General features: G+C 38.6%; 2 protein-coding genes across 3 annotated transcripts; both read right to left on the bottom strand.

Moving 5' to 3' along the window:
- Positions 1-18,857: 18,857 nt before the first annotated feature.
- On the bottom strand, positions 18,858-54,837 carry LOC113059794 (transforming growth factor beta-2). The gene is made up of 7 exons (XM_026228406.1): positions 54,495-54,837; positions 36,336-36,499; positions 31,060-31,192; positions 29,418-29,528; positions 23,311-23,479; positions 21,972-22,125; positions 18,858-21,881 (listed from the first exon to the last, which is right to left on the bottom strand). Exons 1-7 carry the CDS (start codon positions 54,835-54,837, stop codon positions 21,723-21,725), a joined length of 1,233 nt encoding a protein of 410 aa, XP_026084191.1. The 3' UTR covers positions 18,858-21,722.
- A 7,691-nt stretch (positions 54,838-62,528) lies between these two features.
- Positions 62,529-70,441, bottom strand: LOC113059795 (RRP15-like protein). Of its 2 annotated transcripts, none has more exons than XM_026228407.1 (5): positions 70,339-70,441; positions 69,401-69,702; positions 68,748-68,845; positions 68,467-68,653; positions 62,529-62,992 (listed from the first exon to the last, which is right to left on the bottom strand). In XM_026228407.1, exons 1-5 carry the CDS (start codon positions 70,385-70,387, stop codon positions 62,828-62,830), a joined length of 801 nt encoding a protein of 266 aa, XP_026084192.1. In that variant the 5' UTR covers positions 70,388-70,441; the 3' UTR covers positions 62,529-62,827. The 2 variants fall into 2 exon arrangements, with proteins under 2 accessions (XP_026084192.1, XP_026084193.1); XM_026228408.1 differs by having other exon boundaries at positions 62,529-62,989.
- Positions 70,442-72,089: the final 1,648 nt, after the last annotated feature.

Below are 72,089 nucleotides of genomic sequence, written 5' to 3'. Positions count from 1 at the left end.
GTTGTGATTAATTGTGACCGGAATTTAAGAACATGGTTAGGAAAGAATAAATACAGAAAGTTTCCCATTAATTTGCAGTCTTCAGAATTTTTATTTCTAGAAAATATTTACATCTTAATAATAATTTTACTGTAATGTCATTCTTTATTTTAATCTAAGGATTTATACGCCCTCAGTTTCTCTTTACTATACACGCTCAGTTTCTCTATCAGGTAAGTGTAGATGTCAGGCCACTCAATCGGAGGTAACGTTAATCCTGTCAGATCATCCATCCAATGAGTGATTGTGTACGGGTCGACCAATCTGGTTCCATCCGTTAAAGTTAACATTTTCAAATAATTATCGCGGTCCCGGACAGTGAGTGACCTTAAATATTCAGATAAAGCAGATATATTCAGATTTTCTCCAGCCATTGTTAAAAAAAAAGCTAAGATAACTCACTAGCTACCGTTTGTTCAAGTGTTGAGGGGAATCTTTCTGCCTCCAGCTAAGCCCCGCCCACACAAATACGTCACCTTGTTTACCAACTGTAAAAGGGTCTATTCCTTTAAACAAGAAATGACTAATAAATGTGCTCAGAAGTTGTAGCTTGCACTTGGCTTTAAACACCGTGTCTCATTTTCAGATTTTGCATTCACTCTCCCTCTCCATCTTTCTTCCGTTTAGAGTCCTACTAACTTCTTCCTCATCCCAATCTACAGCTGTTCTCCTCCCAGTGACCTCTCTTTTACCTCTCTCTCCATCCTGGTCCCACACTCTCTGGCCGCAGCTCCCTGCTGCATGCCTTTAATACTTGCTCCATGTGCTTTTATATGGCCTTATTAGAATTTATATCTAACAACTGTTTCCCGATGTTATGATTCATCTCCTGTCGCATGCTGCATCCACTGCCTTAAGCTGTGAGAATGGATTCTGTGAATCTCCACAGGAACACGTCTCTCAAGCGTGTAGCACATCGCTGGAAATCTAGATCGTAGATAATAAAACTAGATTCCATTATAATCAACAAAGTTGTTAAGTGGGGCTCAGTGTGGCGGCGTGTCCCAACCAGGTGTAAAGCAGTGTTTGTTTGGTCTGTACTGAACTCAAAAATGTTGCGTGACGAAACAAAATAACAGATAATCAGAACAGTGTGTGAACACAAGTTCACAGAGTAAAACCAAAAACACATAGAGCCTACCTTTTTTTCTCTCTTCTTTATGGCTTCTGTGATAATACTTTAGACAGGACAGTTTTATTGAGTTGATTATGGAACTAAAAGGATTTGTCAAATAGTGTTCTATGTTTTTTTGACTTTCACAACAAATGTCTCCTCATTTATGTGTTTTTGTTGGTTAAAAATAAAACAGAATCTGTGATTTGCAAAATCTGTATGCACACTCTAAAAAAAATATTCAGTTGAAAATAAAATTATATAAAATAAATTGGAGAAAAAAATACTATTTCAGTCTTTTTTTTTTTTTTACATTTCACATTCAATTCTATGTTCCTTGCCATTTTTTTCTGAGTGACATCCCCCCGCCCCAGTGCATTTCTTAAGAAATGTGTAACACATGTTGAGTTTCTGTGGCACACACACACACACACACACACACACACACACACACACACAAACACACAAATCTTAAAAAAAATATATATATATAAACAATCACATGCTCATTAGAGAGCATATATTTGATCAAAAATCTAATATTTCTACAGTTTAAACTAACTGATTTGTATTTGAATATATAATAAAATGTACTTTATCGCTGTGATCAAAACAATACACATTTTCAGCAATATTCCTCCAGTCTTCAGTGTCACATCACATGATTGTCAAATCATTCTAATATGCTGATTTGCTGCTCAAGAATAATTTCTGATTATTATCAATGTTGAAAACAGCTGTGCTGCCCGATATTATTTGGGTGGACCTTGTGTTGCTTGCTGTCGGTGTGAAAAGGGTTTAAGGGGATCCTCTGGTAATGGCACAGATAACATTGTTCCATCCAGAGGGAAGATTAATCAAAATGAGCAAAAAATAGAACAGAATGGGGAAGAACTGTAATGTTACATGGCTATTGTTTGACAGTGGAGTATCCCTGGAGCAAAACGGTCAGATTTTCCACAGTGTTGGAGAGAGTGTTGGAGGTGGGGGTGAGGGGCTGTGAGGAGGGGAAACTCCACTGGCGCTGAGGCCATTGAGGCCGTTTTGTGTCCACACACACACAGAGAACGAAAGAAAGATAGACCTTGCTCAAAAACCTAGTGACTGCTTTTTAAGGCATCATAGGCAAATAATATTTCAATAGACAGGCAATGACATACTTTTTCTGACCACATTCTTTTTAGAATTTACCTTTTTGTTGTTTTGTCTTTACAGCAAAGATAAGACAGTAGTGATGCAAAACAGAATGACACATAGGTCAGACTGAAACCTGCATCACTCCATATTACTGCCGGTCGTTTAAGATTTCTAACATGAAATAGTTTAAAACGAACAATATTGAGTGCTTACGTTTGTGCTCTGCTTCTGTTAATAGTAAAGAATGCCTTCTTCAAATAATTCTAAAAACAAATGATTTGGCAAAAAAAATAAAAATGAAAAGAAAAAAGGAAAAGAAAAGAAAAAGAAAATAATTGTAAACATTAAAAAAAATAAACATAACAGATTTTTTCTTTAAAGGGTTAGTTCACCCAAAATGAAAATTGCCATTAATAAAATTTTTACCCATGGCTCTAATGGTATATTGCGGTCTTATGAAGCGAAACAATCAGTTTGTGCAAGGAAAATACATTTTTCAATGTTGAATATAACATAGACACTCCTGAGTCTTTCCCTTTAATAAAAGCAACATTTATTCTGGTCATCCTGTCCTAAAGCATGCTTGGTAGCTAGAAATCCACTGCCCAGTTATCAAGTTGTATGATCAAGTTGATGTAATGATCAACAAAGTTATGTTAACTAATGTAGTAGTTAGATTGGCAGGGAGAGGAAATGTGTCCATGCTCTCTTAAGCTCTGAAGCATTTATGTTACAGCTGTCAAACACACACACACACACACACACACACACAATATGAAAACATTCACACAATACAAATACAAACATATAAAACAGTTGTTAAATAATGCTTATCCATGCTAAATAATACATACATGAACCCAACAATGTGCATCATTTTGTGCAGTCATATCATTATAAGCTCAAAAACCATTATGAGGCCACCAGGAGATCATGTTAGTGCTGAGCATGTCCAAGCACATTTCCACACCAATTATATCATTTGTACATATTTCATGCAAAATCACTGTTTGACAGAAAGTGGTGTGGCTTCTTATGTAATGGTTTTTGTTTAATGCATGTGTGTAGGAAAAAGAAACCGTTTGTCCAGGATTATGTGCAACTAAAGGATCAGGAGGCGGCCAAGGTGTAAAGCAGACGGTGTGCGTGTGTTAGGGCTGCTGGGTGGGACGGCAGCAGGTGCCTGCACGTCGGACAGCTCTTTCAGAAGAGGCGACGGCCTCACATGCCTCAGATTTGGCACACGGATCCGTTCGCTTCACACGCTACAGACGGATCCACTTTCAGCACAGACACCTCTGTTATGCGGGATTCCCTTCTGCTCTCTGTTTTCTTGGCTCTGTACAGCTCCTCTCTGTCTGGGGAGATAATAGCTCCAAATAAGTAACACAGCCCTTTGTCACTGCACTGCAAAAGATTATTAACTTAATCAGTATTTTTCCTAAAAATAATGTATATTTGAGAAGCAATGGAGCTGCAACCTATGGAAGTCTGTTTTCGGCACAAGATAAAAGAATAAAAAAAAGGTAATTGAGACTTTTTAACACAAAAAATTAAGACTTTTTTCTTTTTAATTTAAAGTTTGTATATGATATTTCTGATTTTATTCATTTATTTATCTCAGAATTGCAAGATATAAAATTAGAATTCCATAATTATAATGTAGAATTGCGAGATACAAAATTGCAATTTAAGATAGAAACTTGCCACTGCGGGAAAAGACAGAATTATGTTTTTTTTTTTTGTTTTTTGTTTTTTTTTGTGTGTGGCAGAAACATAACCAAATTTTGAGGGGGGAAAAAGTCAGAATTATGAGTTATAAATTCGGAATTTTGTGAACAAAGTAGGGTTACAAACAGGTGGAAAATGTCCAGATACTTTCCGAAACTTTACAACATTAGAAAAAAGTCAGAATTCTAAGTTTATATCTCACAATACTGCATTTGTATAGTTTAAAGCAAGAATTAAATAAATAAATAAAAATAGCTTAGATGTTTACAACAACAAAATATGAATTCAACTAAATTTAAGGATTTTTGCAGTTATTACATCCGTAGCACCCTAGCATTGTACTGTAAAATATGTTTAGATTTGAACTGAGAAACATCTGGAGATGAGGCCTTCTTCTCACTTCTGCTTCTTCTAAAGACCTGGCCATGAGAGACTTCCCAGCGACTATGTCAGCAAAGGTTCTAAGGTTTAAGCAGATGAGAATCTCAGACTTCCGACAGGAAATGGCCGTTAATAACACAAGGCTTTATTGTTCTAGAACAGTGCAGGGTTGATTTGTGTGTTATGTTATGATGTGACCCCGGATGAATCTTTGAGCTGCAAAGTAAATATGTTAGAGACCCAAGATTAGATTGAGCCCTGAGATTCACAGAGACAGAAACAACAAAACAGGGCATTCTACCACTGTTAAATGACTGGAATCAACACACAACTGAACAACACACACACCCACAGTCATCCCTCTTACACTTACAGGTTGGCATTTTTTGTGATTCACATACAATGCACAACATGATTTTTAGACTTCTGTCTTGTTTTCTAGTAGAAATATCTAAACATACAGTAAACATATTACTGTAGCTCTTGTTTTCTGAAAAAAAAACAACAGTTTTTGCTTAAAACAAGATAAATTAAATAAGATAATATTTTTTTCTCAATTTAAGCAGAAAACACAACTTAATATCTAACGTCATTATGCTTCTCATGCCAATGTATCTTAATTATAGAAAGCACAAAAATCTTACACAAGTTTGTTGTATACAATATTATACAGTATAATAATTTGAGTTATATCGGTTTAAATGTCCAAAATCACTGTATGTTAAAATATATGTTCTCAAGACTAAGAATCAACCATGTAAACAAATTCCTAAATGCATCATGTATGTTTTTGAGTGGGTTACGTAGTAATGTAGCCAGTTATGCCACCCATCACTAGAAAGCACAGCATCATTATTTGAAAAAAAAAGGTAAATATTAAGTGACATTCCTGCCAGCTGGTCAATTAGCCAAATGTACTCAATGTATTCAATTACCAGTTCATCCATCAATATTCATTCAGAGAAATAACAGCATGCTCTTGAGAATTTAATTGGGTTTGAACTGATAATGCTTGGTCATGCTTTAAAGATGCATCTGGAAGAGAGCTCTGGTTAACTCTCTCATCTCCAGGACACGCTGTAGTTTCATCCCCTGATTCTGATCAAAACATCTACCCACCGTCTCCAGATTCGGAGACAATGCACTTGGTGAGTTACGGCAGCTCTCACACCCACTCAAGAATGTGCATACTGTGGATTCCTCTGTTGCGGTTCACTTCGGCCGTCCTCCACCCCCGTCATACCTGCAAGATTATTCTCTTCAGCCCAAATGCTGTGAATTTTTCACATTCTTTTCCCATTTTTATAATGCTGCGGAAAAGTGAGATGAAAGCTCACTGGGAAGACCAGAAGCTGCCTCTGAAGTTACAGGGTTCATTGCTGGTTCACTGTGTTTGGTTGCAGATGTGTGTTTGAAATTGTGTGGGAATGTAAGAATGAGCAATTTAGAGCTGCTTTTTTTCTTTGTGGGAGGGTCAAGAGGACACGCTTGTCAGTTGAGCGGGTTAATTGCCATTCGTTGTGCATCCAAAATCACATCAGCCATTTTCCAATCTGGTGGTGCGCGACTCCTACATGAGACATTTTCATAAAGGCTTTGGCATGTCACAGCTGAAGAGTGGGATCCCATTCAGTGGAGTCCAGGTTAACACTATCACTTAACAGCTGGCCAGGAGATGACATCAGATAAACTCAAAAATGTGTTTTGGAGGGAATCTTGGGTCACATAGACTGGGAAAAACACAAAAGGAGAAAAAGGGGTAATGAGAAACAACTGTGTGTTAAAGAAGCAGGCTTTCTAACATCTACATTGCAGAGAGATAACCTCCAACCCCGGGTTCCAGCTTCCAGAATAATACGACCCAATTCACTGAAAGTCCCGCATGAATACCCCTTCTGGTCGAACGATGGTCAGTGCTGGTTTGGTGCCTCATTTGGTTAGAGACACGCCATTTAGTGATGTCAGCATTTCACAATGCCATTTATAACCCGATCTTATGGAAAAAACAAAAGTAGCTATTTAAAAAGATTATGATTTCATATAAATTTGTATGTTTAAAAAAATAAAAAAAATAAATGCATCAACACCTAAACATAACCGTCTCTGGGATGTAAGCAAATATCTACCAGGAAAGTAGCTAGTAATTTGCCAAACCATAAAAAAATACTTGCAAATTGCAATGAGATTGAGTTGACCATTTTTTAGCTGAATACAGATGCAAATAATCTAAGTCTTCAGTGGAGGGAGATATTCTAAAAGGTCTAAAAAGTTGTTCTAAGATTAAAAACAAAACTAAAGTTTTCAATTAGGCAAACATTTTGGGTAATTAAATTAGGTAAGCAATAAACCAGTCAATACATGGTACTTGTTACTCTAGCAGATGTGCGTCCACACTGCTGACATGTTTACCTGTTGGAGTTTACTCAAGTAGTGTGCATGAAATAGATGCTGATACAGTCAAAATGTGGCATTTCAAAATGATTTTGGACAATTTTTTTTTTAAGTGCAGAAATGTTGCTGCATTACTTCATACATAACATTTTGGAAGTAAATGGCTACAGAAGACTAGAAATAAAGCTCACAAGTCCCTATTTTTATAGTACTTTTATGGCAATTGTTAATTAAGGAATAATATACATCCAGCCGAATAACCTCAGACAGGGTGATCAGATCCTCCTCTGGTTATTTTCTGCGATAACAAGCACCTGGATGTACATTATCCTGCTTATTACATATTTAAATAATCAGACACAAAATATTGATTTGAGTTTAAATATTTGAACTCAAAGCTTCTGTGACCACCACTTAGTACATGGCATTTCAGCACAGGAATAATAATGGCTATAAGAGAAAGCGGTTTAAGATTAAACCGTTTTAACATCTTACCTGTTTGTTTTCTTATAATCCATTACAGTACACAAAATCATTTTCATCAAATGGCAGCAGCTCCGTTTGAATGAAACAGCACAATTTAATAGTATAATTTTAAATAACTTTTATTTAACTGTTTGGAACCTGACAAACATGATATATCTGATCAAATTAGAATGGGTCCAGTCTTGCTCCTTGAGGGCCCACATCTTTTAAAATGTATTTCCAAATTCTACTTAAATGCACCTAAAGCAGCCAATCAAGCTCTTCCAGGTACTAGAAACTTCTAGGGTCTAGTTGGAGCTTAATTCTGCAGGATTGGCACTGGAATAGAGGGCCTTCAGAATGCTATTTGGGATACAATGAGTATGAGAAAGCAATGTTCCCAAGCCACTCTGACTCACTCGCAAATGACAGGAAGCGCTTAAACCTTCACAAAGGAAAGCACCAGCACTTGCTGACAATGCAGCAGACACACACCAGCCCTGATTAAGCCCTATACAGTCTGTCACACACTCGGCATCTCTCTGTTCTGTTCTGTCTGCCTCCCACACACAGTCTGTCTGTAAAACTGGCCACAGACACAGAGAATCGAATAGAGCTCACTGTTTTTGGATGAGATATGGAGGAGAGGGGCTTTCCCTGCTGGAGTAAAGAACATCAGATGCCCTCTGTCAGACCAGCGGACTTCTGTAACTCTTCAGAAAAACACACAGAGCTCTTGGATTCCCACAGGAAAGAAAATCTCTTTAATAGCTCGACTATTTCTATTACATCGCTATATAGACAGCACATTCTTTTCTACTTAGAGCATCAAAAGAGTTCTCAACAAGATACTGGGTCACACTTTATGATAGTCAAATATTCAATACAATATATTTACAGTATTATTTACATACATGCTAGTGCATTGCAATCACATTCTATTAATATTTGTAGTCACACTGTTAACTTTACTCCTTACCATATCCCAACCCTTACCCCAAAACTGAACCCCTTTAAGAACAACATGTAATTACATAGTTTTGTAGGTTAGTACATTGTAGTTAAAACCACTTCATATAACGTGTGACCAGATACTGGAATAAAAAGTTAGAGATTGTAGTGCAAACAAAAATATTTATCATGAAATTTATCCAAAACTAGATTATCTGACCTATGATCCCTACCTCCTGAGCTATGAAAGAGTAACTTCTGAACAATGAAAAATTCCTCTCACAAGATAAAAGATCCAGAGACTCAGACAAACAGTCTGTGATGTCTGGTTTACGAACAAGTCATCCTTTTAAAACCATTCTTTTTATTGAACTGAATGAACCTGTTCACCAAATTATACTTAACCATCTGAAACACTTATCAAATAAAGTTACTCAATCAAAACTCACTTTCGGACATCCATCAGTCACTGCTGTAAACAATTCAGGCCCAGACAGAACTTATGTAATTTTCCCAGGTTTAGAAGGGCATGAGGGTAAGTTAAGATAGAATTCAAATTTTGAGTTAACTGTCCCTTTAAGATTGTTTTTTTTTTCTCATCCGCCTCCTCATCCTTTAAAAGGTTCTGTTACACAAAATAGCTGAAAGGGGGGAATGGATGAGAGCTGTCTGTAGTGTAATTCAGGGCTCAGGAGTCTCTTGTGTGAAACTAAATGTAGCTGTTTAGGACAGCACCTGTCAGCTCTCTTTCTTTACTTCTGCCCTGTTTAAACATATTCGCGCCAGCCTCATGTTCAATAGCATTCCCCTATCACTCACACCTGTGCCCGGGAGGAACTCTCTCCCTGTCAGTCACCACAGGGGGAGTTCAGGAGTTCAACGTCTCAAACCACCCAGCGAGACATACAGGTATCGTTCATCATTACGAGAAGAGATAGTGTTAGCTCCAGCAGTCGGTGAAGGCAGCGAGCAGGCACTACACCCTCAGCAAACCACTCAGGATGCACCACTAACGTCTGTCAGTGCCGGAGTCAGCCAGGTATTTAACAACATTTACTACCAAACAAAACACTGAAAAAATCAATGTAAGAGGGACAAGGCAACAGGAATTAAACAGAGGAGTGAATACTGAAACAAATTACAAAATAAGAGTCCATGACTGACACAAATACTGGGGGAACACAGACAGTGTATCATGACAGAGCCCTCCTCTAAGGAGCAGATTCTAGGTGCTCCAAATAAGTCCAGGAAGGAGGTGGAGTGAAGACAGATTAGACAGTTCAGAGAGTTTAGAAATGGTCACCTTGGCTTTGACAGGACAGGCAGAGAGTTCAGAGACAGGCTCTTAGGCCGAGACAGGGAAAGCAGAGAGTTCAGGGATGGCCTCATTGGCTGTGACAGGGCAGGCAGAGTTCAGGCATAACTTTCATGGTCATGTCAAGGCAGACTGAAAGTTCACAGGTGACTACTGTGGTCGAGACAGAACTCATGGGCTGGCGCCAACACAGGACTGAGCTCTGGGGTTTGAGTGAGCTCTGGAGCAGATTCATAATGGGACCAGGCTCTTGAACGGTGGCCATGATGGGACGAGAATCTGGAATGACAGCCATGACAGTAAGAAGCTCAGGAATGGCGGCCATGATGGGATCAGGCTCTGGAATGGCAGCCATGACAGGATGAAGCTCAGGAATGGTGGCCTTAACAGGACGAGAATCTGGAATGGTTCATCCTCCACAACACCCAGAGTAAAAGCAGACCTGCTGCAATGCCAGGTTGTCCCAACTAGTGTCCCATTGTGACATGATCGAGCTGAGCGGCTCAGATAGCCAGAGGGAAAATTGCAGAGGGTCAAGGCAACATGAACTAAACAGGGTAATGAATTCAGAAACAAAGGGGAACAGAAAAACTACAAAATAAAGAGTCCATGAATTAAGTCCTACTTAAGTGGATCAAAGCTGCATTCTTAAGGGATTAGTTCACTTCCAGAATTAAAATTTACAAGGATTTTGAGGAAGACATTTCAGGATTTACCTCTAGATAATGCACTTCAATAGGGACCAGTGGGCTGAAGATCCAAATTGCAGTTTCAGTGCAGCTTCAAAGGGCTCTACATGATCCCATAAAAGCAAAACGATCTGTCATTTTCTTAAAAAAATGAAAATAGTATATCCCTTTCAACCACAAATGCACGTCTTGCACTAACTCTGCAATCCTCGCCAGTGGTTAGCTCTTCGCCTGTGTGCTCCAGTTCAAAAAGGTAGGGTAGGGTAAAAAACTCCATCTCATTTTCTCCTCCAACTTCAAAATCGTCTAACATACTTTTCTCACCTTTTTTTGTAAAAGATATTTGACTTGCATTGCATGTTAGCATTGTAAACACTGGATCGGTACTTCCGACGTGACTACATAATGCATACAGTTGAGCAAGTGCAAGATGAGCATTTGTGGTTAAAAAGTATATACATAAAAAAATTTTTTAAAGTTAAAATTACTGATCTTTGCGCTTGATGTGACCCTTATTTCTCAACTGGGATCATTTAGAGCCCTTTGAAGCTGCATTGAAACTGTAATTTGGACCTTCAGCCCCTTGATCCCCATTGAAGTCCCCATTGTTTTCCTCAAAAACCTTAATTTCTTTGCGACTGAAGACAGATAGATATGAACGTCTTGGATGACATAAGGGTGAGTAAATTATCAGGAATTTTTTATATTCTGGAAGGGAACTTAACCTTTTTTTTTAAAGATATTTGAAATAACTTTAAACTAATACATTTTCATTTAATTTTAAATATCATGCAATTAAGTGTCCAAAAGAATTACATTCAGATCGCTCTTAGGTATATTATTGAGTACTCTTAAGTAAGTACACTTTTTAAAATGTGCTGAAGTGTACTTCTTTTTTACAAGGGTCTTAGCAAACACTACCAATAAGCAAACTTCATGGACAAAAGTTTGATACTGCATAAAAAGACTTGACTGAAAAGGTCTGACCTCAAATATAAGTTTACTGGCTGACTTGATAAACTTGATGTCCTTGTCCGTGTGTGTGCTGAGTTACTCTGAGCTTGTGCAGTGGTGTGTTTGATCTTGCTGTAGTAGGGCATTAGTGTGGTATCAGAGCACACTGTGGCATTGAGACGACCGCTATAGTGTATCCACACTGGCAGAGAGAAAGGCAGCACATTGTTTAGTATATAAGGGTGGGCTGCTTCAGGGAGTGCTCGCCACACACACACAAACACACACACATGCATGTTGGCAGGTTTAACCTCGATTAAACCCGTCAGTTTGATGGACAGGGACAGTTGGACTTCCTGGCTGCAAATCGAGAAACACTTTATTCAATTAAAGCACATTTCACATGGAAGCTTTAGCATTCAGTTCTGTTTAATGCGCTTGACCTTACCAAAGAAATTGTGGGCTAGAGTGTGTCAAGAATGTGCATGCATGTAGTTTCAGTGTTTCTAAACCTCCATGAATACATTGGTGTATTTGGTTTACATGATTATGTATTTGTCTTTGTCTGAGTAAGCTTGCAGGAGCTTGTAATGTGATCCGACAGGGACAGATTGTCGGCCAGTCTCTCTTAAAAGTCACTCAGCTGATTCCCATATATGCCACAGCCCAAGTCGTTGAGCGCAAGCAAAGCTGTAGTGTATGGGATGCAGATAAACTTCGGTAAACAGCAGATTCGTGGCAGCTACAATTGGATCTGTGTATTTGTGCGGAGTGGATTCAAGGAGATCAAAGAAGCCTTTTTTCTTCCTTTGTGTCTTCCACAAAATGGCAAAAATGCAAAAAATCCTTTGTCTGTTTTTGTAGCCGGTAATTCATGCACACAAAAGCTGTTATCATCTTCTCTGAGGACATATTTAATTGCATGGAAGCAGGCTTAAATGCACTTGGTCACCCCAGGAGTTGATGACTTGCAGAGACAATATGTGAGAGTGGGTGTCCTGAAACTGCAGTCACAATTTTTTGCAAGAACAAAAGCACACACATCGAGAAAATCTGGAGGTCTTGGAGGAGGTGCAGAAGCCCTTGAGACACAGCAGAGGTGCAGCAGATCCCTGGAGGCCTACTGAGCTTGGGAATTATTAGAGTTGCCCACGACTTCTTAGGGACATGTGAAAAATGATGTTGGCTATGCAATTGCTCAAAGCCAACACTGACAGTTGGATTACACCCAGCAATGAGAACCATTATGGGCCATTAATCTTGCAGGCTGGTGTTAGTCATTACGCACTATTAATCTCAGCGAGCTGGGTGCGACCCATTATACCCCATTAATCTTTGGAAGCGGGGAAGCTGAGCTGGTTCTTTAGGTCAAACCCGGCTCCCTACTGGCACCTGAGTGCAGAGCATTCATCACCACCCAAAGATGGAGTGCCGTTTAATTGCTTCCTTACACAGACATGGTTGAACAAGGTTAAAGGAGCGATGGTTATTGTTACCTCTCAGGCTCGCTCTGACCTCGCTGCCCTCCACCAATATCTCACCAACACGAACTGACAGATGTGTTCAAACGCTTTCTCTTGTTTGGAGATGTGTCTAACTAACGTCTTTAACGTCTTTCTATTTACCAAAGATTACTGAAAAATATGCTTCAGATTTCAGCAGCACAGCTGTTTTTCAACATTGATAATAATCAGAAATGTTTCTTGAACAGTAAATCATCATATTAGAGTGATTTCTGAAGGATCATGTGACACTGAAGACTGGAGGAATGATGCTGAAAATTCATCACAACACTTTGCATCACAACAATAAATTATATTTCTAAATACATTAAAATAGAAAACTGTAAATTTAAATTGCAATAATATTTCACACTTTTTTATTAGATATTTGCATTTTTTATCATTATATATGTGATTAAATGAAAATGTATTGTAGCTTAAATTCATATTAAGAGTGCTTTTTGTCCTATTTAAGTAGAACTTAAGTACATCTTTATATATCATTTCATAATGTGTCTTTGAAATGTGGTTAAAGTGTTACTCAAGAGCATTTATGGTAAACTAAAATATTCTTTAATGCCATTTCTTATGAAACTTGTATGTTGCAATTTAGTAAATTTAATATATATTAACTTTTAATACGATATTAAGACACTACATTCAAATTATAATTAAATAATTTACGTGCTTCCATACGACATGATTAAAACAATGATTTAAAATGTACTTTAAGCTAAATCGTTTAATTTGTCATTAATGTGCACTTTTTTAAAAGCATACTAAAATGTGTTCAGAAAGACATTTATGAAAGTATGTCTAAGTTCACTTGAGTGCCTTTTTATTTAATTAATATTTTATTAGATGCAAGCACAGTTTGAACTGAACTGAAGCTTTCTCACACACAGAGCTTCATTCTTGTGAGGTGAGGAAACCCAGCGGTCACTCATGTGCTGAATACGATTATCCAGCACAGCCATGAGGAATGTCTCACCTGCTACAGTCCAAATAAACCTGCTCGTCACATATATACTGTAGGTGAGACCTAAACTAGCAGCACACAGGAATCTCAGGAGTTAGACTTCTTTTCATAAATTGATGATGATGATTTATTGCATGTGAGGAGTCTGAATATACCTTTAGAGAGCGGTATCTGTTAGCATTCCCTTTCATCTCAGTGGCAGTTCGGCTACATCTGGAAGTCGATTTAAGATCTGGCTGCAATCTTCATGGGCAATCCTGTTCAGAAGCCTTTTGTTTTTTGAACCAATCACCTGAGCTGTAAATTCCATGTGGCTGATTGCTCATGTTTGAGTTCACAAATGTGACGACATATCATGGGTTATCTTGTGCAGTTGTATAGTTAACCAGGAAATGGGAGTATTGCTAACTCAAAATGACCGGTTGAGCAAGTTCAACAAACTTATTCTGTCATCATTTACTTACTTGGGTGAGTAAATGATGACAGAAATACAAATGTTTTTTTTTTTTTTTTTTTGTGAACTATACCTTTAAATGTCACAAAATTAGATTATAAAAAAAAAATTGCAGGCAGAAGTATAATATATATATATATATATATATATATATATGTGTGTGTGTGTGTGTGTGTGTGTGTGTGTGTGTGTAGTAGCAAGTACAAATATTGCAAGCATAATATTTATAATACATTAGTGTTGTAGTGTTTTTTTTTTAATATTATATCACAACTTCACATTTAAAAAAAAGTAGCCCATTCTCATCCTTGGGAAACAGAAGTGCATTTAATTTTATTGAATAATGTGCACTTTTGCACTAAAAGCTTCTCTTCTCTGCAGCTCCAAAGGGAAGCCGGGCTACTTCCAGGGGCTGCTGAGTTTTAATTGTTATTTTATACTGTGGTGGGTCATATTTTCTATGTAAAGCTGGAATCCTCCACAGGGATCCTAAACTTCCCTTCACTCAGCAGCAGGCATGCTTTCTTGAGAGAATGAAAACGAATTCCCAGGCTGAAACGCATGTAATGTTCCTGATGTAGAGGAACACTCGCTGTGTGTAACACTCACAATGATAAGAAAGAAGTATTCTGAATTTTACTTTTTGCACAGGGGGTTCATATAGCCCCTCAAGTGTCCAATTTCTGCATTTAGTGTTGCCTTAAATAGATTAAAAAGGTTAATTCTTTCATTTACTCACCTTCATTACATTCCAACCCCTGAATGACAAACCTACTGATGGTTCGAAGCAAAACAATCCCTTCTCACTCCTAAATCGATAAATACAGCATGTCCAAGACTTTTGAAGACACCAAAAGCACCCTTCTGCATAGTGATGTTGCCAACGCTTTCAATTAGAAATATTTACTAATGCAAACAACATGGGAAATTTATCATCATGAATGTATATGCTGGTATAGTTTTGTCAACATGGCATGATTATTACTGTCTAGTGCCTTGGGAGTGAGATCGGGTTAGCTTTTTTTTTTTTTAATCCCTGTGCTCAGTTCATGTTGAAAAGACATCAAATTACCCTGTTGTCTGAGGCTCTGGATTACGTGTAATAATGTTGTGAATAATGTTCAGTTTATTGCACTGATTTGTTGTTTCACTTCATAAGACACCAATAGATCGCCAGGAGCCACGGGTATTAATTGTGTTAATGCATAACGGTTTGGAACAATATGTTTCTAATGAGCATTCAGAACCATCTAAAGCATCTTCTAAAAAAACAGTTCCAGATGAAGCATTGGCTTTTTCCAGAGGGCATGAGTGATACCAGCACAGACAACCAGCATCTCCTCACTTAGCCTCGAGTATGTGCTATAAATGCATCCCTCGCTGGGAGACTTCCTTCTTCAACTGTGTTTGTCCTCTTTCCTGCTACGTTTCAGGCTGAATAGATATTTGTGTGTGTGGGTTACAGGGGTCTGTCGTTCAATGGGGGCCCGGTCGCCAGGCAGACCGGTGCTGCACAGGGATTGAATGTCCGGGCTCCACAGATCCCGCTATCATGACATCTCCAAGACTCCTGTCAAACACACAAGGGAAGGGTGGCTAGAGGAACACTTTGTACTGGGATTCGGTGCAAAACTTCAGTCATTCTGTCTTCGTGCTGCATTCAGTGGAACACAAAGTTACTAATCTGCAGCTCAAAAGAGCGAGCTTTCCTGTCTAATTACAGATGCAATACAAGCCTCTTTCTGCAGGACAATTACTGCTGACACACACGAGACAGGCCAGGAGCACTGGAGACAGATGTCAAAGAAATTCTTTGCATTTCCAAATGCATTTTTTTTTTTTTTTTGCATGAAAGGACACACAAACAGCCTTTGACAAGTAGTCTCAAAATTCCTCTGTGTGCTAATGGGGTCCCTGCATGGTTTCATGCTGACATCACTGCTGAAAATGCTTCTCGCTAATTTCATATTGTTGTGAGCAGCCAGCTGCGGCTGAATCACCGACTCCCCAAATCATTCTGATCCCAAGGGACAGGAGACCTTTTCACCTCAAACCTCTCCTGCTGGATTACAAGTGCGCTGTGTGTGTGTGTGTGTGTGCGCGCACATGAACACTTGACAGAATGAAAGCAGAGAGCAAGTAGTCGGTGAGAGAGAAACTGAGAGAAATGATATGAAGAGATAAAAGAGACATGTTTTTTTTGTTTTTTTTTGAAGAATGTGAGGACAAAGTGAAATAAAGAAACGGCTTCTTTTCAATTCCACTTTGACCTTGATTTTCCAATATAATGAAAGCCTGGAACATTCTCTGTGGATGCAAACGTTTCTAGCTATGCAAGCTCAGTTCTGTACATTGTCCAATTCATAATGTGATGCAAGCATCCCATTCTTGGGAATTCGCATATTAGAAACTTGTGAAAAAGAAGTACACTTTAGCATACTTTTAAAAGGAGTACAGTACTCAATTGTGGAAATAATATACTTTAAAATAATATAATATATTGGTTAGGGTTAGGGTTAGGTCATGTATATGATCCTATGATGAATAAACTAATTCAGCGCTCCAGTTCCACTAACAGTCATTGAACTGAGGACCAGTGAGCTACTTTTTTAATGGTTTATGATGGTTTATGTAAACAGGTGAGTTGATTAAGACTAGTAAAACATTCTCATTTCTCACCATTATTGGGTGCTTTAATAATATACTTGTGTATATATGATGTGATTGTATATTACAAAATTACATTACATTACATTTGAAGCAGCTAATTGAAACGAACTGTTTGAAAGAACCAGTTCATGGAAAATAATCAAATTACCCTGTGGTCTGAGGTTCTAGATTACGGGGAATAATGTTGTGAATAATGTTCAGTTTCTTACACAGACTGATCGTTTCACTTCAAAAGACACCAATAGATCATCAGGAGTCACAGGAATTTATTTTGTTTCTTGATATGCTTTTTTCATTCTCAAAAAAAAGAGAATATGCATTTCATGAATCACAGAGAAGCACGGTTTCAACTAAAAACCTATTTACTGTTCTACTAAAGAAAATCGTGATCTTGGATGGCCAGAGGGTGAGTAAAATAACAGCAAATTTTCATTTCTGGGTAAACCATCCCTTTAAGTGCTGGCATGGAAGAAAAACAGTTTGAAGAGAATCCTGTTTTGGCCTTAAGCAAACTTAGCCTAGTGAAATTAAGTTTGCTTCAAACGAATGGAAAATCTTGGTTTATGCTTCTTTATGCCAGTTTATCTTGAAACATCCAACTAACTAAGTACATTTGAAGAAAGGGACCTTGGACTGAAGATGCATGAGAGAGTCCAAAACAAACACGGAGCCACAGCTAGTTCTGCTGGGACGAGTAAAAGTCAGCTTATTAGCAAAGAAGATTCACACCATCAGGAATCCAAGTGTCCTAGATTTTAGGAAGTAAGTTCATTGTAGTGTTTTCAGAACCAAAAACATCCTCTCTAATTTAGAAAGGGAATTTAAAAAAAACCCAGCTATTTCCAACTGATTGTTTTATGAATTTATTGCAATGTGATGCCGCTTTTCAAAGAGGCTGTTATTAAAGCATCTAAGATGAATGATTTTCTGAGGCAAAAAGTCTACTCGGGTTATAAAAGTCAATTTACTGTGCAATTTACACAACTTGGGGTCAAGAGGTGTCTCTTTACAAAAATACAACATTTTCTCCATGAACAATTGACTCTTGTACAATGAAATACAGTTTTCAAACAATTTTTTGTCCTTTTTCAGAGCCATTTTAACCCTCTCAGGCTCAAATTAAGTTTTAGTAACAAGTTTTCAGTACTCCAGATACATAAAATATTAACTGTTGCAAATCAGCAACGCCTGCCTTGAGAGAGTTTTAATAACAAAAGACTGTGGTGAAGTACCAAGATGGCATACAACTAAAAAACTTGACGCCAGTCTCAAGTACTTGGTAAAAACCTGCATTTCTCACGTAGCCTATATGCGTGACTTCATGCATTTTCAGAGCATTTATCTCTAGAATGTTGAGTTGAGTCTTAATCAATCCCAACCTAATTCCAGATTGACAGTCTCCAGAGCTTTCTGCTGCTCGAGTCTCACTCCTACATGAGGAACCTCAGACTGGGCTAATGAGCCTGGCGCGACTCCAGAGCTCCAGGGCTAATGGGAGGATATACAGTATCAGAGCATCGTCAGAATAAACTCAAGGGTTTTTACTGTAGTTCATGGTGGCTTGCTCACGCTCATTGCATATGTGAGTTAAATAAACAAATAGAGTAAATGGAGATTAAATGTTTAGGTTTTCATCATAAGGCAGTGTAATATAGTCTGTTTATGTTATAGAGCAGCCTTTTCCTTTTTCAGATTTGGAATCGTCTGGATTTGGGACAATTCACTAAAATACTTCCTTTATTCAACCACGCATGTTTAAAACTCACTTTACTTTATATATATGGGGGGAAAAAAAACAAAAAAACACTGCCATTCAAAAGTTTGGGGTGAATACGATTTAATATTATTATTATTAACAATACTTTTATTCAACAAGGATGCATTAAATTGGCAGTAAAGACATTTATAATGTTTATAATGATATAATTAATAATAATAATAATAATAATAATAATAATAATAATATATATATATATATATATATATATATATATATATATATATATATATATATATATATATATATATATATATATAATTTTGCAATATATGCAAAATAGCAAAGTAAAGCACAAGCTCACAATCTCTTGTCACTTAAATAATTTATTTACCACTAGAGCACCACAACAGTAATGTGTTACAATACATCATAGTGGGTCAACAATATCAACATCATCATCATCATAGACAATAATAACAATAAACAGCTCTAGTGTGACAATGCTGGTGTATCCTTCCACTTCCTGTATCTGCAGGAAGTCCACTGGCATTCAAATAGAATAAGTGTCACCTAAAAATCTTCGGCATGAAAGGATGTTGCTCTTTTCATCTGATCTGCTACCAGTTTCTCTCTAACACTGGTTAAGATAAGGACTAGTCAAAAAGGGGAACCTCCACCTGGAAGCCACTCACATCATCTGTGTGAAGCTAGAACTACAAATTAAAACCAACAAACAAAAGTTACAAATAAAAAAAAAAATGTAGAAATAAAATAGTCAGTGCAATTCTTCGTAACAAAGGATCACTTTCTCTGAGAGAAAACAAAATCACAAATTCAGGAAGACACTTTGAGATGTGTTGAACCATTTCTCCATGATAAGCGTTATGGATGTCAGCGTCTGCGGCAGTGCATTCGTCAAGCAGGTCTCTGCACAACACGTTCAAAAGAATGAACTGGGGTTACGTCTCTCACTTAAACGTCCATCATACGTCTGTTCACATTCTTCAAATCCTTTCATCAAAATCTCTGACTTTACTAAAGCAACATACTCTTCTCATATCACATGCACCCAAATAATCTGCTTATAATTGGATTGGTGCCTCAATCAGACTGAAAAGCCTTCATGCAGATGATTAGACTGAGCTCAATCTGAATGAGATTTCAATCATATTGCTTTACATGCTTAATTGTTTTCTTGTAAATTGGATTATTTCTGGTCTACACACCTTATACAGTCCAATAAACAGGAAAAAATAAGCATGTAAAATCTGACTATTTTCTCAATCAGATTCAAAAATATGCAGAAATAGTAGCTAATCATATGCATCGGGGATAGGCCTTATATCATACAAATGTGTGTTATGTTAATTGATATGTTCTGTCTTATGATCTGGACAGTGGTGGAGACAATATTTATTTATATGTCATGAATGTGGCGACTGGGAGCTGCATGTGCGCTAAAGTTTTCTTTGGATTATTGTTATGCACCTTTGCAAACCAGAATCAACATTTAGGGCTCATGTAAACAGAACTCGATTCAGACTGGATTCATTTTAGTTTAGTGCATGTAAACATACCTATTGCATATGACCTGCCATCGCCTCAGTCTATATTCTAGTCTGATGACATCACTTCCTTTCAACACTGGTGACATCACAGCTTCACCTGCTCTAATAAGGGACCTTGAGTTGAATTCACTTATACATGCTGTATTTCAGCACAAGTACTATCATGTTATTTACTAATCACCCATATTCCAGTTCAGCCAGGCACGACATGCTCTGGTATAGCTCTGAGAAGTGAGTACTTAAAAGTCACAGTCATTCTTTTCAGAAACGCCTGCTTTTTATGCAAATTTGTGGCTGCTGTCAGCTGATTTATTTTGTGGACTGTTCTCAAACCATGCAAACTGTGTGAACACTATTTTAAGGTGATGTAGTTGCATGTATATAACCCTACAATAAGTACATGTACTTAAATAATATTACTTAGAACAAACTTGTATAATTACACTGTAACAACATCACCTTAAAATAAAAAGTCTTCTGCCCATCCTAAAGAAACTAGTAGGCACCATTTCACCATTTTGTTTTGCTAGTAATTGTGTTTACAAATGATTTGTGTCAAGAATGAAGTAAGAGCTAGCTAGACATACATTTTTAAACTTCAGAATAAGGCATTTATCACACTTCCACATATACGTACATAATCATAAACACTTCTTCTTGTTTTGCCAGCTCAGTTTCACATGCTGTTAAGTTCTGAAACACAACTAACATCACAAGTACATGTTGCTTTTTCAGATCGCACACTAGCTCAAACGTCTTCTATGGTCACTTTTCTCTTTCAGATCAATTCCTGTCATAGCAGAGCGACTGTTTGAAGAGAATCTTGATGAACAATGTCTCCATGTTTATATCCAGCATAATTAAACATTTGGCTTAATGGCACAGACATTTGATGGAAACTATATATTTTTTCATCTACAAAGATACAAGAATGCAATGGTTTTGCCTTTTTCAGCATTCGTCTCCGCAGTGTGTAGAGAATGTTTCTGTTTGCAATGTAACAAAACGTCTTTGGCTGCTTGGAACATCGTGACTTGTTGGTCTTGGCCTTTTTGTTTACACCATGTAAGGTGGCTAAACTATGTATTTCTGAGCTTTGCATTAACCTTTTTGTAATATTTCATCTTTCTGTTGTGTTTTTCTGTTGCAAATGTTTTATTTGCACCAAACTCGAAGTTCATTTGCGACAACTGTACAGTTTGTGGCAACGGTTTGCCAGAAGTTTCCAGCTCTTCACCAGTACTGGTGAACAATATAATGGGTTTTATATATTACCAAACAAACAATATCCATATTATTGAGGGAAACAAAATCAACAACAAAAAAGACAAAAAACAAAACAAAACAAAAAACAGAAGTGTTTGTTTGATATAAATTGAACAAGGGATTTTCTCTTCCGCTTGCTTCACATATAAACACCTATCACGTACTTCCAGTGTTTGCCAAACTCACATCCATAGAGTGAGGAGCGGGTGATGTGACACATGTCGACAGGGCCGTTTCCAGCACACATTCACACATTCAGATGTGTGTTTTTACCTGTCATCTTGGTGTTTGAGAGTTTGTAGGAATTGCTCTGTGCAGCATGTGTGTGATTGGGTTTTAAATTACTGTATGTTTGTTTGTTTGAATGCGTGTTCTCGGAAACGGAGTTGATCGCTCCTAGCTGCACTTGCAGGACTTGACAATCATGTTGGAGAGCTGCTCGATTTTAGGGGTTTTTCCGATGTAGTAAAGGATTGTGAGGGGTTCCAGATCCTGAGACACACAGCAAGGAGATGCGGACGCTTCTGGATTAATAGTGTTATAGAGGCCGAGGATCTGAAACAGGACATGAAATGCACTTATTGATACTATTTAAAATTCATTGTTTGACAAATAGAAACTTTTAAGAAGCTGAAACTGTCTTACGTTGCTGTGCTGGGTGTCTGCGCTCCACAGATACGGACAGGCTCCCGCACAGAAGTTGGCGTTATAACCTTTGGGTTCGTGGATCCACTTCCAGCCCAGATCCTTCTTGAAGTCGATGTAGAGAGAGCGTAAACAGCAGTTGTCCTGCACATTCCTGTGGTATGATGGGAGACAAAAGCAACTGATGTTTAACCCGATGTCTTGAGGGCCTGAAAAGTTTGAAATGCAACCTTTCTTCGTGGCACATTTTTGGTGCTCTTTCAAACTACAGTATATGCACATAAACCTTCCAACTCTTACTATTGGCAATTTAAGTTCAAATATATATATATATATTTAAGAGTAAATTGAGAAATAAATAACTGCAGGAGCCTTCTCTAGCTCTATGAATACTGTATAATCCCATGAACACACTGATAAAATACGATTTAACGTCACTGAACCAGTTTACAGTATAAACATTTGTTTTTTTACAAACAAACCGATTTTTGTGGAATAAATCAAGTAGAGATAGCTCTTTAAGGTAACAATTGCAAGTTACCAATTTTTGCAGAGGTAACTTTCAGTTCTAATTCATTCATCTAAGCATTTATAAACATTTAACATATTGCACTATGTCAAATGTTCCCAAGAATCAAAATGTCCCTGCCTCTTATATAATACATCTTTCATCTGATTAGAATGTAGCAAATCATTGTTCACAGCTGCGATGTGGTTAATGTCTAATGGCTATTGACCAAAAAAACAGAAAAGGATGAGTCCTTTGAGACATCCCGCCCAAACCTTCTATTGCAATAGGAAATTTTTGTCAACACAGGAAAGAAAACGGTTCCATCAAGTGATTTCTTAAAATCCTGGATTCTCGCCAATGCTGTTAATCAGATCAGTCCATTCTACACTGAATCGATTTTCAATGTCGATTTTTGTGTTGGAGAGAAATGTCTGCTAGTTTCTCAGCTTGTTAACACTGGATGTTTACATGGAATCTGATATATCAGGAAATATAAATTTAACAGCACACTGGTATAATGTTAGAGAAAACATGATCGTGACAGCAACTGGCTGCACGAGTGATAATACAGATGACTTTTATTAAAAGATAATCAAGCCATATTTAGCTTTAATCCGACAGTGAAAGGTTTTTCAGTTAACTGATTAAGTCAAGTCTGGATTGATAGGTGGCCCGCCGATTACATAATCCTGGAATGAAGTCTGGCTGTGTTTAACTGATGACAGATGAGTATCTATAGAGACAGCAGAAGCACTGTGCTTTGGTGAACATTCAGCTGCGGTTCAGATGCAGACAGTGGGAAAAGCTCTGTTTGTGAGGAGGTAGTACCTGGAGCAGAAGGCTGCATCTAGAGCGCGTTTCTGTCTGTGGCTCTTGTGCTGCGACTCCAGTCGGTATGAAGGAAGCAGCATCAGCAGCAGGTGTGGAGACTGACCGCTCTGACGCCGCTTTTTAAACATCTTCAGATCCCCTATGTGCACAAAGCTGTCATCTATACCTGCGAACCGCACAAAAACCAGACAATTAGTTAGACTGTTTTTATCAACAAAAACATTCCTGTAGCTCAAACAGTACAGCAAGGTCTGTTTTTTGTTTTTATTGTAAATAAAGATAATTTGAGGATGTTTTACTTAATTTTGTGCTAAATTCAGTGTTTTACTTTCCATTTCCTTGTAATCATTTGTGAAATTTACTAGCAATTTCTGACCAATTTTACTAGTAAATTTAAAATTGTTAACAAATTTACTAGCAATTTCAGTTTCTACACAAATTTTGTTTTTGCAACGTAGGTTCAATTGACCAGGAATGTACAAACTAAATTGTTTACCCGAAAAAATAAAAACACTATCACAGAAAAATTTTGGTTAAATAATATTTGTTTTGTATATAACAGAAAATAGGATGCAGATTTGCAAAATACATCAAGATAAAACATTAAGGTCTTTCTACGTTGTCTTTAATTATACTGTAATATGTGCTGATGTGTAAAACAAGGTGCATGGCAATGGAGATATATATAAAGCGTTCTTTAAATTATCACGCGAGAAAAAGGGCACATCCAACACAAATCTTCAACCTTAGAACATATCAATAGCAGACAAGGAACTGAACAGACGGGGTTTTTAAACACAAGTAATCAGGGGAATGGAAACAGGTGGGGATTAATCAATTAACAAAACGAGGAATGGAACATGACAAAAATAGGGAAACACAAAGGAACAGAAATTAATGATTTGAATTTAATGAATTGAAGGCAGAGCTGGAGACTGGAAGTCCCAAGGCAGACCAGAGCACCCAGATGGCGCTGACTGAGAGTGAGCTGCAGGACTGACAGGCACCAGCGGAGATGGAGCAGAGGAACTGACTGGTCTAGGAGGAGGCGGGAGAGGGAGGCTGGGAGGGAACACAGGAGGATCAGGGCTGGAGGGAACCAGTGGAGACACAGGAGAATCAGAGCTGGAAGGAACCAGCGGAGACACGGAGATTCAGGGCTGAACGGAACCAGTGGAGACAGGAGATTCAGGGCTGAACGGAACCAGTGGAGACACAGGAGATTCAGGGCTGAAAAGAACCAGTGGAGACACAGGAGATTCAGGGCTGAACGGAACCAGCGGAGACAGGAGATTCAGGGCTGAATGGAACCAGTGGAGACACAGGAGATTCAGGGCTGAAAGGAACCAGTGGAGACACAGGAGATTAAGGGCTGAACGGAACCAGCGGAGACAGGAGATTCAGGGCTGAATGGAACCAGTGGAAACACAGGAGATTCAGGGCTGAACGGAACCAGCAGAGACAGGAGATTCAGGGCTGAAAGGAACCAGCGGAGACACAGGAGATTCAGGGCTGAACGGAACCAGCGGAGACAGGAGATTCAGGGCTGAATGGAACCAGTGGAAACACAGGAGATTCAGGGCTGAACGGAACCAGCAGAGACAGGAGATTCAGGGCTGAAAGGAACCAGCGGAGACACAGGAGATTCAGGGCTGAAAGGAACCAGTGGAGACACAGGAGATTCAGGGCTGAACGGAACCAGCGAAGACAGGAGATTCAGGGCTGAATGGAACCAGTGGAGACACAGGAGATTCAGGGCTGAACGGAACAAGTGGAGACACAGGAGATTCAGGGCTGAATGGAACCAGCAGAGACAGGAGATTCAGGTCCGAACGGAACCAGCAGAGACAGGAGATTCAGGGCTGAACGGAACCAGTGGAGACACAGGAGAATCAGGGCTGAAAGGAACCAGTGGAGACACAGGAGATTCAGGGCTGAACGGAACCAGTGGAGACACAGGAGATTCAGGGCTGAAAGGAACCAGTGGAGACACAGGAGATTCAGGGCTGAAAGGAACCAGTGGAGACACAGGAGATTCAGGGCTGAAAGGAACCAGTGGAGACACAGGAGATTCAGGGCTGAACGGAACCAGTGGAGTCACAGGAGATTCAGGGCTGAACGGAACCAGTGGAGACACAGGAGATTCAGGGCTGAACGGAACAAGTGGAGACACAGGAGATTCAGGGCTGAACGGAACCAGCGGAGACACAGGAGATTCAGGTCCGAACGGAACCAGCGGAGACACAGGAGATTCAGGGCTGAACGGAACCAGCGGAGACACAGGAGATTCAGGGCTGAAAGGAACCAGCGGAGACACAGGAGATTCAGGGCTGAACGGAACCAGCGGAGACACAGGAGATTCAGGTCCGAACGGAACCAGCGGAGACACAGGAGATTCAGGGCTGAACGGAACAAGTGGAGACACAGGAGATTCAGGGCTGAACGGAACCAGCGGAGACACAGGAGATTCAGGGCTGAACGGAACCAGCGGAGACACAGGAGATTCAGGGCTGAACGGAACCAGTGGAGACACCGGAGATTCAGGGCTGAACGGAACCAGCGGAGACACAGGAGATTCAGGGCCGAACGGAACCAGTGGAAACACAGGAATTACCTCCTTAAACCTAGTCTATCAGGTCCATTTAAAAAATGTCCATTAATTCCTCCATATATTTTCAGAAACCAGTTGCAGCTCATCCTCAGTCGCAGGAGTGTGGGCAGGGCTTTCCTCCATGCCCTTGATCTCCATCAGTAATCCCACGACGCACAATGTTGCCGGCTCACACACCTGGTCATTCGCCCTCTTGAGTCCTAGCTCCCAATGATTGGCTCATTTATTATGGATGGCTCGGGCTCTGCGGCTGTGGTGTGCTCTGGCTTTAGCTCTGTGCAGTGGGATGATAGCTGGCTGGTCTCTGGTTCAGGAGTGGGGCTCGAGGTATCCTCCTCAGCAGGGCCGACAGTGAATAGTGATCCATTTTTCTCCAGCACCCACTCCACGAAAAACGGCAAAATCCTCCCTAGGACCACTCGCTGGTAGGATGTGCCTTACACCGCTCGCTGTGTGCTTTCTACTATGCCGGCCTGAGAGGGCTAGGAAGTCTCTGGTATGGTCCTCCAGCGAACGGTCCCGTTGCTCCAGGCATAGGAGTCGGACTGACGGGGATAGCCATTCCGGGAGAGGGAAAAACAGAACAAAAAAGAAAGAAAATCGCAGCTAAACACACTTTTTTGGTCCGCTATTCTGTAATACATGCTGGTGTGTAAAACAAGGTGCACGACGATGGAGATCGATATATATATTTATATAAAGAGTTCTTTTAATTATCAAGGGAGAAAAAGGGTACAGCCAACACAAATCTTCAACCTTAGAACATAACATCAATAGCGGACAAAAAGGAACTGAACAGACAGAGTTTTTAAACACAAGGAAAGAAATCAGGGGAACGGAAACAGGTGGGGATTAATCAATTAACAAAACGAGGAACGGAACATGACCAAAATAGGGAAGTTCAAGTAAACTAATTTAACCTAACAAACTGTTTTTGTGGAAATACTACTTTCATATAATAACTAATTTAGCTTTTGTTTAAGGTGAATAGTAATAGTATAAAAATAATAAAATAGTATACTGACATACATTAAGTAACATTTTTCTGTCTAAAGAAGTATTTTATGATTTTTGTGTCTTTGGGAAAATATAAAATATATAATATATAAATTATATAATAAAAATAATATTTCGATTAATATTGAATTAAGATTTTTTTTTTACCTAGGTTTTTTTGTTACCTAAGATGTTCCTTTCTAAAAAAAAAATTTCTATGATTCTTAAATTCAGTGTATGTCACTTTGGATAAAAATGTCTACCAAATGCATACATTTTAATGTGTACTAATGCAATTAACCATGAAAGGATGTGCATTACAGTGATTTTACTGCTTATTGCACTTTTGGTTAGAAGCTAACTGCACTTCGTTGCCTTGTACCTTCCCATGTGCAATGACTAAGAAAGTTGAATCTAGTTTAATCTAATCTAAAATACCAGTAGCCAAATAAAAAAATAAATATAAAAATGTAAAAAAAGTTTTTAATGCAGAATGAATAATGTATGAATTATCTATAAACATGATTTCATGAACACAACATATGGAATATTTCAGGAACATTTTAATAAACATGAAGAGGTTCATTAAAATACTTAAACTATTAATTAAACTGTGATTTGACTAACTTTTATCCTTTAGGGTAACATCAATATTCTTAATAAAACACATTCAAAACTTTCTTTATATAATAATACAAATCATAACAATTGTATATATATTATATATATTATATTAGAGGTGGGCATAGATAACATTTTTTTATCTAGATTAATCTCACTCTGAACTTGAAATTAATTTTGATTAATCTAGATTAAAATGGCTCATTCGAATTCTGAATATGTGTGTTACCCAAATAAAATTGACAAACATCAAGTCTTTGAGAAGGGGTTCATCAAGCTAGATGGTGCATTAGAAAAGGGGCTCATCTCCTGAAACATATATCTGGTGTCTGAATAATTTTTGGTTTAACTGTTAAAACTACAAAGTAATTCAGTCAAGAGCAGTGAGTGATTTTCATTTTCATTTTCTTGGATTAACATTACAGCAGCCAGTCGCTAAATTAGGCGCGGTCACTTTAAGAGACGATGAACGCATCAAATATAATACACATCCCATTTTTTCCTCAACTGTTTACTTTCACTTAAGAAATAACTGACATTTTTTCCGAGCATAATTTCCAATGTGGATATTTTGACATATTTTGTATGTATTTGACGGCACAAGAACAAAAATAAGCAAATTCGATGTTCAAGTGTTTTGAGACGCCTTTCTCTGCGTGAGCCCTGGACACCAGAACACCGCGATTACTGAATTGGGCTCTTTCACATCTTTTTGTTGGTTCAAACTGCGATTTGTATTTGTTCGTTCAGATGCAGGAGGGACTTCGAGGTGAACTTCGCAGAAGAGAGCTCTGTTCAGTGTTGCTGATATGCGGCCCTCTCTCTCTCTCTCTCTCTCTCTCGTGCAGACCGAACACAGCGCGCGCGTAACCAGCTACTCCGTTCAGCTTTTCCGCGTCTTGTGTTTGGATGCTTTAATGTTTAAATCGACAAGCGGTAAGGCTTAAAAACATGTGAAAAAGATAAGCTTTCGTGACGATGCGCAGCAGTGACCCGTCAACTGTCCTGAGCATCTTTTTAGGCTGACCTCAGTCAGTCGGTTATATAAAATATCAAGGTGAAAGTCATCATACCCAACTTTGAGAATAGATTAACAGCAATATTTTTTTATCGCCCGATAAGAGTCTCACATTAACGCTGATAACGGCCCACCACTAATATATATATATATATATATATATATATATATATATATATATATATATATATATATATATATATATATATATATATATATATATATATACACTGATCATTTAGTTTAATAAGATCATATATCCAAGGACAACAATCAACACGTGTCCATCAAAAAAAAAAAACAAAAAAAAAAAAAACTTATTTTTTAGTTATTTTTTATTAAATGCAGTATGTGACTAGAAGCTGGAACCTAGACAAAGGGTGGAGACTCTCGAAGAAGTTCAAATATAAGCTAGTTTTCATTTGTTTAACATTTTTAAGTTACTACATAATTCCCAAGCCTCCATTTGTGTTGTTTCATTGTTTTGATGACTTTATTATTATTGTAAAACGTGACAAATAGGCCTCATCTAGAAGGAGTAGGTGTGTCCAGATTTTGGACTGCTAATGTACCTTTAAGTAAACGTTTGTTTTGAATTGATCTGCTCCAATTCAGCCCTTAATCAGACCCAATTCTTTCAGACAACTATATACATAAAACAAGTCTGATGGAATCAATGAAGAATCAAAAACATGGATTTCCATTTTTCTCTTTTCCTCCAACACACACTCACATCCACATCCACACACACACACACACACACACACACACACACACACACACACACACACACACACACACACACACAAACACCCTTCACTCACAAACGAACAGACTCGCACCCCCACCCAAAGCCACCTGCAAAGCGCGCCTCCAGCTCCTCGCTCTTGTTGGGGATGATGTAATTATTTGACGGCACAAATGTGCAGCAGGGACAGTGCAGGCTGATCTTGAATCCATTGTTTCTGTCTGGTGGGAGAGGAAAACAGTGAGAAACACACACATGCACAGCAAGGTCAGATAATCTACTGCAGATTAATGAGCTCATCTCTGGATCTGGCGCCTGATGTAGACCTAGCCCACTCCCATCATCCCTCAGGAGTCACACACAGCGTCACTGCCATCTCTCAGCTCCAGCATTCATCACATCCACATCACAGTGACGCTGAAGATCTGCTGCTGCAGCCTGAGCTCTATCGCTCTCCTGCGTAACGTGATGGAGAGCCGCTGGGCCCGGGCTGTTATGAGCTCATGTATGCCGATGCTGATCCTTCATCATTGCTTTTGCTCTGGCCTGTTATTACTGCTATTCTCGTGCACTTTGAAAAGTCATGGTGAAAACTCACTCAACTTTCCATGCATGAAGGATTTGAATCCATTAATGTTGTGCAGATGCTTCACAACCATGTTTGCTTTTAGATTATATCTTTTGATTTAGTGTGTCAGTAGAAAATATACTTTGAATATAAGTTTCTTAATTGATTATAAGTGTGAACTAAATGTAATATTACATGTTATTTACAATTAAATAGAAATGTTTATCAGTTTACTGTTTAAGGTAATTTACTTTACTTCTATTGTCTTAGAAATATGGTGAAAATTTACTGCTGAATGTACTGAAAGCAACTTGAATATTATGTGTTTAAATAAATGTGTAACTACAGATTTGAAAAAAAAATTGCAATTTAGAACATCTAAAATATATTACCTGATATCAAATAACACTGGCTAAATTATAATCCAATAAATTACAAGTGAATAAGTATGTTAATCAGCACATGAAAAAGGGTACTTCAAAGCATGACAATGTATTATTAAAACATGAACTAAATAAAATGTTTAATTTGGCATTATTATAGTGTTTTTTTTAAGTGTGTTATGAAACATAGTTTTAGTCAGTACACTTTAGTAGCCTTATTAATTAATATTAATAACATTAATAATAATTAATATTATTTAAAAAATATACTATTGAGATTCAAAGTAGTTTACTAGTGCATATTTAATACGGTTAAGCACACTTCTTTTTTACACATATCCATGAGTAGAAGATAACTCCCATAATGTTCCACGGAGATATTTTGTAAATTTCCAACCGTACATATATGCAAACTTACTTTTTTATTAGTAATATGCATTGCTAATAATTAATTTGTACAACTTTAAAGATGATTTTCTCAGTATTTTGATTTTTTTTCACCCTCAGATTCCGGATTTACAAATAGTTGTATCTCAGTCAAATATTGCCCTATCCTAATAAACCATACATCAATGGAAGGTTTATGTATTCAGCTTTCAGATGGTGTGTCAATTTCAATTTAAAAAAATTGACACTTAAGACTGGTTTTGTGGTCCAGGGTCAAATGTTTTTGGAGAAGACTAACATACAGACAGGCACTAAAAGCCATCTGTCGCAAATTTTAGTTGGATTTTCCAGTAGGACTGATACATGAATGATCATAAAGACTAAACTGGCTTCCACAATCTCGTGCTCCTTTACCTCTGTGCAGCAGCCACTCGCTGACGGCCTCCGTCACGTCAAACGACAGCCACTCGCCCTCCGTACGGGTGCGCACCACCTTGCTGTCAATGTAGCGCTGCGTGGGTGACGTGAGCTCTTTATGACCTAAAATCTACAGAAACAGGATAGGCATCAGCAAGGGTCCACCACAGAGTGCAAACACCATCATGGACGTGCCAGTTCGGCCCGTATGAAGCGGCACCCTGCCCAGCGCCTCAACAGCAGTTCCCTTCCTCCCACTGCAAGCTCCCTGATTGATTAGCCAGGTCTGGGAAATGCTTGGAGAGGCTGCGGTGGCGGAAACAGATGCTGGACAGGGTGCACTGTTATTCCTCTGTCCTTCGTGGCTGCGTGTTTACGTTGGACAGCTCAGCTCTTAATGTGTAAAACACTGCTTCAGCTGCGATGCTGCAACAGCTCAGCTTCCTTCCATCAGGCCGCGGAGGTGAATGTGGGATGGAGAGGCTCAGACGGAGGCCAAAATGGAGATTGTTAATTGTAGGGTTGTTATACTGGAGCTACAGGGGTTTGCTGACGCTTTTGGGCCTTGGGAGTCTAGTTACAACACTGCTGATATGAAGATAAATCTCCACGCTGAACGGTAAAAATACTTAATTGATTTAACAGCTGCTGAATTACTTAGATATAAGAGATCTATTAATTTATTTATTTATTTTTAAAGAAATTTATACTTTAAAGGGATAGTTCACCCAAGAATGAAAATTTGACGTTTATCTGCTTACCCCCAGGGCATCCGAGATGCAGGTGTTTCTTCAGTTGAACACAAACTAAGATTTTTTAACTGAAACCGTTGCGGTCTGTCAGTCTTATAATAGAAGTGAATGGGAATCACGGCTTTGAGAGTCTAAAAAACATACACAAACAAAACCAAGTTGAACCCTGCAGCTCATGATGATACACTGATGCGTAAAGACATGAAACGATCGGTTTGTCTGACTGAACGTTACGTGTCTTTACACATCAATGTATAGTCACGAGCCGCAGGGTTTAATTTGCGTAAAAAATCTCCATTTGTGTTCTATGAAGAAACAAAGTCAACTACATCTTGGACGCCCTGGGGCAAAGCATAGACAGTAAAAGCAATGGACACAGCGACCCCATTGGAACTCAATTGAGACAAGTGAAACCCATTTTTAGCGTTTTTTAGCACTTCCGTTTCTGACGCGCAGACTCAAAAAAAGCTTGACGACATCAGCAACCTGTCTGACAGATGTAAATCTTCTAGTAGCTGTGCGTGCAAACTGCCATTGTTAATCTTGCAAGACGGCGAGCTTGAGCGGGGAGTTCTTTGGTGTGAGTGAGCAGGAGTAAGTATTATTTTGTATAGTATTTTAAAATGTAACGCCAGTACGCCATATTAAGTTAATTGCCTGCGAGCGTCTCCTCCTGTCTGTACGGTAATGCGACAGAGAGTCAAGTGGTTATGACGCAATCGTTAGCCTATTTTTACAAAAACTGTTTCTACGGGGCCATAATGTAACATAGAAGGTAATGGAGCCCTTTATACATTGTCGTGTATCTATAGAAATAAAAAATGGACAAACGGAGTCTTTAAACGCCTCAGATGTAAAGTTATTCGCTGTCAAAGTGACGCCAAAACGAATGGGAGTCAATGGGAGGCTAACGCAAGTGAAGTTCTGTTTCAAGATGGCGGCACCCGGCCGACTTCAACTTACGGTCGACTTCCTTGCCGCCTGGGATTAAGCAGATAAACATCACATTTACATCACATTTAATTGATCAGAAGTTGCAGTAAAGACATTTACAGTCTTGTTCAAAATAATAGCAGTACAATGTGACTAACCAGAATAATCAAGGTTTTTAGTATATTTTTTATTGCTACGTGGCAAACAAGTTACCAGTAGGTTCAGTAGATTGTCAGAAAACAAACAAGACCCAGCATTCATGATATGCACGCTCTTAAGGCTGTGCAATTGGGCAATTAGTTGAAAGGGGTGTGTTCAAAAAAATAGCAGTGTCTACCTTTGACTGTACAAACTCAAAACTATTTTGTACAAACATTTTTTTTTTCTGGGATTTAGCAATCCTGTGAATCACTAAACTAATATTTAGTTGTATGACCACAGTTTTTTAAAACTGCTTGACATCTGTGTGGCATGGAGTCAACCAACTTGTGGCACCTCTCAGCTGTTATTCCACTCCATGATTCTTTAACAACATTCCACAATTCATTCACATTTCTTGGTTTTGCTTCAGAAACAGCATTTTTGATATCACCCCACAAGTTCTCAATTGGATTAAGGTCTGGAGATTGGGCTGGCCACTCCATAACATTAATTTTGTTGGTTTGGAACCAAGACTTTGCCCGTTTACTAGTGTGTTTTGGGTCATTGTCTTGTTGAAACAACCATTTCAAGAGCATGTCCTCTTCAGCATAGGGCAACATGACCTCTTCAAGTATTTTAACATATGCAAACTGATCCATGATCCCTGGTATGCGATAAATAGGCCCAACACCATAGTAGGAGAAACATGCCCATATCATGATGCTTGCACCTCCATGCTTCACTGTCTTCACTGTGTACTGTGGCTTGAATTCAGAGTTTGGGGGTCGTCTCACAAACTGCCTGTGGCCCTTGGACCCAAAAAGAACAATTTTACTCTCATCAGTCCACAAAATGTTCCTCCATTTCTCTTTAGGCCAGTTGATGTGTTCTTTGGCAAATTGTAACCTCTTCTGCACTTTTTTTTAACAGAGGGACTTTGCGGGGGATTCTTGAAAATAGATTAGCTTCACACAGACGTCTTCTAACTGTCACAGTACTTACAGGTAACTCCAGACTGTCTTTGATCATCCTGGAGGTGATCATTGGCTGAGCCTTTGCCATTCTGGTTATTCTTCTATCCATTTTGATGGTTGTCTTCCGTTTTCTTCCACGTCTCTCTGGTTTTGCTCTCCATTTTAAGGCATTGGAGATCATTTTAGCTGAACAGCCTATCATTTTTTGCACCTCTTTATAGGTTTTCCCCTCTCTAATCAACTTTTTAATCAAAGTACGCTGTTCTTCTGAACAATGTCTTGAACGACCCATTTTCCTCAGCTTTCAAATGCATGTTCAACAAGTGTTGGCTTCATCCTTAAATAGGGGCCACCTGATTCACCCCTGTTTCTTCACAAAATTGATGACCTCAGTGATTGAATGCCACACTGCTATTTTTTTGAACACACCGCTTTCAACTAATTCAACTAATTGCCCAATTGCACAGCCTTAAGAGCGTGCATATCATGAATGCTGGGTCTCATTTGTTTTCTGAGAATCTACTGAACCTACTGGTAACTTGTTTGCCACGTAGCAATAAAAAAATATACGAAAAACCTTGATTATTCTGGTTAGTCACATTGTACTGCTATTATTTTGAACAAGACTGTATAATGTGACAAAAGTTTTCTATTTCAAATAAAAGCTGTTCTTTTGAACATTCAAACGTATTATATTGCACTATATTATCAGTACTGAAGTTGATTTTAAATATAACGACTGTATGAACTTGACCAGTTACGACAGGATCTTCAACATGAGTAATACAGATGGAAGCGGATCAACCTCTCCCTTCCCTGCAAAGTCCTTTTAAACCCTCCCTAAGACATTCACCATCTCTGTGTTAGTGGGCCAGTGTTTACTGCACCTGTCATGACGGACCTGACACATGAACAGAGAGGAGGGGAGCGAGGTTAAACGGAGAGGCAGGTGGGAGGCGGGGAGCGCGGACCTCGCCAGCACTGGGATTTTATTTAGCCCTCGAGACCCTCCGAACTCTAAATCACCAAACAGCATTCCACACTCACATCTCTCCACACACACATAAAACCCCGTTGATCGATGGGCCCGAGCCCTACAGCACCCTTAAGATAAATAAACGAACATACGAGGACAGAGGAGGAGGAGAAGAGAAGTTAAAAAGTGCATGTGTGGGCGCTTTCACACTGCATACACAAGTCTGTTTGACGTCACTGTTTGGTTTGTTCGCTTGGTGTGAAGATGGCTTTCTGATCTGAGTGCGTATTAGTGAGTCCAAGCGGCCTGGGTTTCTTTAGCAGCTCAATCTGGTATTGTTTGCAGACACATTCATAGTTCAGGAGACTAAACCCTTGTGTTGTGTTCCAGTCATTTTGACCTGGAGAGGATTTTATTCTTTCCTGAAAATGCTTGGCAATGTTACCACATTGGACTAAAACTTACTGACTTTCCTCACAGGCGGAGCTGGGTATATTACTCACAAACTAATAACATAATGAAAACTGTAACGTTAATAACATAATGTACTCTGACTACTTCATAGATTACTTTTAAATTACTTTTTATTTAACCTATTTTAAACTTACAATTTTTATATAAAAAAACGTATATTATATATTAGTATAATTTAATTAAAATATATAATTTTTTTTTTATATCAACATCGTAAAATGCATTAAACATTATATTAAACCTAGTTTTACCAAACTGGGCTTAACGTAAGGACTGCAATGTTATGGCAAATAAACGCTGCCATATTTACTAAATAAATAAATACTAAAAATATTATGAGATGGTTTTTGGTACTTATACCGCAAATATATACTGTATTCTTAAAGCTGCGGCAGGGGACTTTTGACGCTCTAGCGGTTAATAAACAGAACTGCTTGCGTCTTGAGGAAGAACATTGTAGCCGGAACTACTTCTCTCTGTTTATGTCTATGAAGAATCACAAAGGTACTGGGTTACTCCGCCGCGGTACCCCCGAAGCAATCTAAAATAGTCAGAATATAAACACTTATTATAGGTGCACCCTAGTGATTCAGGACAAGCTAAAAACACGGTTTGGAAAATGGATTCATGGTGTACTCACTTATTATATACATTTTTCTACATTTTGAACACAAACAAAGTTACGACCACAGCTCTGATTGGTTGTTTTTTACCAGGAGCAGACGAATTTCTGCAAATGGCAATAGGAGCACTAGGAGGAGCCAGAGGAGCTTGATTTTTTCACAGATTATCTGTCTCATATTCTACTGTCAGGACATAATGACAGGTTTAACAAATATGTAAAAAATATATTTTTTTACAAAAGTTACCTACTGCAGCTTTAAGGACATCAAAACCTAAAATTAAACTCCAGAAAGGTGTGACCTTTAAGGCTTTGTGTATTCTCAATGGAAAGAATAGCTCCTCTCAACTCTCAATGAAATGCAATGATGCTGAAGGGCTGATGGAGAGGACAGGACTCACCTGGTAAAGCTCGATGCGCTGCTCAGACACACGGGCCTTTGGGTTCTGCAGCCTGAAGATCCTGAGCTCTGCCTTCACCAGGTTCGAGGCGTTCTTCTCCATGGAGCTCATGTCAAACCTGAGCCTCCTGAAGTACGGGTTGTAATGTGTATTAGAGATGACATCTGGAACAAACAGTGGGCAGCGTTACTGACTCGCTAGGACACTCTGCATGTGTGGAGGTAGAGTATGTACAGAGAATCCCATCCCTCTGCCAGTCAAGTACACCAATATTTAGTTTGTATATGTAGTAATAGCCCATCGGAAGAAGTTTAATGTCAACATGAAGTCTAAACTGGCTCAGCACAGAAGAAGTTGCAGGAAACTCCTCTTGTGAAAAATAACTGTGCAGCTTTTTGTACTAAAACACTTTAAAGTAACATGCAATTAAGTGTCAGAAACAATTCGGTTCATATTCTTTTTAAGTATCATTAAAATATTCTTTTTAAAAGTATGCTAAAGTGCATTTCTCCGGGGTCTGCATATTTCTCACACAGCTGATGGCACTCAAGGCGTTTAAACTATTTCAAACTGTGTAAATCAATGTGCACTGCTGCAGTGACGCCACATTTTATGTGCTCGTGGGGCGCGTCGAGGCGTCGTGTGTATGCTGAGAGAGTGATGAAACAATAGTGGGACACACCTCTGGGGCCGGGCCGTCACGCGAGGGTCAGCCGAGGTATACAGACCCGCTCCATATGGTTCCTGAGTGAACCCAGTAGCCTTACACTCACACAGTACTCCAAACCACGTGTGAACGTCATGTGCTTTGACAGGCTCCACACACACACACACACACACACAGCAACCGCGAGTGTGCCGAGAACCATGTGTGCAACAGTGAGATGAGAGCGACACTCCGCACAGTAGCTCAACAAATTAACAAAGACAACCAAAGCCACATGCACGAGTGTGTAAGTGAACGTCTGACGGCCGCCGTGACACCGCATGAATTACGCTGGCGTGATGTCATGTGACATACAGCAATATACTCAGTTTGTTCAAAATCATCCCGCGACTGTGTCTGACTAATGTGTTTCAGCATGAGTTTTGCATGTTTCCCATAAGAATTTGTATGTATTTATTGATTTTTTTGGGCCAAAATATATTTGAACTTCAAGCTAAATATATGTGAAAATCTAAAATCTATTTAGTTTGAATCTTCTTTCACCAAAATATGGATGGAATAACCTAGAGTTTGTGTTATATACATGTTAACGTGTTATAGACAACAAATAAAGTTTTTCTTTAAATCTAATATAATATATTAATGCATTTTCTTGGATTGAAATATATGGGGGACAAAATATGTTTTTAAATGTATAATTTTTTTACATGTCAAAAATATAAAAAAAGACAAAAAATATTTTGGAGGAAAATATATTTCTTTGATCTTACTCACTGATCTATCTTCTATATATATGTACACTCACCTAAAGGATTATTAGGAGCACCTGTTCAGTATCTCATTAATTCAATTCTCTAATCAACCAATCACATGGCAGTTGCTTCAGTGCATTTAGGGGTGTGGTCCTGGTCAAGACAATCTCCTGAACTCCAAACTGAATGTCAGAATGGGAAAGAAAGGTGACTTAAGCAATTTTGAGCGTGGTATGGTTGTTGGTGCCAGCCGGGCCAGTCTGAGTATTTCACAATCTGCTCAGTTACTGGGATTTACACGCACAACCATTTCTAGGGTTCACAAAGAATGGTGTGAAAAGGGAAAAACATCCAGTATGCAGCAGTCCTGTGGGTGAAAATGCCTTGTTGATGCTAGACGTCAGAGGAGAATGGGCCGACTGATTCAAGCTGATAGAAGAGCAACTTTGACTAAAATAACAACTTGTTACAACCGAGCTATGCAGCAAAGCATTTATGAAGCCACAACACGCACAAACTTGATGCGGATAGGCTACAACAGCAGAAAACCCCACCGGGTACCACTCATCTCCACTACAAATAGGAAAAAGATGCTACAATTTGCACAAGCTCACCAAAATTGGACAGTTGAAGACTGGAAAAATGTTGCCTGTTCTGATAAGTCTCGATTTATGTTGAGACATTCAGATGGTAGAGTCAGAATTTGGAGTAAACAGAATGAGAACATGGCCCCCACAGTCACCAGATCTCAACCCAATAGAGCATATTTGGGATGTGGTGGATCGGGAGCTTCGTGTCCTGGATGTGCATCCCACAAATCTCCATCAACTGCAAGATGCTATCCTATCAATATGGGCAAACATTTCTAAAGAATGCTTTCAGCACCTTGTTGAATCAATGCCAATTAAGGCAGTTCTGAAGGTGAAAGGGGGTCAAACACAGTTTTTTTTTTTTTTTGCCGTAAGGGTCTGCAGTAATACAGAGAGATGAGGCCTGAAGCTTTGCACAGAAGCCAGGGATTACAGAGGCTCAACAGTTTGTTTAATGAGCCTACGCAAGCAGGACGTCCGTCCACATGAGACGGACAGAGGAAAACATTTGGCAGCTGCAGTGACTAAGAATAATCGGGGCTTTGAAGGAAAACTCTGTATCATTTTTTTTTAATTCAAGAGAAAAAACTTTATTACAAAGCTTTAGGAGTACTTTATTTCGATTGGTCTTTCGTAGTATTTTGTTTTTCACTATTTTTGTCAATTGAATAACTGACAATTATGCCAGGCAAGGTCTCTCATATAACTCTGCAGTGTTTTCCTATGTAAAATTGTAAATTGTAAAATGTACTTCAAAAGCTTCAAAACCCAACACGATATTAGCCACCATAGGCATAATAGGGCACTTTAAAACACCAGTGAACTGAAATAGAAAATGTAATTCTGTAGCCTTTTTGGTTCTATAGAGTGTGAAAACATGCAGGGGATTTAAAAGTGATGCTGGTTTCTGTGTTTTGCACAAGTGAGGAGTGACAGTTCTCTGATGATCAAGATCTCAAGCAGCTGAAGTAAATAAATCTCTAGAGCACTTCTCTGAACCTCCCTCCCTCTCTCCACCAACAGAACAAGTCCTACTTAGGATGAAGCAGTGTTTACATCTCAACCTCATGAAAGGCTCTGCTGTGCTGCTACTACACTGGACGCTTTGAGCAGGGTTGACTGAAACCACACACAAGTGAGCGCTCACACACGTATAATGACACTTCTAATCTCTGTGCAACACAAGCTCGCTGTCACCCTCCGGTCTACTGGGGAATTTGGCTCGAGTCAGGAAGCAAACCGCTGATTTACACAGATTCAGGAGCAGAGAGTCTGTAACCGCTGATTTATACGAATGTGACATAAAAATGATTAGTCACATGTGGTGCGGCTGTGATCTGAACAAACTCATCAGAAACACTTTAACATTCACAGAGAGACTGTGTTAGAATTACACAGAAAATAACAGCCTTCCAAAAGTGATACGCACTGATTATTTCACAAAATCAGAGCGAAATATATAGTTCTGCTCATGGGTACATTGTTTAATTGTTCCCAGGTGGCTCCAACGTCAAACTCAAGAATGAGATGTTAATGACCTTGCAAACTCAGTGATTTCTTTCTCAAAAATAAGCCAACGAATCAGATTAGAGGAAGTGCTGTCGAGTTTTGTGTTCAGACACCAGCAAACAGACTGTGGCTCTGTCGTTTAAACCTAAAGGTCATGTGACACACACAAAAAAATTAAATTTAACAACAAATTTAGGCCTAAATTTAAGATTTGTGTGTTTGAATTGCATATAAAATGCTGATCAATTTGGATTACACAGTTTTAACATAAAACAATAATTCCATCCTCAAAATCATGGCATAGTTTATTTGAGCATCTGCTTTTATTTTAAAGAACTGTATTTTCCAAAATGCATTTAAACAAATAGTAAAGCCTATATTATAAGGATATTCTTAATACATTATAAGCAACCTTATGATATATTTTATCATCTGATAAATATTCATAATACCAGTTATGGTATATATACGTTGTACATACTAACCCTCTCAGCTGGGTGTGTTTTCTTTTTGATCTCAAACTATGCAAATATCTCACAAGGGTTAATTATTCCCATCTAAGGAATTTTACTGGCTCACAAAAGATTTTTGATGGCATCTTATTACCAAGAAGACACACAGAAAATGATGTAATATAAAATAATGTAACTGTTTTTCAATAAAAAGAGATAACGTACGAAAAGATCAGTCAGATGTGCAGCTGAAACTGAACTGGATGAACCCAAAAAGAGCACTAGCCCTGATGAATGATTCACGCATCACCCTCGCACACACACACACACACACACACTAATATTGACAAAGAGTCTTTTTTACATTCTCACAAATCAGGTTTCCCATCGCAAACACTTGGATCTTCATGAGTGAGGATCACCTGTGATGTGTGCCAAAAAATATGCACAGCGGCTTGATCTCACAAGAGCTTCCTTCCTGAGAGGAAAGACACCAGTGCTGCACTGTGGTGGCCACCAGTTGTTTAGCAAGTGAAAACCACTTATCTGATACTTAACTTTAACTGGACCTCTGTATGCACATCTGTGAAGACGTCTCGTCTGTTTACAGCAGTAAAATCGTAAGCCCTGCCAGTTTATAAGTTGTTTACCCTAGGAGGAATATACATCTTGAAGGCATTAAGTGGTTAAATAGGAACGGATCCAGGTGACTGGTCTGCGCCCCTGAACTCTCACTGATCAAACACCTGCATCAGGAAATGCCTCCCAGAATCCTCTGCTCCACCACTGACCCCAGTCCTACTTCCTGTGTGCTGGACTTCCTCCAGGCTGTAATGAACAGATAGATTAGCGAGCTTGTCTGCTCAGTGACACGGCTGTCTCAAAATAACTCCTGTTGCTGACCCAACCGTCTCTCTCTCTCTCTCTCTCTCTCTCTCTCTGGATGCGTGTTAGCATTTGAAACAAATTACACAAACACATGAGTGTACACTTTCACCTTTTCACTATCTACATTACAGTAAAACACTCAAATCATCATCAAGTACAGATGCTCCAGGTCGTGTATCAGAACGAGAGTCTAAACAGCTGATAAAAACATCACAATAATCCACAGCACTCCAGTCCATCAGTTCATGTCTTCAGAAGTGAAAAGCTGTGTGTCTGTAAGAAACAGATCAATCTTTAAGATGTTTCTATCTTCAAACCATTGCTTCCGGCTAAAATACAAGTCCATAATCTGTGATAATGCTTCCTCCAGGGTAAAACTCAATTTCTCCTACCCAAAAGCAAAATTTGCATGAGAGCAAGAAAACATAACAGAATTTTATTTTTTATTTGAGTGAACTATTCCTTTAAACATCTGAGCATGTGAAAGAAGAGCTTTCCAACACAACAAACCTTTTTAGCTCTAAATGTTACAATACAAATATGTTAAACTCAACAGACAGCTGTTTAGATTATTTTAAAAGGTTTTAGTTACTGTGGAGACCTGTGGAGCGACATGTGGCTTCAATAAAACTATGACACTAAGATGCTTATTTATGGGGATATATTTGTTTTCTCAGCTTTACAAGCAGTGAGTTATGAGGAAAATATTAAAACATTTGTTCACATTTAAAAGACTTGATTCTGATTTATGAGTTCACAAAATTGTCGGATGCAACCGTTCGCAACCTCCGAGTCACTTTTACCATTTGAAACTGGAAACTGAGACCAAATACTGGAAGCACTGTGCTAAAACTCCAGGAAGGAGAGCCGAGGGAAAGTATTTGACCTACTTTAGAGCATTTCTCACTTCTGTAAGACATGCTCTCGGATTCCCCCGTTCCCTCAGTGGGACTATCCCGTGCTCGTCCTGTCCTGGGAGGGTCGGAGAGAGGAAACAGGACAGCGCAGGCTGAACGGACAACGCCTCACTGTAGGCTACTGCTCAGAAGGGTTTTTACATAACATTTAACATACACAGTAATAGTTACATTAATTGCAACTTAACTACAAATTCAATAACATGACAGTAGTTAAGCTGTTTTCAAGACATTATCGCCTTTCCAATAATGAGCTACTTTTTCCATTCACTAGTGCACAGCGTGTCAAAATGCTATCATTGTCTGCTATATTTATTTGCACACAGTTTTACAGCACTTACTGCGGTAACAACCAAGCACTCTCTAAATATGCCTCCTCTCTGTCTTAAAGGGGGGGTGAAATGCTCGTTTTCACTCAATCTCCTGTTAATCTTGAGTACCTATTGAGTAGTACTGCATCCTTCCTAACTCCAAAAAGTTTTTATTATATTTATAAGAGAAAAATAGTCTGTACCGATTTTTCCCGGAAAAACACGAGCGCCTGGAGGCGTGACGTGTGGGCGGAGCTAAAGAATCACGAGCGCCAGTAGGCTTTTGTGTTGAGAGCGTTTGGAAGCTGTGACACAGATCCAGAGGCTGAAATTTAATAAGAGCAGCATCAGCAACGACATCTCTATGTGGTATGTACTGAAACCTTATATACTTGCTTAGCGGTTTTGGAAAGTTCCACTTTATGTCGTCTTTTTTTTTTTTTTTTTTAAGCTGTACATGTGGAAAGTGCAGTTTGATGACAAAATCGCATGTTGTTTACTTGATGTGCTTACGCGCTGATAGCTAAGTTAACAACACAGAGATATTTGAAGCAGTTTTACTCACCGCCTGCGGTTCCAACACACGATCGTGACCCTTTTTCGTTGCGACTGCATTATCCTTTAGAAATAAACGATGTGCAATCCGAAATGCAGGGAACAAACACAAACACTTGCACAACTCTGCTGATGCTCTGTAAAAATAAACTCCATCCACTGGTCCCTTAATGCTGTTTCTCTTTTGGTAATCTGTGCAGGGTTGTCTTGCCCTGGCAACCAAAAACACACTTCTTTTGTGACATTTGGCGACGCTCTCGTGCCTCAGGACCCATATAAGGAAATTCCACTCCATCTAACGTCACACAGAGCCATACTCGGAAAAAACTTTCCGAAACTTGTGACAAACCGGAAGGAGTATTTTTGGAACAAAAATACTCCTTCAAACGTACAACTTAATTTTTGAAACTTTGTCCATGTTTAGCATGGGAATCCAACTCTTTAACAGTGTAAAAAACTCAGTATGCATGAAATAGCATTTCACCCCCCCCTTTAAATGAAAAATGATTTATTGTAGTGAAGTGGTTCATTCAGATGAAAAAATGCACTAGTATTCAAAAGCTGTGGTCAGAATTATTCAAGTATCTACTATGCATTATAGGATTTGAGGATTTTGAGAGTGGGTTTGTATGTGCTGTGTGAGAACTAGTTCTGTGACATGTCTTTCAGAGACATAAGGCAATAAGCAATTCACTTTCTTTTCTGTCAATCGCCAAATGTTAGAGCTGTCAACTTCTCTCAGTTTATGAAAGTTGGCACAATTTAGTGTTATTGTGCAGTCATAAAATGAGACAAAACTCCTGTTAAGTGTTTGGGCAGAAGAGAAAGAAGAAAAAAAACAAGCTGGATGAACTAGAGTCTTTGGCTGCAGAGGATGAAAGCAGCGGGAGCTGCTTTTTAGAAATAAAAATTAAATGCAATAAAAAGCCTAAGAACGACCTGCACTCCCCAAATCAACAAGAAGATAAATGACTTTCAGGTTATCTATTCACACATTACTCAAGACATTATTCTGTTCCTGTCTGCTGTTGTACGTACAGGACATTGGGAAAGTCGCACCTGTTAGTAAACACTGTTTTTCCGATCTCAAACACCGACTGTGTGGAAGCAGCCAAAGTAGCTTCCAAATATTTGCCGCTGAGAGTCGAGACCTTGAGAGGCCGAACGGAAGCCAGATCGAGCAGCGAGGGCAGAGGAGTGGGAGTGAGACCAGAAGGGAATGCTGGGAAAGAAATGAAAGACTGGGAGGGAGACAGAGAGAAGACTGAGAGGGAAAACAGAGAGAAGAGAGGGAATGGGAGATGGAAGAGTTCTTCCCTTCGCTCCGACGCTCACCTGCCAAAAGCAAATTGAAAACAACTCTGTTCATAATCCCTGGGAACTAAAAATACCCCACACTTCTGAAGGCCCTTCCATGAAGGTCGCTTAGGACTCATTCTGAGCAACCGTCCAGCACACACACACACACACACACACACACACACACACACACACACACACACACACAGTATAATGATAGACAGAGAGCTGGAAGAATATACACTTAAATATGAATTTGAAAAGCAAAACTTTAAAGCATTCTTGCCATGCATACTTTACTCCAACAATGCTAAGGTGCTGATGCTTTTTTCCTTAAAAAATGATCCACTTTAGTCTCAGTGTGAATGACTTGCATGTTCTTTGTAATGGATGTTTTTTCAGCTGTCAAAGTATAAGAAAATGTTTATCACTCCTCACCCTGTCAAGCCACATCATATCTGTAGCACAAATGGTAATGGATGACATTTACTACTAGGGTTAGGAGTTTAAATCCTTAAACCTGTTAAAGCCTGACCTGAAATTATAGTCATGGGAAAAAAAAATTTTAAACACATTTTTAAAATGCATAAATAAAAAATGTGTAAAAAATAAAGATCATGTTTTTTGTTGAGTGTCATATCATCAGAGGCCCATAATTGAGCACAAGATGCCATTTGGTGCAGATGCTGATATTTACAAGTAAGATGAAATTCTGATGCTCGAAACCCAAATGAATGAAACCTTTATAAAAGTATAGCAGATACTTAAAATGAAATAAATATCATTTGTCACTCTACATCTACCAATAATATGTCTTATTAATATAATATTGATATTATTAGCTTAAATTATCAAAACAGATAATGCAATGCAATACAATGATAAACAAATAAAAATTCCTCAAAACCCTGCTGATCATATTGGAGACTCAGCAAAAAGTCACATGAGCCATGAGGACATTTATAAAGGGCCTTTTACTTGCTAAAAATGATAAACTATCAATCAAACGACAGAAGGCATGGAGTAGATTTATCAGCAAAGTTTTAAAGTTGCCTTATAATTGTGTATCAAATAGGATACGGTAGGCTTTATAGGGTTAACTCAAATATGAGTAATAGTAAGCGTGATGCTGGCCTTAGCAAACACCAGTAATAAGCTGAGATTGCACCCACAAACACACAATTTGCCTTTATCCGAGAGCGATCTCTTCCATGTCAGTGGGACTTTTTGTAACCAGCCTGGACCACCATGAAATTTCATTGGTCAAAAATCCTGCTCCACATTTCTGCGTGTTAAAATGTCAAATATGATTATGTGGCATCAGACAGTATTTTCACATTCAGTGTGTACAGTCTTTGGAGACTCAGTATGCTTGGAAATTCTCTAGATTTTAACCTCTCAAAGCATCTCAATCTTCCCTTCTCACTTCTTTCGAAGCCCTGGACACGAAGATGGGCCCCAGATTTCATTCCCACACTGCGCTGTGCTCGTGTTAGAGTATTGTATTACATGAGACCTGCACTGTGCCTGTAAACAGTATAAAAGCGCTGGAAGAACAGTTGTTATTCTTTCACAATCCCACTCTCTCTCATCCTTTCTGTCTCACTCCTTTCGCTCTTTCCCTGTTACGCAATGCAGTTTGACTGTTACTAACTCCCAAGTAGAAGCAGAAGATGGTCCAGGTCTTGCGTAAGTGCAGAGTCCCACTTTTTCGACAATATCCCCTCTTGAGAATCTCACTGAGAGATGTTTGGTGGACCAACGAGGAAACCGAGGGTTTTGTGATTTCTATATAAACACACAGGTGGTAAATCTGCACTGAGTCTACTTCTAATGCTCGGATCCAACTCGGTACATTCTTCCCCAAGCTTTCTTAATATCATGAATGTGTGGTCCACATCGCAGATCATTCTGGTTAAGAACCGCCCACTTAGACAAGAAAAGTCTGACTGACATGTAAAACAATAAGACACAGTTTTTAATTAACTCTTAATTAACTCTTTTATTCACAAACTATGCATTAAAGGTACAGGTTGTAGGACCTGCCACTAGAGGGCGCACTACCAAAACAATAACAATCGCGTGGTTTGATGACGCTAAGAAGAAGCGTGGAATGATGGGATTTGGTGTCTTCTACCCAATGAATCAGACAGAAAAATGAATCATGGATTTAATTGATTACTGTTTAGTCAGTTTATATGAAAATGATTACCACTTGTTCAACAAATGTATACACTCGTGTACATTCAAACACAATAATTGGGTATACATAGCAAACGTGTGCATTTTTTTTGTGAGAGTAGATTAGATACAAAGTCAATGCAAAGACGCGATCAGATTATGGATCAAACGCAATGCCCCGCGTTTGGCATGTAAGCCCCATAATACTAATCTGGTTGATTGTTATAATAGCATATGTTTTCTGTAAATATACGAATCAAAACAACTCACCTGTGGAGTAAAACACAAGCAAGATCAGCATCTCTTTCTAGTTGAAGTTTGTCGCGAAGCTACTTCTGCATTTGTCCACGACACTGTTGTCACGTGGTTTCTACGTCAGTAAAGGCGGTAACAAAGGGTAACTAACGTCATTGACAGGCGACTGCACTGCCCCGTGTCACTTTTTAGAATGGGGATTTTCTCATGATTTTCAAGTAGTTGAAAACATTAGAGATATTGTTAGTAATCAGCTGGACAAAATATATAACACTAGCCTAGTGGTTTTTGGATATTTTACTGCAAATTTCTTACAAATTGTACCTTTAAATTGATCAAAAGTGACATTATAGACATTTCTAATGATACAAAATATTTCTGTTTCAAATAAATGCTGTTCTTTTCATATCTTTTCATGCTGTTCAACTTCTTATTCACTTAAATGTATCAAAAAAAAAGAAAAGAAAACCTTGTTGCATTAACCTGTTACCTTGTTTCCAGATTGATAAAATCTTTTACTCTCAGAGGTTGTGTAAACTCACTCAATCAAATTAGAGCTTGCCAGAACAAGGAAGTGCTTTCTAGTTTTGTGGGCATCATGCATCTGTGGGTATCAAAGCTGGAGGATGACACTCTCTGATTGGCTGAACGTTCAGTCTTAGAAAAAATGGTACAAAGCTAGGGCGCTATCCTAAGGTACAAAAGCTAAAAAGGTACATCTTATAACCTTATTGACCCCTAAATTGTACACATTAATACCTGAAAGGTACATGTTAATATCTAAGGTTTACACATTACAGACAGTATTGTATTTTTTTTTCTTTCTGAGAGTGTTCGCAATCTTACAAGTTATCTCCCCGCAGGTAGTTCACGATCAAACTCCATTTGTCTCCATCTTTATCACTTAAACGTGCGCCCCAGAGGAGCTGTGACGGGCCAATCGGTAGAGGTTTGAGCGCCCGCCCTTGGCCCACACGCTCTGGTGTGTTGAGTTGTTTTTGGGATGGCCTGCACAGTGCTCGCCTGTGTTTATTTACAGAGGGAGAGGCGCTGGGAGATCTCTCAGTCACTAAACATAATCCGTCATGCACACGCACACGCTCCGGCCTCTTCTGGAACATACACAAACGCTGACACACTTCTTACACCCATGCACTCCAAACACACTCGAGAACAACTTCAGCTTTCTAAACAAGCATTGCTGTATACACACAGCATTTGGACATGCAGAAAAACAACACTGCAGTAGTTCAAAAAGAAGGTAGTACAAGTACACTTTATACAATACTGCAAGTTATTAATTTTCTCATCTAGTTATGATTTATGTGGTATTGACTTTTGAGCATGTTGATACAGCAAAACAGATATGCTCTGGAATATTTTGTTATTTGGGTAAAATTAGCTCAGCTCCATTTGCCATATGTAACAAATTAGTTCATGCACCCTGTAATTTTGTCAAAGATGAAAGAGCAACTTCTGTCTACAACTGTGTTAAAAGGACTAAATTATTTTGCTCTTAAACTAACAAAACGGCTGACCTCAGACGAGCAGAAATAGCAACAAAAGCAATACTGTTGAAGCGCCTTTAAATTTTGGGTGTTTGCAAACCTTTTCATGACTGAGTGTTTGCTTAGAGACCAAACCTCAGTGTCACCAAGCTTCGGGTAACACTTCATAATAACGTCATCTACGTACATTACAACATTATATGGCACTTAACAAATCACTACTTAATGAACATTCTGATGAAGTAATGATAACCTGATTCATGCATTTTCACAAACATGCCTTCGCTTGGCTGTACAAGAACGTCTGATATGTTAAGCATAAAGCTTGTTAATGATATATTAGTGAAATGAGTATGAATCCTTTGCTAATTTTATTTTTTTGAGATTTTACCCACAGGGCCGAATGTGAGCCGTCTGGAACTGACTGCAGTCATTCTTCATTTTGAGTAACATTTAAGTTAATGTTAGTATGTGTAATGTACAGGAGACAACGTATGTTTACTCAGCAAACTAGGTGTCCTGCTTTACATTCACTGAATTTGATCTGGAAAGTGATTAAATAAACACATACTGTAACAAACGTTGTACAGACTTCTGTAATGATAAATGTTCTATAATAAATCATACGAAGCGGCCTATATGAAAACTAAAAAAAAATTTTTTCAACAATTACTGCACTGAACAGTCATGAAAAGGGTGTAAGAATGCAAAATATTTCATTTCTATGAAGCTAAATGCTGATCAAGCCAATCTGACACTGCAAAGCTTTATTTCGATAATTCATTTTATGACCATTTAAATGATGAATAATAGGGATGTTGTTGCATGTAAAAGTGGCAGTGCAATCATGAGTTGCATGGAGGAGACAATGCTATGAAGCTTAACAGCCAAATCAAGCTGTTTTCTCTCAGTTTACAGGTTAGCTGGGTTAGCAGTGAACAATATGGCACTGGATATCAGAGAGCATACTTCAGCAAGCACTCAAAGTGCATATATACTAAGTCATATGCTCTTGAACAGCATAAACCACACAAAGTCATAAAACGACTGCAACATAAACTATTTTCTAGAGCCTGGTCCCGGTGCACAGAGACAGCCTTGTGTTCCTGTGCGTTCAGTCACAAGGGAGCTCTGTGCTGGGCTCCGAGAGACCTGCATTCACAAACAGACCGGTGGGGCCACGGTATGTTAGCATTCATGCATGCATGGACATTTAATACCACAGCGAAAACATATGGACCTGTTGAGCTGTATGGGACATTAGATTTAATGGACATTCCTGCAGGACGGACGATATTTGAACGGGTTGGTTTCTTTCTTAAATAACAAGGCAGAATGTAGAAAGGCTGTAAATAATGGCTGTTATTGTGTGTGTTTACTGTTGGAAATTTCACTGGGTGAATGATGTATGAGCAACATTACAGCTAATAATAAAGCAGGAAAGTTGCATATGGATGCAGTTTGGTTCTCCTGCTAAAAAGATTTAAGTTAGAACCTGAAGGGGTTTTGGAGCTTGATTTCATAACTTTACTCTGGTAGACTTCTTGCCTACAGAGACTTCTTACTTAAGCCAAATTTTAAGTGGTAATCCAACTTAATGTACTTTTCCAACAGCCAAATGAACCGAAAGGTTTGCACTGTTCTTTAAAATTTCATGTGGCATAGAAAATAACACACTGAATAGTTCTAGAATTATACTCCTGGAATTCTAAACAGAACAAGCTCTGACTTTTGGTTTTGGCTGTAATGGCTTTGTCAGCTTCATATTTTTCCATTAAAAATTTAAGTCTGATGACTTTTAAACTAATTTACACTTTTCTGATTATTTTTCTTTTCATTGCTAAACTGTTTCTAATTCTAATTCAATAACCTCCCAAGTGTCTTCTTTCAAAAATCATTACGCCTGCAGTCCAAAAGGTTTGAGAATGTGCAGATGTGTCAATGTGTAGATTAGCAAGTTAAATCAGTTCAAATTAAAGGCTCCAAAAGGCGGTTTTTGCAGCGATGCCATAGAAGAACGATTTAGGGTTTCCCAAAGAACCTCTCAGTGAACAGTTCTTAAAAGAACCGTTTTTGTCTTAGGATGAACAACATTTGAATAATCTTAAGAATCTTTTTTTTCCCTCCACGCTCTTTAAAATAAATGGGGCTTTTGGAGCTATGCCATAGAAGAACCAATTTGGGTTAAGGAATCATTTTTGAAGAACCCAATCATTTTTGAAGAACATTTTTATGTTCTGGAGAACCGTTTTCCATTATAAAATAAACTTTTGTGCAATTCAATGTTCCAAGGGTTTTCAAGGAGCCATTTATGCCAATAAAGAACATTCATTTTTAATAGTGTACGGGGAACAATCAACTGAAGTCAATTGTTCAATGGATGGTAAAAGCTCTTCATGGAACCAATAAAGATTCCAATAAAGAACCTTTGTTTTTAAGAGTGTAGCATTTTATTCTGGTGCTTTAAAGACACCCAAACCAGAAGAATGCTCCAACAAGAACTTTTTAGAGAGTTCTCTGCTGAACCCATGGAACCACTGAAGAATCTATATTTCCAAGAGCACGTGAGATCGCCTGGAGGTGGGGGGTGTGGGGAGAACCTCTCCAGTGTCTCCAGCTCCACACCCCAGCAACAGTGGGTCTCAGCGTGGAATTTTCCATGGAGCATGTGGCACGGAGTAGGCCTATACGCACACTGCTCTCTAGTTTAAATAGTGCTGTGTAGGATCTGCCAGCGCTCTGTCTCTGCATGAGCCACACTCTATATCTCTCTCTTTCTCTCTCTCACATATTTGTGTGGCTTCCAGTGCCGCTGTGCCCTGCGTGCTGCCTGTGAGCGCTTCCTGGCACCCAACCAAATAAGGCTGATAGCATGTGAGCGCATTAGCCAACACTCTGAAACAAGACACCTCATTCAAAGTTCACTTCCAGGAAAAAGTTAACTACATCCTATATGGTTATTATCTAGTCTTCTTTCTTTTCTATTTGCTCATTGTTTCCTTGCCACACATTGGCTCCATTCCAAATCTGCACTGTTTACATAGGCAGCTGCCTTCTAAGGATTCTATCTGAAATGGAATCTCATAACTGACCAATTTGGAACGCTCTAGATAAGTAGCGACTTCAAATAACACTTCTCAGAGGACGTGTGGGGGATACTTGACTCACAATTGATTTCAATAGTTTGGTGTTAGCAAACTGTGCTAAGCGAACACTGCTAAACTTGAAATAAAATACACAGCACACAAAAAATTATTTCAAGCCCAATCAGACTGAACTGTTTGTTTTCATTCATACTTTCTACTATTGATTTCATTTTATTCTCCTCTTAACCACTAGATGGCACCAAAACTGAGGCACTTTTATAAATGTCCAAACTAGGGAAATTTGGCTGATCTTTAATGCGATAAATCAAAGCTGATTCTGCACTAATTTGATCTAATATTTTTAGTTGTCTATTTATGTAGCATATATATAAATCTGCAAAATATATTGAGACAAACACTTAATGTTTAATTTTGTCCGAGGGAATTAAATGAACAGTATTTCAATGATTCGAGAGTATGTAAAGTATGGTATTTGGGGGTAAAAAGCAGCTCTGCTGATGGGCTTAAAGGGATAGTTCACCCAAAAATGAAAATTTTATGTTTATCTGGTTATCCCCAGGGCATCCGAGATATAGGTGTTTCTTCAGTAGAACAAAAATGAAGACACGTCTTCTTCTTCTTCTTGCTTTACGATGGATCGCAGCCTTATAAGTGCATAACCACCACCTATCTCTCAAGTGGACCATTGGCACTCCTAATTGAGATTGTAGATAGAGTGTCAATGGTCCATTTGGTCAATGGACAGAATGAAATGGTTTGAGTTAAAAAATATTTGTTTTTGTTCTACTGAAGAAACAAAGTCACCTACATCTTGGATGCACTGGGGGTAAGCAGATAAACATCACATTTAAATTTAAGGCACAATAATTAACATGATGATAAATAGATGTGGTCTACTTTCCCATTTCTTGAAATTATATAGTTAGTTTTTTATTGCTTTTTTTAAATTTATTCTTACTACTGTGAAGCCATATTAAAGTATTATGGGATTTAACATTTTTTTTTTTTTTTAAATAAACATTTTAATGTCAGTTTTAACTTAATGACAGATGTATTGAACAAAATATGTATTTTCTTTGCATTAAAATAAACAAAAAACTTTGCTGACATGATTGTTTTGAACAAGTAATCTATTAACACACAAACAAAAATAACATTACCGATGAGCCTTTTAACCTAAATGTTACGTGATTTCTAAACAAAAGAAACCACTTTTATAATTTATTATCTCACTTAATGTTCTGCTCTTTCAACATTCAATAAAAGGTGTTTTTTTTTTTTTTTGCAGTTATACATACAGTACAGGAGTATTGAAAAGAACATTCTCCTTAATGCATGCCTTAAGCCCCGTTTTACCCTAATCAACATTTCTGTTTCACTTTGCTTAATCTCTACGCAATGCATTCTGGGATTTGAACATCCATTAGGGATACAGGTGATACTGCTTTAAACTTGCCGCGCACCACATTGAGGACAACTCACAGGTATCACAAACTGGATGGGTCATTCTGTACCTATGCTCAAGTTAAAGGCGTCATCCAAGACAGTGAATCTAATCACCATACAGGCAAAAGTTCACTTTAAGTTTACACTTGCATTGGTGCATGGAAAAACTGCACAAGTTGAATTAGATTACAAAGGTTTATGCATATATATCATTGCCTATAGCATATACATTATCCAAGGGAGTGTGCCTACAATGCTAACTACGTAGGCAGCTCATTAGGATTTGGAACAGGGCCATTGTGATCTTACCCACAATCTAAAGGTTCAGTTTTAAAATAATCAGTGGCATTTCTCCGGACGTTGACACAGGATTATTTATATCCCATAAATGCTTGCTGACTGGGGCTGGTGCTGTGCCAACTCTATTCATATAGAGCCAAGAATAACATTTAATGCAAAATATACCTAGGGGCATAAGATATCTCCTAACCATTTTTCCTTTCAACCTGTATACTCACATTTGATCTGGAGACTGAAAACGATTACATAATTAATGGCACAGTAAGGGTATTTAAAAGCACTTATTTGCTTATAAAGGCCTGACTTTGAAGACACAGCGGGGTAGTATTTAGGCACACTGAGAAGCATTATTCTAAAGTGGTGTGCGTGCATGTGTGTGAGAGAGAGAGTAATGGAGGGAAGGAATGAGAATAACATTCTAGAAGCAGAATACTGGAACGCTGATCTGCCTGGTTGCTAAAAGTGAACATGAAAAATTCTTTCAAACGATTTGCCCAGCAAATTTGCATAAATGATGTAAAGACTCTGCAGACAGCTGCACAAATATTGATCAGGGCAGCCCACATTATAGCCTATGATGTGGTGACTGTGGCTTAGTGGTTAAATCTGTTCTGTAACTGAAAGATCCCAGGAATGACACATCGTGTGCTCTTGAAAAAAGAGCCTAACCTCGGGTTACTCCAGGGGGGTGAACCTCTAATAACTAAACTAAATGACAAACTAGTAATCTAGAATGCAGTCAAGAATAATCTGGCTATAACATCTTAGTTTGTGGAAAGCAAAGTAAAACCATGCTATCTCACATCTGACACGAGGTTCATATTAGACAACAACTGGAAAATGAGTACTCAAGGCTACAACGATTGATCCTTACTTTTTAGTATAAAAAAAAAAAAAAAAAACGGAGCTATCTATGGACTATGTGACTGACCTGCAGAGAATAACCAGCACTTTTAATTCTTAGCTGCAAAGGGGCATGTAGATCTGGGGTGCACCGTGACAACAGGAACCATGCCACAGTATATTTGATCATGCATTTAACAACCATGTTAAATGTGGTGCCAATTTTCAGTTTTGAAAGCTCTATAGATACACATATTTGATTTATGCATTTAACAGATGCTTTCATCCAAAGAAACGTACAGTAGACTCAAAAAAATCAGTCAAATAACAGAAAGATGCTAAAACATCAACATGTTTGTGACATTGCAAACACTGCTTGTTATAAATATAGCTATTTTAATTTAGGCTGTGGGAGGGTGTGGGTGGCAGGGAGCCTGTCCAGTGTTTCTGGGGCCCACCAGACCCTCTTTCAACCACTGAGGTTAACTCAGCACAATGATGTTGGGGTTCGAACCTACAAACATAAAACATTAAAACATTACCCAACCCCTCCCCAAAGAACAGGGCTGAAACACTCACTCTCGGCAGGGTAGAAGGGCTGCATGTCTATCTTGTGCACTTCTTTGGCGTAGTACTCCTCCTCGCTGCGCTGTCGCTCGCAGGTGGCCGCGCGCTCGTTGGCTTTCTCCTGCAGCAGGTCTCGCGTGCTGTTATAGATGGCGATGATGTCCCGGGACACCTCCTCGGGCTCGGGGTAGATCTCGGGAGGACAGCTCAGCTTGAGTTTACTGAGGATCTGACCGCGGATGGCCTCGATCCGCTTCTTTTTGAACTGCTCCATGTCCAGAGTGCTGCATGTGGATAGACTGACGGCCACTGTGGCTAAATCCAAGGTCAGAAGGAGACTCAAGACGAAGTTCATTTTGTGCTTTTGTTTTTGTAGCTGAAGCGAGTTTAAAAATGCTAATTAGTAAATTAGGTGAAGCAGAAGCCCAATCATTTCAACTCGATGGCAAAGCCAACTTAAACTTCTGCGCGTTTGCGCACTATTAGCAATGGCAAACGTCTGTTTATTGTTCCCGCAAATCCATCCGAGGAGCCAACACGAAATGGTCTGTCAGATCCGTTATATTCGGTAGAGAAACTAAGACCTTCATTCCAAATGACTTCAGTGCACAAAATCACGGGGCACTAAAACAGGCCATCAAAGGTTTCAGCTTCTCGAAGCTCTGTTGATGACAGACGCGTCGCCTGCGGGCTTTTTGCGCGCACCTCCACCGCATCAGAGCGCCGCGAACTCTCTCCAAAGCGCCGCACAATCACTCGCCCTCGCCGTGTGAGAAGATGTGGAGGTCCAGGAAGCGCCTCAGCTCACTCCGCAAGGCGCATCGCCTCTCCTCCTCCTCGCGTTTGGCACCAACAGATGCTGCAGAAAATAAAGCTGTACCTGTCTCACGCGCCCTAAAGTTGCGAGTATGGAGTGATGGGATAAACTACTGTAGAGCTCACTACTACTACTGAGCAGGCAAAAGCGATTTCCTCTTCAGTTTACGCACTCCCCCATTCCTTCTGGTGGAAAACAACGGTCCCGTGCCAGCACACACATGCACATCTGAAGGCAGCCGGTTGGAGAGAGAGATTTATATAGGACTGACTTCCCCACGTGGTTGTGGTCCTCACGGTGAGTCCGAGGGATTCGTCAGCGCGCGGGTTCAGTGTAAATATCTCAGCGTGTCCATCTCTCCAGCACTGCGGCCAGGTCCTAACGCCCACTGACTGCTCCCACTCTGCCCTCCCTCATCTGAACCTCCCCTCAAGAACGTCAGTGTACACCACAGGACTTTCAGGGGAAAAGATTTCGAGAGACCAAAGTCCTTACAGGATATTTCACCTGCGCGAAAACGACGAAACATGTCACCAGTGTTTATCACATTATTATGATGGTGTTACATATAAGAAGTCATGGAAACCTTTAGTGGTTTGTTTAAAGTGTCTTTCAGATAGCTGATGTTGGGGATAAAGTGTACATACTATACACAAACAACATTAAAAATGTGTGTGGGTGAGTTGAATTTTGAAGCATTATACACTGAGGCTAAATTATGGAATTATTAAATGTCTTCAGAAAGATAATGTGGAAGTTGACTGATATCACGGTTTCAAAGTTTTCATTTGATATCGCAAGCCATGTGTTTTTTACATTTTTTTTACAAACATATTCGTAACAGGATTGTAGCATAAAAATACTGACAAAAAAAAGAAGAAAAAAAAAGAAGAAATTGGTAGTTTCCAATAGCTTATGGCACAGCAACTGATATGGAATGAGAAAGTATTCCCAGCGGTTGCATCATCACTTCTAAATCTATCTGATAACCCGTTTTTTGAGAGGTTGCAACAAGTTGGGTGATCACAAGGCCCAGGAAACATGTAACAGCAGGCATTATTCCACTCTTCCTCAATCTACCTTGCTGGACCTGCTTGATTTACTTTCCCACCCCTTGAGCTTCTGCATCAAAAAATCAAAATACAATAATTTGCCGAAGCCTCCTGTGCCCGCCCCACACTCCAGTAATCTGTCAGGAGTGACAGGCCCTCAGAAGCCCACCACCGTAAACCAGATGTTATCACTAAATCACTACCAACAAAGACAGATGTGACATTGCAAGGGAGAAAGGGTTACGGGTGTAAGGGAATACACAAAATTATATTAAGTGTAGCAAAATAGCACAACAATTTTATTTCACGGTCCACCTGACTGTTCTCACAATCACTTGCCGCGACCCGAGAAGCTGATGAAGTGAAGGACGAGGTTTTGTGATGCAGACAATGGGGCGGCTATGACAAGAAGAGCAGTCAGGGAGCGACAGAGGAGCTTGAGCCATTCTAGGGAGCCGTGTCAACATGCCCTAGCTAGGGCGGGCATTCCTGAGTGGCACACACAGTGTCCTCGTGACAAATGGGCATTTCACATTAGCCAAAATAAAGAGCTGTACCCTCAGAGGGTGATAGCGTACCCTCTCAGACACTGAGTAAATATATCCCAACAGTGTGTGTACACATAGCTCGACTGAGAGTGATAAAGAGAAAGACTAGAATCAGCAGCACGACGAAGTTCAAAAGTCAACTCCTGGCAGCCGTCCAATCAGAGAGACCCACAGTGCACCTCTGACAAAAGGACCTGCTATATAAGAGCAAACACTCCTAATGAGCTCAAGCCAATAAAAAACACCATACAGCTCATAGCCAATGCACATTTCTTTTTTTAAAAGTTCAGTTTTTATTCACAGAATGCTCTTGTCCTAGAGGTCAGAATGTCACCCCAGAAGTAGATCCCTGCACTACTTTGACAGCAGTGCCACCCGGTGGTCAACTTAAACATCACAGAAGCCAATGGTGTCCAACCCTTCTCCTGCTCCAAACTCATCCACACACTTTAACCAGCAAGGTCTTCAGGATTCATAGAAACTTCTAGCCAAGTGTTTTGAGACAGGCTGGAGCTAAACTCTGCAGGACGTTGGTCATCTAGGACACCCCTGGCTTATTATTATTATAAGAGATTATTATATTTTTTCAGGTCACATCATGACCCAAACAGCAATATAGTGTAGTCTTGTTGTCTGGGGCACTTTAAGCCTTGTTGTACACAATTTTAATATCAAAGGTCAAATCTGGGTCACTGTATTTGACACATATGACCGAAACAAAGCAGAAAGAACATGACACAAAACACTTAATAAAGAGTGACATTAAACAGTCATTCTCTAGACCGTAAATATACAATAATTAAGTGTTGGAAACTAATAGCCATGATTCTACATAATGTTCATTGAAGCATTTTCCTGTTTAACACTGTACAGCTGCTCACACAATCTGTAATGTAGAAGGCACTAGAGAAATCAAGACTTCACTCACTTTACCTGTAACAGGATATACTGCACCAATATAAAACCAAAAGAAATAATGAAGGAAATGATTTATTTAGCAAAAGACACTGTGGTATAAATGACTATATACAGAAGAAGAGCACTCATCAGTGCACTCAGAAACAGCCCCTGCTTTACCAGGACACACGAGCAAATCAAGATCAGGGTCACATCACATCACAGATTACAGTCTCTCCCTTCTCCTGTCTCACATGATCCACCTTCGGAGATCTCCAGGTGATTCTGAGTCTGGCGTCTCGGCGCAGTGATCTCAGGGTCTGTAAGTGCACTTGAACGTGCGCACTACACGATGCACAGGTGCAGTAGTGATGGTTCAGTCTGATTCACTGCTGTAGTCTTCAGCAGGCTCGAGGTCGTCTTCTCCTTCCTCACGCTCTTCATCGCTCTCCTTATCCCAGTCCTTCATGGATGTGCCCATCATAAAATCATCCCTCAACACGCTCCAGGACGGATTCTCCCCTTTCACGTCTACAGGCTGCTGATATCAAGAAAAGTTACAAGAGTCAGTCTCATAATTCATACACTGCTTTATTTTTACATGAATGAAATCAATAAAAGCAGGAGTGTAAACAGCGAATGAATGAAATTAAGAAAAGCAAAAGTTCTTGAACACAGTCTACATGATGCTCAGAACTCATTTGACATAATCTGAATTATTTCTGAATAGTGTAAATTTCAGCTATTTTTAATCTTAGTCCTCTGTCAAATGTAATTATTAGTTTTTATCATATTTAGTCAACTTGTCCTTTTTTGGTCGACTAAATGTCTGATAATTTTAGTCTAGTTTTAGTCAGTGGAAACTTACACATCTTCATACTGCTTACCAGGTCAAGAAAATATGATCATATTACCCCAATTTTACAGTCTCTGCACTGGCTACCTATTAAGATCCGTATCAGTTACAAATTATCATTACTTACCTATAAGGCCCTAAATGGTTTAGCTCCAGCGTACCTAACTAGCCTTCTACCACGTTACAACCCATCACGCACCCTAAGGTCACAAAACGCTGGACTTTTGGTCGTTCCTAGGATAGCAAAGTCCACTAAAGGAGGTAGAGCTTTCTCACATTTGGCTCCCAAACTCTGGAATAGCCTTCCTGATAATGTTCGGGGTTCAGACACACTCTCTCTGTTTAAATCTAGATTAAAAACACATCTCTTTCTCCAAGCATTTGAATAATGTATATTTTTAATTGTGAGTGTAGTTGCACCTGATCAAAGGTGCATTTTTATTCATTAGCTTGGGTTAAACTAATTTTACTTTGTTGGATCAGCAGCTATGCTAATGATGTCTGTATTTTGTTTCTATGTTTTGTCACGGGATTTACATCCCGTGGTAACTAGGATTTAAACAAGCTCCAGTCTGGATCCAGAACACCTGAGAAGAGATGATGCTGACCCTCAGAGGACCTCAGATGATGCTAACCCTGAATCAACAAACAGAACTAACAATTATTGCTAAATGTGTGACTGAATCATATAATAACTTAATTAATAATATTGATAGTTCATCGTCTAGCTGACTACGTCTTGTATTATTATTTTTTCTAAAATCCTGTCAAATGTGCACAAACTACTAGCTACTACTAAATATTGTAGAAACATAATTTTCTGTAAAGTAATTTGTAACGTTTTTTTTTTCAAAAAGCGCTATACAAATAAACTTGAATTGAATTGAATATTGTTGTATAATGGTTAAAATGATGAAGAAGAAAAAATATTATTTTGCTCAATTTTAATTGCAGTGATTGTTGTCATTTGGGAAATTTATTTTTACATTTCATCAGAAGTTGCTCTTTCACCAATAAGCACAAATCAACAGAAAATCTTTTTGAATGAATATTCATTAACGAAATTAACACTAGTACATACCCAGTAATATTTAATAGTAGGTACAATATCTTTAATAATTAATAATTAAAAGATATGATCTGTTTAGACCTTTGAGACCCTGTTTAATGACAACGAGAGCTAGAAATGTTAATAAAATTATTTGATTACCGTAAATCTACACTGAATGTTAACAGAGTCACTTTGACATTAACAAGAAATGGCATTCACAACAATCTTTACTCATGTTGTGTGTATTGCTTGGTCAAAAAAAAAAAAACAGTTACATGATTACAAAGACAACTTTTTAATTATCCACACTGATTAACTGCATACAATAAAAAGTTAAATAGCATTATTTATATTAAATTTACATTTTAAATTAAATTTATGCATTTAGCAGACACTTTTATCCAAAGCAACTTACGCTGCATTCAGGCTAACAATTTTGTCCTAACATGTTCCCTGGGATTTGAACCCCCAACCTTGTGCTGCTAACGCATCAGGAACACTAATTTATATACTATTATAATTACAGAATGAATATGATAACATATTTTGAATTAGTTTTGCATTTTAATTTAAATTTTTGTAATTCTGTTATGCACTTTTGTCAGTTTTATCAGTTTAAGTTCTTTTATAATTCAATTTAGTGTTATTTAAGTTGTTTTTATTGTACTTTTACTAATTTTGGTAATGCAATTTAAAACTTACTTCAGTTAGTTGCCAGGGCAATATTTCTAAATTACTCATTTAGTTTTTTTATATCTTATATATTATACATATTATATATAAATATTTTAATCCAGCTATCATAATAGTAGTAGTAGTAATAATGATAATAATAATAGTTGTTGTTGTAGTAATTAACAGTAGATGTATTAGTCCCAAATCATCACGGTACGGACGGCACGGTTCGCTTTAGGGCTGGGCGATATGACAAAACATATCGTCTGGACGATAGAAAATGTATATCGTTTTATATAAGGCTCTATCGTTTACGGCAAAATTTTACGTCAAGATGCACCTCACGCCACGGCATGCCCATGCACGCTGCAATACATAAACAAACATGGAGGAAGACGGTAGTAGACACGGTTCAGACCAGGGTAATTCTCAACAAGATGACCAGCCAACCCAAACCGAGGAGCTTGTACCTAAAAGAGGGGCGACTTCTGTTGCATGGACGTAGTTTGTTTATAAGAAGACTGACGTGGACCAGACAACAGTTGTTTGTAAAGTTTGCTGGCTTCCAGTGCCAACTACGGACTCCAACACTACTAATTTATTTTATCACCTGCGCAAAGAACCACGAAGAAGAATACAGAGAGAGTCAACGAGCAAAAACTGCAAAAGCAGCGTCGAGTGGTGATGTAAGCGCTCAAAACAAACTCCAGACACAGACGCTGCAACAGACTTTTACCGGTGGCACACCATACAGCCATAGCTAACATTCTAAATAAAATAAATATTTAGTCCATACTACCTTTATTTGTTTTATATAGCATTTCAAACTGCATTTCCACATTGCAATTTTATATAGACTATTCATAAACTGAAAGAACAGAAAAATTGCTATATCGTTATGTATATAGTTATCGGGATATCAAATGAGCTATATCGGGATATGAAATTTTGGCCATATCGCCCAGCCCTAGTTCGCTTCATGCAGTCAGATGAATAAGCATCAGTCCAGAAGGGGACGCGTGGTCATGCACCGCTAACGGTCACAACAGGAAAGAGAGGAAGCATTCAATGACATTCAAGGACATGGAGAACCAACTACATGCTTTAAATCAGCAGTTTGGGAAAGTTTTAGGCTCTAGAGATGCACCGATCAACCGGCTTTAAATTGTAATCAGTTGTTAGGTTTATTTTGGCTGATCTCTATTTCACATAAACTGCATTGCAATCATTCCCCAAATGTAATGTGTGTGGAATTGTTTATGAAGTCTGTAAAGAGGAGAAAATACTGTACCAGGCAGATCAAGCTCACTGTTCATGATGCTCAAAATACAGGAAAACAAATATGTCCGGGGTTTACATGAATCTATCTCTGAGAGGAACTGACCAACTTTAGAAGTGTTGTGATGATATTTTCTTTTCCTCTTACCTTCATGTAATATATATATTAGTGTTGCACTGTTTACAGCGATAACGAAGGAAATGCTGTTCCATAAGCCCCACCTGCTGTCAGAGAATAAATCTGCACTTTCATTCAGTCTGTCTGCTGTTTTACGCAGGGGTCTTACTGTGCGTTCACACAGCTGGCAAAGAGTGCGTCAAAAATCGCTCTGCCCTGCTCAAAACGCTGCAGAAAGATTCGTGATCGCTCTGATGTAGATCGAATGCTTCTCTCGTATTTAAAGCGGCTGCAAAGCAAACAAGCTTGTTGATCTCGTGCAGACTAACCTGAGGGTAACGTTATAAGTTAACCTCATTAAATACTGTTGTGGACAAAGTATTAAGGTCCTTTAATTAATAATGTATAAAACACTGTTAAAATACTCTGGTGCAAGTAAAAGTCCTGCATTGAAAATGTTACTTAATCACGTATAAACATTACTTAATGTACGCGTCATAGCTCATTACCATAAAGTTCAAAACACTTAATAAAGAGTGACATTAAACAGTCATTCTCTAGACCGTAAATATACAATAATTAAGTGTTGGAAACTAATAGCCATGATTCTACATAATGTTCATTGAAGCATTTTCCTGTTTAACACTGTACAGCTGCTCACACAATCTGTAATGTAGAAGGCACTAGAGAAATCAAGACTTCACTCACTTTACCTGTAACAGGATATACTGCACCAATATAAAACCAAAATAAATAATGAAGGAAATGATTTATTTAGCAAAAGACACTGTGGTATAAATGACTATATACAGAAGAAGAGCACTCATCAGTGCACTCAGAAACAGCCCCTGCTTTACCAGGACACACGAGCAAATCAAGATCAGGGTCACATCACATCACAGATTACAGTCTCTCCCTTCTCCTGTCTCACATGATCCACCTTCGGAGATCTCCAGGTGATGCGGAGTCTGGCGTCTCGGCGCAGTGATCTCAGGGTCTGTAAGTGCACTTGAACGTGTGCACTACACGATGCACAGGTGCAGTAGTGATGGTTCAGTCTGATTCACTGCTGTAGTCTTCAGCAGGCTCGAGGTCGTCTTCTCCTTCCTCACGCTCTTCATCGCTCTCCTTATCCCAGTCCTTCATGGATGTGCCCATCATAAAATCATCCCTCAACACGCTCCAGGACGGATTCTCCCCTTTCACGTCTACAGGCTGCTGATATCAAGAAAAGTTACAAGAGTCAGTCTCATAATTCATACACTGCTTTATTTTTACATGAATGAAATCAATAAAAGCAGGAGTGTAAACAGCGAATGAATGAAATTAAGAAAAGCAAAAGTTCTTGAACACAGTCTACATGATGCTCAGAACTCATTTGACATAATCTGAATTATTTCTGAATAGTGTAAATTTCAGCTATTTTTAATCTTAGTCCTCTGTCAAATGTAATTATTCGTTTTTATCATATTTAGTCAACTTGTCCTTTTTTGGTCGACTAAATGTCTGATAATTTTAGTCTAGTTTTAGTCAGTGGAAACTTACACATCTTCATACTGCTTACCAGGTCAAGAAAATATGATCATATTACCCCAATTTTACAGTCTCTGCACTGGCTACCTATTAAGATCCGTATCAGTTACAAATTATCATTACTTACCTATAAGGCCCTAAATGGTTTAGCTCCAGCGTACCTAACTAGCCTTCTACCACGTTACAACCCATCACGCACCCTAAGGTCACAAAACGCTGGACTTTTGGTCGTTCCTAGGATAGCAAAGTCCACTAAAGGAGGTAGAGCTTTCTCACATTTGGCTCCCAAACTCTGGAATAGCCTTCCTGATAATGTTCGGGGTTCAGACACACTCTCTCTGTTTAAATCTAGATTAAAAACACATCTCTTTCTCCAAGCATTCGAATAATGTATATTTTTAATTGTGAGTGTAGTTGCATCTGATCAAAAGTGTTTTTTTATTCATTAGCTTGGATTAAACTAATTTTACTTTGTTGGATCAGCAGCTATGCTAATGATGTCTGTATTTTGTTTCTATGTTTTGTCACGGGATTTACATCCCGTGGTAACTAGGATTTACACAAGCTCCAGTCTGGATCCAGAACACCTGAGAAGAGATGATGCTGACCCTCAGAGGACCTCAGATGATGCTAACCCTGAATCAACAAACAGAACTAACAATTATTGCTAAATGTGTGACTGAATCATATAATAACTTAATTAATAATATTGATAGTTCATCGTCTAGCTGACTACGTCTTGTATTATTATTATTATTTTTTCTAAAATCCTGTCAAATGTGCACAAACTACTAGCTACTACTAAATATTGTAGAAACATAATTTTCTGTAAAGTAATTTGTAACGATTTGTTTTGTAAAAAGCGCTATACAAATAAACTTGAATTGAATTGAATATTGTTGTATAATGGTTAAAATGATGAAGAAGAAAAAATATTATTTTGCTCAATTTTAATTGCAGTGATTGTTGTCATTTGGGAAATTTATTTTTACATTTCATCAGAAGTTGCTCTTTCACCAATAAGCACAAATCAACAGAAAATCTTTTTGAATGAATATTCATTAACGAAATTAACACTAGTACATACCCAGTAATATTTAATAGTAGGTACAATATCCTTAATAATTAATGATTAAAGATATGATCTGTTTAGACCTTTGAGACCCTGTTTAATGACAACGAGAGCTAGAAATGTTAATAAAATTATTTGATTACCGTAAATCTACACTGAATGTTAACAGAGTCACTTTGACATTAACAAGAAATGGCATTCACAACAATCTTTACTCATGTTGTGTGTATTGCTTGGTCAAAAAAAAAAAAAAAAAAAAGTTACATGATTACAAAGACAACTTTTTAATTATCCACACTGATTAACTGCATACAATAAAAAGTTAAATAGCATTATTTATATTAAATTTACATTTTAAATTAAATTTATGCATTTAGCAGACACTTTTATCCAAAGCAACTTACGCTGCATTCAGGCTAACAATTTTGTCCTAACATGTTCCCTGGGATTTGAACCCCCAACCTTGTGCTGCTAACGCATCAGGAACACTAATTTATATACTATTATAATTACAGAATGAATATGATAACATATTTTGAATTAGTTTTGCATTTTAATTTAAATTTTTGTAATTCTGTTATGCACTTTTGTCAGTTTTATCAGTTTAAGTTCTTTTATAATTCAATTTAGTGTTATTTAAGTTGTTTTTATTGTACTTTTACTAATTTTGGTAATGCAATTTAAAACTTACTTCAGTTAGTTGCCAGGGCAATATTTCTAAATTACTCATTTAGTTTTTTATATCTTATATATTATACATATTATATATAAATATTTTAATCCAGCTATCATAATAGTAGTAGTAGTAATAATGATAATAATAATAGTTGTTGTTGTAGTAATTAACAGTAGATGTATTAGTCCCAAATCATCACGGTACGGACGGCACGGTTCGCTTTAGGGCTGGGCGATATGACAAAACATATCGTCTGGACGATAGAAAATGTATATCGTTTTATATAAGGCTCTATCGTTTACGGCAAAATTTTACGTCAAGATGCACCTCACGCCACGGCATGCCCATGCACGCTGCAATACATAAACAAACATGGAGGAAGACGGTAGTAGACACGGTTCAGACCAGGGTAATTCTCAACAAGATGACCAGCCAACCCAAACCGAGGAGCTTGTACCTAAAAGAGGGGCGACTTCTGTTGCATGGACGTAGTTTGTTTATAAGAAGACTGACGTGGACCAGACAACAGTTGTTTGTAAAGTTTGCTGGCTTCCAGTGCCAACTACGGACTCCAACACTACTAATTTATTTTATCACCTGCGCAAAGAACCACGAAGAAGAATACAGAGAGAGTCAACGAGCAAAAACTGCAAAAGCAGCGTCGAGTGGTGATGTAAGCGCTCAAAACAAACTCCAGACACAGACGCTGCAACAGACTTTTACCGGTGGCACACCATACAGCCATAGCTAACATTCTAAATAAAATAAATATTTAGTCCATACTACCTTTATTTGTTTTATATAGCATTTCAAACTGCATTTCCACATTGCAATTTTATATAGACTATTCATAAACTGAAAGAACAGAAAAATTGCTATATCGTTATGTATATCGTTATCGGGATATCAAATGAGCTATATCGGGATATGAAATTTTGGCCATATCGCCCAGCCCTAGTTCGCTTCATGCAGTCAGATGAATAAGCATCAGTCCAGAAGGGGACGCGTGGTCATGCACCGCTAACGGTCACAACAGGAAAGAGAGGAAGCATTCAATGACATTCAAGGACATGGAGAACCAACTACATGCTTTAAATCAGCAGTTTGGGAAAGTTTTAGGCTCTAGAGATGCACCGATCAACCGGCTTTAAATTGTAATCAGTTGTTAGGTTTATTTTGGCTGATCTCTATTTCACATAAACTGCATTGCAATCATTCCCCAAATGTAATGTGTGTGGAATTGTTTATGAAGTCTGTAAAGAGGAGAAAATACTGTACCAGGCAGATCAAGCTCACTGTTCATGATGCTCAAAATACAGGAAAACAAATATGTCCGGGGTTTACATGAATCTATCTCTGAGAGGAACTGACCAACTTTAGAAGTGTTGTGATGATATTTTCTTTTCCTCTTACCTTCATGTAATGTATATATTAGTGTTGCACTGTTTACAGCGATAACGAAGGAAATGCTGTTCCATAAGCCCCACCTGCTGTCAGAGAATAAATCTGCACTTTCATTCAGTCTGTCTGCTGTTTTACGCAGGGGTCTTACTGTGCGTTCACACAGCTGGCAAAGAGTGCGTCAAAAATCGCTCTGCCCTGCTCAAAACGCTGCAGAAAGATTCGTGATCGCTCTGATGTAGATCGAATGCTTCTCTCGTATTTAAAGCGGCTGCAAAGCAAACAAGCTTGTTGATCTCGTGCAGACTAACCTGAGGGTAACGTTATAAGTTAACCTCATTAAATACTGTTGTGGACAAAGTATTAAGGTCCTTTACCTAATAATGTATAAAACACTGTTAAAATACTCTGGTGCAAGTAAAAGTCCTGCATTGAAAATGTTACTTAATCACGTATAAACATTACTTAATGTACACGTCATAGCTCATTACCATAAAGTTGCCCTGATTTCAACTCTCCTCGACGCTCTCAAAAGCCAAGTCACATCGCTCCTTGACGCCGGCTCACATTGAAAATGAATGTCTTCCGGACACTTTAACGCTGGTGGTGTGAACTCACATTTACGAAGCATCATTTCACAAATCTGAAGTCTGACCATTCTGTTTTTGTGTTAAATCTTGAAATTTAACGTGCTACATGTAGCACTACTCTCTGCTCAAAATAAATTAAAAAAATAAATTTCCTGTTACTTGTATTGAATGGAGTCATACCGAACCTTGACTTCTGTGTACTAGGGCTGTCACTTTTGTGACGATTTTTATGACATAAGTGTTCATTGTCTAAAAAACATTTTCCATGTCTAAAAAAATATGTTTCCTTTTTCAACGTCAAATAACGGACGAACGTAAAAAGAGCGCTGGAAACGCACAAGTAAGCAATATTTCTTATTTATTGGCATTAAGTTTCGTGCAGAATAACATACAGTAAAAGGAGTGCAACATTCTCGAAAAAATATATATGCAGAGGGGACGGCTGCCGTAACAAAAGAAAAACATTAGTGCAGGCTTCAACCCGACTGCATTTATGATTTAGGCAATTCAAAAATCTCCAAGATTATTTTAAATAATGATCAATCCATTTCAAACCACTGTTCAAAAAAATGAAACTTTAAATGGACTTGAGAACAAGCCATGTGTGTTTTTTTTTGTTGCATGTAACCAACACTTAGGCTAGGCGGCACTAGGCAGGCATGCGCAAAAAGGCAAGGGGCCATTACAAATTTATTGGACAGGAAAAAAAGTCGATCAACATTTTTGGGGTCCAGCGCAGGGCGTTTTTTTATTCACTATATGTCCAGCTTTTGAGAAGACGCGCTCTGACCGCACTGATGTCCCAGGGACACTCGGGTACAGCTGCGCAAGGTTGGGGTATTACCGGTCGCTGTCAGCTTGCAATGGTCCTTTTCGTAACTCAGAATCTCCTGTAACTAGATGCACGGATGAGGCGAATACGCGTCTACCGCGCTGCGAGACCTCCAGACACGCGTAAACGCGTCTTTACATTGACTTAACATTGAAATCATTCGCGGCAGACACTCTATTCGCTTTTGGTGTGGACGCTTTCGACGTCACTGGGTCTTATAGGCGCGGAAAATTGCTGGTATTTTGTGTCTAGCTTTCGCAAGGCATACTGTGCTATTGGAATTCTTTATTTTCTTTTTCTGCTTGTTTGTGAATTTTGTTACATGTATATTTTTTTTATTGTTTAATTATTTTAAAATTAATAGTGTACATATTTGGTTAAAATCGATTCACTATTTTCATTTTCAAAACTTTTTTGGGTTGGTCCGATCGATTGTGCAATCGATTTTCGAACTAAAAGTGACAGCTCTACTGTGTACCGTTACACCCCTTCTGGTACATACAGTACATTTTCACTTTAAGCGAGGAAGTAATGCCATGTGACGAGGAAACACTGCTAAGTGTATACGAGAAATAGAAGTAATCTCACCACTTTCTCTTTTTTAATGGCTGGTTTGTGAGCCACGTCTGCTCCTCTCAAGACATCAATGAAGTCCTTCTTAGTCACTGAGGACAGAATTCTGGATTTCTTTCTCTCTGAAGCCCCAACTTCCTTAATCCTGTCATCCACGTTCTTCTGATGCTTCTTCACTGCGTTGAACAACTGCACCACACCTCTACAGATATCATGCAACACAAGAACATACTTCAACAGACTGAGAAACACAAAACCAAAGAGCTCATAAACTGCTTGACTAAATGATGTCTCACCTGGTAGCAATCTTCTGTAGGTTCCTCTCATGCTCTCGGTCTCGAACCACATCAGGCTTCTCTCTGCACATATTCTCCCACGCTCGTTTCTTATCGATCTGTCAATTATACAGTAAAACCTGCATGTAGCCCCGTTTAATGCCTCTTCAAATAAATGCACTGAAGATAAAAGGGTGTTCTTTCACCCTTTTTCAAATGTATTTAATATTTCTTAAAATGTTGCTATTATTCACAAATGAACATGTGGAACATCAAATGAGTAACATCTACATCTGCTCAAGATATATACATATACATATATATATATATATATATATATATACACACACACACACACACACACACACAAAGTAACATGGTGTGTAACACTTCTGCTCTCATTTGGATAAATTACTACATAATTAAATTATTATTATAATTTTTTACAGAAAAACAGTCAATTAAATGTAAACAGTAAAAAAAAAAAAAAAAAAAAAAAAAAAAAATTATATATATTTATATATAGCAATTCATTCCAGCTCTTAGAAACTTGATTTTAAGCATATTTTACAATTTATAACATAAAAAAAAAAAAAACTAAATAAAAAGGATATCTTAAATTGAATTCTATGAGCTCTGGTGAAGCCGGCTGATGTTGCGTTTCATTAGCTTACCTTTTTCTTTTTCTCCAGACGCTCTTTCTTCTCCTTCTCTTTGATCTTGTCCAGCTCTTTGTTCTTCAGGAGGATGCTGGGTTTGCTCTCTGGCGTTTTCTTCCCCAGGATTTTGGCCATGGCTTCAGCCCATCCGACATTGGGATTTTCCACACCATCTCCACTCTGTCCTTCTTCAGTCTTCCCATCCTCATCACCGCTGTCTTCTACTTCACTTCCCACACTGGATCCCTCCTGACCACTTTCTGGTCCACACTCTCCATCATTACTGATGCTGTCATCAGAAACGCCCCACTCTTCCTCTGAACATCCACATCACACATAAAAAACATACATAACCACAGTCATGGCGTCAGTTTTAAAGGCAACCATATGTTAAACAAAATTTCCTGAATCTGTTTGAAGAATTTATTGATCTTAAGACTTATAAAATATATACCCAGACAGACTCCTACTGGAGTTTTGGCCCACATGGATTTCATGTGGGCCAGATGTGGGCCGAATCTGTATAAGTATCTCAGGATTCACCCCATAAAGCTGGTTAAGAGGATTTCCGTTTACATGTTATTTGTACGATAAAGTTAGAAGGACCCTAAACTCTATTCTATCCAATCAAAATTGAATCCATAGATATAACAGAGATAAAGAATACTGATCAATAAACCAAACGTAATATTTTTAACAGACACGTCATATAAATGCCCAATAAATTACTAACTATGGCACAGAGAACTACTGTGTATTCTGTTTTATATTTCTACTGTAAAAAAGAGGCTAATTGTGTCTACAGTAAAAGCCCTCTGCCCCGCAGCTGAACACAGTAGAGTAACGATAGAGTAGAGACGTTTGATCAGCGACTGATAATACGTATCCTGGCGAAACGGCATGCTATAGGTGCAACATCATAATTTGACGGTGAAACAGTTTAATTTCCTCACCATTTCCCTCTTCGACAACGACATGTGGCTTCTTCATGAGCGTCGCCATCTTTACTGGTATTTACGAGTACTTGCTAAACAGTCCGTGTGCAACAAGAGACGCGCAGGAAAGGTTCCGCACCTATTTAGATACGTGTTATGGAAAGCCATTTTAACATTTAATCTATTAACTGTTCTAGTATCTATTTTCATGCTACTAGTACTTATTATTATTATTATTATTTAAAATACTAGTATCTTTTCCATTCAGTACTAGTGCTTATTCATGAGGCACTAGTGTTTATTCTTTAGCTACTAGTGTGTATTATTTAGGTATTAGTGTTTTTTTAAGTTATAAGTGCTTATTCATTAGACACTAGTACGTAATCATTAGATACTAGTACTCGTACCAATAGTATATTCTTCTTGTTAAGAAAAACTAGAACCAGTGCGTATTATTTATTTACTAGTAATTTTTAAGACCAGAGATATCCTGAACTTAATAGAACTAGTACTTTAAAAATGTGCATTTCTGCCCAGTATGGTAATCGTATGTTGAATATTAATGAGCCAGCAACATATAGGAGAGAGATATAGAAAAAGAAATAATTATTTGTACACAAGCACAAAGAAAACATATTTTTGTCCATTTTGTGAACCTAAAAGTTTTGTGTGTTTGTTGGTCTTTGAGTGACCTCTGGTGGCAGGATGGAAATAAGAGACCAATTTTATTAGCTGTTATTTTACCATTTTTCCTTCAGTAAAACAACAAGTATCATGAAAGTGAAAGTGACAAGTGACATATGGTGACCCATACTCAGAATTCTTGCTCTGCATTTAACCCATCCGAAATGCTCACACACAGAGCAGTGAACACACACACACACTGTGAGCACACACCCGGAGCAGTGGGCAGCCATTTATGCTGCGGCGCCCGGGGAGAAGTTGGGGGTTCAATGCCTTGCTCAAGGGCACCTAAGTCATGGTATTGAAGGTGGAGAGAGAACTGTACATGCACTACCCCCACCCACAATTCCGTCCGGCCCGAGACTAGAACTCACAACCCTTCGATTGGGAGTCCAACCCTCTAACCATTAGGCCAAGACTTAACCCCAACAAATATGACCCTATCATGTCAGGGCGGTAGTTTTTGTTTGTTTGTTTGTTTGTTTTTTGCATGTGACACTGGTGCTGCAGATGCCGAACGTCTTTACATTGATGTCCTGTACGGGTCAAGCTGGTGCTGCAGACACCAGACGTCTTTACACTGATGTCCTGTACGGGTCAAGCTGGTGCTGCGGACACCAGACGTCTTTACACTGATGTCCTGTACGGGTCAAGCTGGTGCTGCAGACACCAGACGTCTTTAGATTGATGTCCTGTACGGGTCACGCTAGTGCTGCGGACACCAGACGTCTTTACACTGATGTCCTGTACAGGTCACGCTGGTGCTGCAGCGGACGTCTTTTACATTAATGTAACTTTACAAAAGATACTAGTACCTAAAGAATAAGCACTAGTAGTTAATGAATAAGTAAGAATACTTAATGGAAAATATACTAATATCTAAAAATAAGTACTAGTAAAATTAAATAAGATACTAGTGCAGTTTATAGATTAAATGTGAGAACGGCTTGCCATAAACGTGTAACCCTGTCCATCCAGTTCGATTTTATGGAAGGGCACTTTTTATTTATTTTCTTTTGGACTAAAGCAATGCTACACCAGTTGAGTGCCATGAAACAGATTTTTTTTATTTAACTGACTGGATT

This window comes from Carassius auratus, chromosome 41, assembly GCF_003368295.1.
Source record: "Carassius auratus strain Wakin chromosome 41, ASM336829v1, whole genome shotgun sequence".
In the NCBI taxonomy this organism is placed as follows: domain Eukaryota; kingdom Metazoa; phylum Chordata; class Actinopteri; order Cypriniformes; family Cyprinidae; genus Carassius; species Carassius auratus.
The sequence above is the reverse complement of the archived record's forward strand: the minus strand, read 5'-3'. Positions and strand labels throughout refer to the sequence as shown.

Coding starts and splice junctions, on each gene's coding strand:
- LOC113059795 (XM_026228407.1), bottom strand. CDS start 70,387: ATGGCGACGCTCATGAAGAAGCCACATGTCGTTGTCGAAGAGGGAAAT. Junction 69,703..70,338: donor CGTTGTCGAAGAGGGAAATG/GTGAGGAAATTA, acceptor GTGGATGTTCAG/AGGAAGAGTGGGGCGTTTCT. Junction 62,993..68,466: donor CCATTAAAAAAGAGAAAGTG/GTGAGATTACTT, acceptor TCTTGATATCAG/CAGCCTGTAGACGTGAAAGG.
- LOC113059794 (XM_026228406.1), bottom strand. CDS start 54,837: ATGAACTTCGTCTTGAGTCTCCTTCTGACCTTGGATTTAGCCACAGTG. Junction 29,529..31,059: donor CGAGTGGCTGCTGCACAGAG/GTAAAGGAGCAC, acceptor CTCTCCCACCAG/ACAGAAACAATGGATTCAAG. Junction 21,882..21,971: donor CAGACACCCAGCACAGCAAC/GTAAGACAGTTT, acceptor GTCCTGTTTCAG/ATCCTCGGCCTCTATAACAC.